Source organism: Coffea eugenioides, unplaced genomic scaffold (assembly GCF_003713205.1).
Source record: "Coffea eugenioides isolate CCC68of unplaced genomic scaffold, Ceug_1.0 ScVebR1_1468;HRSCAF=2321, whole genome shotgun sequence".
In the NCBI taxonomy this organism is placed as follows: Eukaryota; Viridiplantae; Streptophyta; class Magnoliopsida; order Gentianales; family Rubiaceae; genus Coffea; species Coffea eugenioides.
In genome coordinates this window covers 639-72,084 of record NW_020861872.1, presented here as the reverse complement: position 1 = coordinate 72,084, position 71,446 = coordinate 639, and the positions used below count along the sequence as shown (strand labels likewise).

The window sequence follows — 71,446 nt, the reverse complement described above, 5'->3', positions numbered from 1 at the left end:
AAGTTGCCATTCAAAGCCATTCTCAGGTTAGTGGACGTTGGGCTGTTCTCTTATTTGCCATAAGATTTGGCTGTATTTGAAAACTGGCTGTTGATTCTGATGGTTAGAGAGGTGCAAACAAGGCGAGTCGAATTTTAATAGATGGATTGTATTTGTATTTCAAATCGAATTTTGTATATGTTAGAGCTTCAAGCAGTACAAAATACTTCGTGTTTATATAAAATACAGCTTGGAGGACATCAATTTATGTAGAATTCGTATGTGTTATAATAGCTCTCCTAAAATTGAGTGGATCAGGTGGAAATTGCCTCAAGGGGATCCTGTGGCTTCTCCCAATATTGAAAGGGAATTGAATAGCAACTGAATAGGGATGGTAAAGAATCATAATTACTCTACAGAATTAGCAAATGCTTTGATTCTTCCTTTATTCTATACATGTTCATTGTGATTGAGATAAGTTTACATTAGTTATCACATCTCGTACATCAAGTTCAGCAATTTTGTCATCCTACCATGGTAGTTATATATCTACTGTATTTTGGTAATCTTTCTACGTACAGTGTTTTTTTTTTTACTAATTCTACTGAATTTTGCATGTTAGGGATCACTAATTACTTGTATGATCAGCTCAAAAATTGTTTCATTTTATCACAACGATAGGTGAATTAGCAGAAAATTAAAACGGCTGCTAAGCAAGTGAGATCAACAACTGAAAGACATTATCTTAATTACCAGCCAAATTACACAGTAACTAACCAGAATATTGCATCTTCAAAAGAAGACATTGACACATGACATACTAGCTTACAAAGGATTAAAAATAACAAAAAGAAGAAGAAAAAAAGAAGGAAAGAAAGGTTGGTTCCTTGAACAAACAGCACGGAACTAATTTTCCTTGATATGAATCTCTTGCTAAACATCCATAAATCAGATGGATGCAAATTCTTCACTTATATTCCAAAATCATGTTGTTCTCTGGTGCGAGTCCAACACAAGCCCTCAATATGTTCTCTAGCATTGCCCTCTGTTTTGAAAGTGCATTCACCACTGGTGTGCCTGGTGGTACCTGTTTTTCCCCAAGAAATCAATCAATTACTACACCATAAAATGAATACCATTGTGATTTCAAGCCAACCAGTGCGTTTCTGGTGGTGTGTTGCATGAATGATAAACAAAGGAATCAGGTGAAACTGGGCATATTTGGCTGCATTTGTGAGTTTTGAGGCTAAGATTGGCTCTGAAAAATCAGGAGGAAAGAGCAAGTATTAACAACTTACAAGAGGGGCTTTAGAGAGATAGCTGAGAATTGTGGCCACAGGGTGGAAGGAGTGGAACTTTCCCTGAAAACAAAATCAAATTGGAAATGGAAGAGCATAAGAGCAAGTATATGCATAATCAAGAACTCACTATTCAGAATAAAGGCAAATGATTTTTTAAGTGACAAATGTGACTGACCTCTCCTTCAGCTTTGAGCTGAATGCGAGTGCTAAGTTCAGCAAGGAGGACAAGATCCAAGATGATTGGAGCAGCCAAAAGAGAGTCTTCACAAGTGTTGTGCAACACTATAGTGCTCTTTCCCCCCATAAATATTTCTGATGTGTATTCATCCATGGCTCTCTTGCTGTCTCCAACATATGGCACATACTGCAGCAACATACAAATTTCATCAGCCCCACATCAAATGATCATCAAGAAACTTAAGAATATTAAGAAATCATATGAAGTTTAAGAGATGATTAACTACATATAGCTCCACAAACATGGTTACTTTTAGACACAACTTCTCAATTGCAGTACAAGAAGATGCATTTATTTCTATCAGAGTACCTTAATGACAACAACATGGTCAGGGTGCTCCCCAGGTTCATAAAGGATACCATTGCTGGCAACCATGTCATCCACCACATTGCTTTTGGAGATCTCCTTGGACCTAAAAGTTTGAGGGGCAGAAAGATTCATGCCATCATTGTTCCCCAAATGGTTGTAGCTCACAATTGAAGTTGGCTGGCAAGCAAATTACACACATCCAACCAAGATAAGTTAAAAGAGTTAGCAGTCCTTTGTAATCTTACAAAACACTGAAGAAGACCAGCTATACCTTGATACCAGCCCCCACGAGGAAATCAACAAGCACAGATTTCATCTTTGTCTGCCCACTCTTGAAGTCATCTCCACCAATCAAGCAGTTCCTCTTAATGGCCAAATCAATCAAACCTGACATAATTCAGTACCGTAACCAAATTAATAATTTTTGTCGGATAATTACAATAAACTGAAGGGTTAGAAGCCTGTTCCAAAAAGTTCATCATAAAGATCAACAGAGAAAGGAAGAAACCTGGGACAAATGTGTTCTGAGGGCTGCCGTTTATAAAAGGGACATTTTCATACATGCAAGCTATAGCATACAAGGTGGAGGGTGAAATCTCAGCCTCATTTCTGTCCAAAGCAGCAAGAAGATTTTCCGTCGTGTCATTAAGGCCAACAGCAACATTGCTGTATCTCTCTGTGTTAGCGGTCCATAAGACAACAATCTTGTCCACCTTGTTCTTCTCCTTGAACTCCCTATTATACACGACAATTGAAAAAAAAAAAAACAGAAATTAGGTAAAGAAATAACCAAGCCCGCTTTATCATTAGCCTTAATGATGATAAGTGTATAAGATTAGTACCTAATATCCTTAATAACTTGTTCAACTTGTTCTTTCTTGGTTCCTTTGATCAAGTTGTTAGCACGTGAGCCTTGATTAGCAGCAATGAAATCAGGGTCATAGATACCAGGGAGAGGGACCATGGATTCCATGTAGGGCCTCAATTGTTTCTGTAGATCAATATCTAAGACCTTAGCCCTGGCCATGGCATCAGCCAAATTCAGGTTGCTTATGTCCCACCCGCCAAAAACAATGTCTTCTGGGTTGACCTGTTCATCATGGCCATATCATTAAAAATGAATTATTATTCTTAAAATCATCAATAAGACCTACCCTTGTTTTACACAATCAAGTTATGTGGTGGGCCATGGCCATGCATACCATGGGAAGGAGGCTCTTGAATGGGGCATAGATCTCCTCTCCATTGAAGGATCCAACCCTTATGGAAGATGCCTGGGTAAGAGAGCCGAAGTAATTTGCTTGTTGCACTTTGTCCTTGGTTGCCCAAGAAATTCCCCTGCAAAAATTTTAATTAAGCCATATTCCAAAATTATTTCACCGGATCCCATCAGAATTATACATATAAAAAAAATTCAGTGCTTGGATTTGACTATCAACAACCTTAATCTCAACGAAATTTGAAAACCAAGAATGAATTGACTTACTCCCTGTTTGCAATGACGCCTCCTGTCAGAGTTGAACCATTGTTCCCTCCCCACCCCACAAGCATAACCCTATGCAAAAACAAACCAAACAAAACAAAATCATACCATGAGAAACAAAACAAACTCAATTATGCATTAGTATAATATACCAAAAAAAAACCCTTTTTTTTTAATCACTCCTACTATTTTTTTGCCCCAAGAATCTCTGCATTTTAGGTGATTTGGGCAAAAATAAGAAAAGGGTTGGTTTCAGAATACGAATATTCTCACCCTAATTTGGGGACATGAATATCAGTCCTGAATTCATATTGAACAGATTTGGGCTTGACAATCCACTGATAAGTACCGTCTCTGTTCTCATGAACAAGTTCGGTGGTTTCATAGTTATAAACAGAGTGAATCTCACTCTCGGAGTACTTCACATTGGGGCTGTCAACCTTAAAGTTCTCGATAAACATCTTTAATTACAACAAATAAACAAATGTCAGACAAACCACGCTAGAATTTCAACAACACTCGTGAGGCAGAGGGAGACAGAGCAAGAAAGGCGAAGGAAATAATTGAGCTGAGAAGAAGAAATGGGGAAACAAAAAAAAACCCACAATTTTAGGACTCCAGAAAGGAGTCCTTTTAACTGATTTTTCTTCAAATTTTCCTCTCAATCTCTCCCTGCCTTCAACTGAACTCCTAGAACACCGCTCTCTCACTCTCAAGTGTGTGTTGTGTGTGTAATCTCTGCGCTTGGCTTCCCAAGGGGCTGCATATATAGCCCAAGTGGCTCACTTGGAGGGACACGTGGTGGGAGGTGACTGGTTTTGGCCCCACGTTTTGCAATCATAATTGGCTGCTCGTACTATTTAGTGAAGCTTAGCCATGCAAAATTTTGTATGAAAAGTGAAAACTAAACGAGAAGCCCGTGTTTCTTTCTGTTGCTGTTAGTGTGTGACTGTGTGAAGAATGGATACGTAAATGATGATTCTAGTGTGTTTGGACGGTAAGTTATTTGAGATATTTTTATTGTAGTAATTTTTGTGATTTGATGTATGTGAGATAAAAAGGTAATTGAAAAGATAAAAAGGTGTATTAGAAATTGTAATAGTGATGTAAACAAATATATTTGGGCAAATAACTTACAATCCAAACACAATATTTGTTGGAGGTGGGAAAATTGGGGAGAATTCAGAAATTGACAGTAGTGGCTAGCCGGTGGACACCAGTCGGGGCGTCTAAGCCAAATTGAATCCTCATTCTTCTTTGGATGACTTTGCAGATGAAGGGTGGAATTTGAGAAGTAGCAAAGTAGAAGGAGAAAATATATAATTCAAGATCTCTAATTCTTGACCTTTCATCTTGGCAATTGAAAAAAAAAAAAACATTATCTGTGTTCGTGTAACTTATTTCATACTTTTAGGACCAAATATGAAAAAAAAAACACCTTAGTTCATGCTTTAGAAGCTTATAAAAGCAGCTCATATCAAGCATTATATTATCTTACTATTATTTCAAATTTAAGCATCACATAGTTTGGTATATCAATGCATAATACATATGAGAAGACAAGCAAAAAAGAATCAAGGATTTCAATTCTCAATTGCTCCAACCAGTTCAAGGCCAAGAATGGCCTAAAATTTTTAATTTTTATTTTTTTTTTAGAGAAGTGTGATGGTTCGTTCAAGGTATTAACACTTAAGGTGCGTTTGATATAATTGAAATTTGAAATTTGAATCCATTAAGTTAGTAAATTGTTAAATATTAAATCTAATACATTTAAGTACATATATAAATCAAGCAGTGATAAGTGAATAGTTTATTACTTAATTTTGAGAGCAAATTTTGTCTAAGAAATTCAATTTCACTTAATTAATTCAGATGTTCAATTTTTGGTTATCAAGCGATTTGAATATGTTAAGATCTGATTCCATTAAATTTAAGTGTTGAATTGGATTATCAAACATGGTCTTAGTTGCAACATTCACCCTAAAATAATGTCCTAAATTCACATTTTATGCATTGTCTACCTATACTTAAATGGCACAACCGGTAAGTTGGTTTATGGACTCTTCTATTTTGTGCTCTCGTCCTCTAAACAAAAGTCTAAAATAGAGAAGACGAAAATGGCAGCACACGATAACATTTTCAAGATTATCATTCGAATCTTAATGCACTTCCACAAAAAAAAAAAAAAAAAGGAAAATTTATATTATTTTATTACGACTCGAATCAACTTTTTGATAAGTCTAGTAATTAATCTTTAACCAATGAAATACTACTGTCAAATTAGACAAATAAATACGCCACAATCTTATTTAAATTGTTTTTAATGTGGAATTAGCGAGCTCCACAATAGACACCCGTAAAATTTCTCATACAAAACTCACCTTTAAATCTTAATCCTATCTTAACCAAATATCCCCCTCAGAATTGATTGGGTTGAGCTTCAGCAGCCGAAGTCGTCGAGTTAGAGGACTAGTTTGAGAAGGAAGGGAGCGATGAAGAAGGCCTATGGGCAAACGCCACTGAACCACTCGTGTGACGCGCGAGATGAGAGAGACAGGAGTACACGCGTGGCGCGAAGTTGTGAGGCTGATTTGGGGACTTCTGATTGGACAGTGGGTCCCAAATGAGTTCCCTTGAGAACGCTCTCGAAGCAATTGGGACGGCTTTGACGGCGACTGGTGAATCACTCGTATAGTCGTATCGTATCAACATCCAGCCCTCCCAATGGGTAAAATCAGTTAGGGAAAGGGTTGTGGAGTAGAGTGGTGACCATACTTCCGGTGGGGTGGGGAAGGGGCCTCTCTTCCTCTCATGCAATTGCATAATTGATGGTCCAAACTCGGGTCAATTTGTAATTGTACATATGGATATATTGTGAGACACAAATTTTAATGAGTGAAAAATTCTACTTTGTCTTTGCTTTTTTTTTTTTTAATGTATGTGAGGGGTCTTGCGTCAAGAACCTTTATTTACACTTTTTTCTTTCGTACCACCAAATCTATCCCTCCCTCCATGTTTTTGCTTGGTATTGCTTAACTGTGTGCATTTATAATGTTAATACTTATATTGTATGGTATGATGGACAATTGGTGATTGCAGAGTCCTTGAATCTAGAGTTGCAAATGAATCGAACTCAATTGAATAGCTTGTAAACTTGTTTGGTCAAAATTTGAGCTCAAACTTACGTTGATTGAGTTCGACCTCAAGTTCAAGCCACTTGATGAGTTGAGTTCGAGTCTAATATGCGAAGTTTGAAGACTCGTTGAATTTGTTCGAGCACAGTCAAGCTTCACACACACACACACACTTTAATTTTTTATTTGTTAATATCAATGTCTATTTTGTCCCCCATTTAACATTATATAAAATATAAATTCATCTTTCCAATAAGGCTCGATTTGCATGAGTTCGAGTTCGAATTCAAACTTGAGTAAAGTAAAACAAAATCGAACTTGAGTTTGAACTTGAGTAAGGCAAAACAAAATCGAACTCAAAATCGAACTTAATTTTCAAGAGTTCGAGGTCGAGTTCGAACCCATGTTTTTTTGAATTAGAATTAAACTTGAGTAGTACACTACTCGAATCCGACTTAACTCGTTTGTCCCCTTATCCGAATCTTCACTTGGTTCCAGTTTCGATCCCCTCTTGCTTAATATCAACTAAACTACTTAAAAAGTTGAAATTTGAAAAAGAAAATGATAGTGTTTCTCAGACATGTGATATGAAAAAGGTGATTAAAAGCAAAATCTGTTGGATTGGAAGTAGGGTTAACTTTTATTTTTAGTGAAATTGCCAAATTGGCTATCTTGAGTTTTGATCAAGTATGCACCACACAAACACCATCATACACTTGTGTAGAGTATAAACAACCAGATACGGTAGTATGTTTCGTTTCATCTTAAAAAGGAAGAAGATTCGAATCCTTGACTCTTTGAGGTGCTAAACCAATTTAATAAGTTCGGACCGGGAAAATTGAAATATTAGGTTTGTTTGGATAAATGATTATTTGCAAAATAAATTTAGATTTGTGTCATAAATATATTTTTAAATTATCATTTATCTTTCAAATGAGCCTTTTGTCACAAAAAATATTACCATATAATTAAAATTTTTTTTTTCCAAATAACCTACTAACCAATCACAATGATTCTTGGACTGCACCCTTTTTTTTTTTCGCTTGCTTCAAGTGTCTTATTCCATTTTCCCCTCATCTCGAGCTCGATAACTATCTTCCAAATGAACCTTCATTTGTCTATATAATCACAATTGATCTTTACAAGCCACCCGATATTTTTATGACAATATAGATTTACGAGTCACAAGATCAATTTTAACTCATATATGAATGTCATACTATTATTTGTCACTTAAGATCATACCCTTTGTCTCTAAAAACCATGCTTATTATTACTATCACCAGTTTATGTCATAAAAAGTAAACTTTTCGTGACTTACAGCAATCCAACAAGTTAGGAAAGCTTAAAATTTCTTGCAGCGTTAGAAAAAGAGTTCTTTGTAGACCTATAAACTAATTTTCTTTATACGAATATTTTCCATAACTTCTCGCTGTTGCCACAACGTAATTGTTTGATCAAGTTGAAGTTTGCTGAAATAGCTTTCTGGGCTACTTTTGCATCACTTTCATTAGTCAAAGATTCGAAGTAAAAAAGGAAGGAAATGTTCGGTTTGCACGATGATCATTAACAAATTGATCAGTATTCTACGAATATATGTGAGTATGACATAGATATGGTGCCATCAATATTAAATTTTGGTAAGCAATGGTCCTAGGAGTGCCTTTGGAAAATTGACCCCAAGGCCAAAATTTCTAAATACAGCCATCAATCATCATCATCATCTGAAATTCTCGTGAATTATTTTTAATTTCCAGAATAAGTTAGGAGTAAATGTGAGAAAAAGTTTCAGATACAGCTGGATGTCACATTTGGTTATTGAATTTAACCTACTTTGTTTTTTGTTTTTTTTTTTTTTGGGGTAATGGGGTATACCGTATATGTATGTGGGGTATCAGTATGAGTCGAATTGCTCCGGGGCTTTTCTTTCCAAAATGTCACTCGTGCAACTTCAGTGATACGAGTTTTGTCATAAATAGGTCTTAAGCACAATTAATGTGGTTTCCAGTAAGCTGTACTACTAAAATTTCTAATTTAGATGCTTTTCTTATGCAATTAAGTAATTTGAATCTAATGCAAGTCACTGTAATTTCTGGCTTAACTATTTTTTTTTTCTTTTAAAGAGAAATAATATGCACTTTGAAGTCTATAGAATTTATTTTAGAATTAATCTTTCCTACATTGATAGTGTATACACTGTCAGCATTAGATGTATAACAACTTTTGCACATATATCATGAATCAAGTGGTGATATATACAATATCAATATATATAAGATTTATTCTCTATTTTAACCATCTGATTCCCTTCTTTAGATGCTCCAAAAATTATTATTATTATTATCCAAAGGACAAGGGTAAATTTGACAGGAATCTCCAACCACCAACTCCATGTATGGTCCTGATGCAAACCCTTGGCATGAGCCATGAGCGGCTATCATATTTCCAAGTACATGAAAGGTCCCTCCCCACTCATGCATGCATGTTAGCACATTTGGTCTCTGTAAAATTAGTTGGGATGTGCAGGTATCCGTATATAAAAATCAATTTTTGCTTACCTAATGTTTTTGCTTTCACTTTCACTTTCACTTTCACTTTCACTTTCACGCATGGTGGACCATTAGAATCTGAAAAGAGCTGCTAAAGGGCAGACAAAAAACACGTATAAGTTTTCGGATTACATAAATGTACACACTCACTTCTCATTGGACAAAATGTTCAATTCTTGTGTTTGTTTTTATCTATCTTTTTTTTTTTCTTTTTCGCTTTGTTTCTTATCAAAAGCATGCCATATGATCGATCGGAGACCAAATCTACTACTAACCCACAAGAGATCACTATCATTTGAGTAGTTCTAAGGCATTATGAATGATACAAGTCATTTTGCCGCTGTAATTTTTTTTATACCCTTTCATTCCTTTATATACCCTTTTTATTTTCAATTGTTAGACATAAAATTTCAACTCTGAATCCGACAATGAGGAAAAGCTGTAATCAAAGTATAAAGATAACCACAAAGCTTTCAACTCTTTCTACTGTTTCTTAAACGTTTTTTTAATGCTATTGGTTTGGGGTTGATGGGGTTGGGGACTTGTATGCCTTTTTGGTCATAGGTAGAAGTTTTAATCACTTATTCGTCCTTAAAAAAAAAACGGATAGATCTTTTATACACTGACACTGACAGTGTATATATTAGTGGGTTTAGATATATGCTACATATACAAAATTTGATGTTTGAATTCAAATTCAAATGATGTGACATTCATCTAATTCCGTCAGTGTATATACTGACAGTGTAGGAAAGATTAATTCATAAATCAAGATCTTTCAATTCAGATTTAATTATGCTAAATACACCAAAAAGCTTCATCCCTCCACTCGAGTATTAATTCATCTTTTGTTTTTGTATTATAATGCAGAAGTAGTTCAAAAAATTGACTTTGAGCTTCAAAGGAAATATATGCAGTTCGAAATCAAAGGTTGTCAGCCGTTGTTGATTAGAATAGTTAAGCCGCAACAATTTTGAAGTACTTGAACGTTCTCATTACTTTAATTATATTATTCATTCTTTAGAGTTTCTAGATTTGCCCAGTGATGTTTATCTTATCATTATCTGGGTTGAGTTGAAGTCTACATGTCGATTCTGATAAGATTTGCTGTTTTTTGTCTGATTTACCTCATAATTTATTCATTTATTCTTTCTTAAATACATGGAGACTTGCACAGAGCCGTGAACACAAGAGTAATCAACAAGGTAATTGAAATTCTTTAATAACTTTTCGTTAATTTTGGCTAATGAATGTTCAGCCACACTCATTAATAGGGGTTGAAAATTTGAAGTGTTGGTTTTTTCCTTTGGAGAAAAGTGATATTAAGTCGAAATGTGACTAAAAATGAAGTGAAAATGCGTAGTTTGTTCAGATGGTAAATTATGTGTGTTAGCCGGAACCCTACAGCAAAATCTCTTTTTTTTGGGTTGTGGCGTTTGTAAGAGAATGAGCATAGCTTGTCTAATAGTTCTTTCAATCGTGAGGTAGGTTATAAGGGTAACTGTTAGGATTTCTTCTTTTTTTTTTTTTTCTCCACGTTTCGGGTAAAGGTACGAGACATGAGTGCACACTCGCGCGCGCACACACATATGTATAGTCTTGAGATATGCATAGTTTATTTCTAATCGACAAGACGTTGGTTTAATAGTTAAGATTCAAATTGCAGGAGTTAGAAATTTTGAATTTAAATTTTCATTCTTTTTCTTTGCTTCTTAAATCTAAGGGGTTAACAAATATGGATAGTGAACAAAGCCCTTTTTAGTAAAATCATGAAGAAAACAACCAAGATGCAAGAATTGGAACCACTGTAGAAGACATTATGAAGATGAGAGAAGATTTTAGTAAATATTCCTTCTCTTTTGGGGGTAGAGAGGGTAACTACGTTAGTCATGAGTGAGCAAAATTTGCCTTAAATTTAGTCACTAAATCCAGTGGAAGGACTCCTTTCCTGCTTGGTTAACTAGGTTAGCTAGGAGAGATATGGGGGCAGTTGCTCCAATTTTGTAACTGGTATTACTGTTTTCTCTTTGCAATATAGCCCTATGTTATCGTCTTGGAAAAAAACAAAAAACAAAGCCCTTTTTTTTTTTTTTTTTTTTCAAAATAAGTGAATTATTGAGTTGTTGAGAAGATATGATTAAGTGAGGGGTTCCACAGCCTGCTCCCATTATACTAAGAAGCCCAGTCTCCTCGTGTGCTTTCTTTCCCAATGTGTTTCTATGCTTTTTAATCCTACCCCACTAATTTTTGCACTTTTGTTCCCTGTGTAACTGGAACAGTAGTAAAATTTGAAAGAGTAAATATATAATACATTGCTAGTATATATACTATTACTGTTTGATTCATTACATGTGTGTAAAAGTTAAATTTTAAATTCAAATTTTACATAATTATCATTCATCCAATATTGAAAGTGTATATACTGTCAGTGCATGAAAGATTAATCCAACTTCAAAGCCATCTTACCTTCCTTCTCAAACGTGGAAAGTGATGCGCAATTTCCTGATGTAATCAGCCTCAAATTTTGGTGTATATTGGGACCATGGAAAATAAAAACTGAAAATGACTTTGTTAGGAAATGAATGGTGAAAAGCGAGTAAAAATTTCTTCGAGAAAGTGCTAGGTATTGAACAAGGGGTTTGTCAAGTTGACCAGCCATGGTGGTACCAAGAAAGAACCCAAAAAAAAAAAAAAAAAGATGCTTTGAGCCAAACTTTTTGAAAAAAATAATTGATTGGAATCATGTGGATGTTTTGGACACTTTTCTTTTCCACTTTTTTGTCCTTTTTCTTCCTTTTCCCTTTCTCCAATTTCTTTTTCCTGAATGAATAGGCAGTAGAGTTGTGTAGGATGCTCTACTTAATGAATGAATTGATGGCCAAGTCAATTCCATTGAATTGCTTTCTCCAATTTGGTGAATCACGAGAAACAAAGGTTGTTGTGAAGAACGTTGTGGTGCCATCGATGCAGCCAATCCAAAATCTTGGCATTCATGATTCCAGAAAGCCGCTGTTTATTTGCCTTATCTTTCTTTTGTGGAATCAGAGGCCTTGGTTTCTAATGTCCCTTTATTAGTTTCTATTTAGAGTTGAAAGAAGAATTATAGTTAATGCACCTATAAAAAAAAGGAAGTTGAAATGACCCAAGTCTGCCTGTGGATTGAGGCATCCAAAGAGAGCAAATTTTGTTAAAGCAAATTTTGCTAAAGAACACGTGTCATGCATTCAAATCTGATACATAATGAAACAATTATAGTGACGAAGAACATATTAATCCAACCATATATAGCTAAACAAATCTAAAAGTAACTTGAAAGTTTATACTGAATCAATCCTGAGTGCCTAGTGAAGACTTTAGCGAAATTTCATCATCCACTCATCAAAATATTATCGCAATAAACTGAAAATTGTGTACCCTTGAAGGTGACTGGTCCTCAGTTATAAAGCTCTTGCAAACTCACGAGGAAGATTTGTCAGTTATTGATCCATTGGTTGATGATATATGCATCTAGGATTAGTGTTATTGATGTAGGATTGCAAGAGCGTTTAATAAGATTGCTCATTATGATAAAATATCTCTGATTTTGTTGCAATTGGTGCAGAACGAATTCTAACAAGTTGGTTAAATAATATTTATCTTTTTTTTTTTTTTTTATCAAAACAAAAAGCTTAAAATTGTATACATGAATGAAAAGCTTTATCCTTTCATTGCTTTAAAAATAAATAAAAAATTTCTATTTTCGCTATTGTTGTATTTTCGTATATGATTTATTTTAGAGGTCGACACTTGGATATTGGAATACCATGCCATTGACAAAGGCTTCTACGTTGTCTCCTGGCTTCGGAAAAGTAACATTTGGACTCGTGGCGTCAACATATGTCATCGTCAAAGCCCAAACCGAAACTTGTTCCTCGGTTGACCGGCACATGGCCCAAATGAAGCCCATATAAAAATGAAGCCCACTCAAATTAAAAAGGCATTATTGATTATTTTTTTTTACACCCTTACTGTTTTTACAGTAACAAAAAATAGTAACAAGCGTAGATTCCTGTCACACAATTTGTACTCGAGCACATGTATGTTTGGATAGGAGATTAGGACAGTGCAGCGCTTTTTGTGGTGTGATATATGTGGGATAAAACAGGGAGGTAGAAATTGTGTTTATGATATAAGTTAAATTATATTTAAATTTTTTGTTTTTTGCCAATTATGCTAATCGAACGGACCCAATATCTGATCTTTTGTCATCTGATTGTCATGTTGGGTGTCAAATTGTCGATACTTGGCCAATAATATTTGTAAAGTTTATTATTAGCATTTTTTTTGGGATTTTGTTCTAACATTCTAAGGGAATACCAAGTTAAGAATTCATAAATGTGACTGGTCTAGGTCGGCACTTTAAAAAAAAAAAAAAATTGATTTAATTGTCCTCCTAGCGTTTAACTGTCAGAGAACAAGACTTAGAAATGAGATGATTAGGCTTAGGAAGCTCGTTATCTGTTTAAGGTTACGTGAAGGTGCCCAACAATAATTAGATGAAAAATAAGAAATTTATGGACTTGTAACAACAAGTGCAACAATAACTCTAATTTACTCGCGATGGTGGTGCTGTATATGAGGCAGATTTTTGACGAACTACAAACATCAGTTGCAGTGATACTTCATGTTCAGCCATTTTTTGCCTGGATGGTCACATTGTCAACTAATACCAAAACAGTGTAGAAAACCACGACCTTGTCGTGCACAAAAGTGTGGATCAAACCTCAACTAGTTACAAAGCAAAATGCAATAGGAAAAAGCTCATTTGTAAGTAGGGATGGCTTCAGGTAGGGTAAAACCTGATATTCGTGGGTGTTCGATTTGATGGTTAATTCAATTAGACATTCGACGAATAATCCATTAGAATTTGATATGGATGAAGGGTTATCGATGGATAACTTGATAGGATTTGACAAGAGAATTATAAAAATTTGAAACCCAACATTCGATACTATATATATATGTGTGTGTGCGCGCGCTTATTCTCTTTAATTTGTTTTTAGTTAGAACACATGTTGTCTTGTAAATTGTTATTTGTCCTATTTTATGTATAACTCCTTGTTGAAAAGTATGAGATAGTTGTTTGAATTTTCTTTTGAAATACTGATAAATTTGCTTTCCATAAAATGTTAAATTTCTCTATAGCTTTACTCAAGTTTAAAATTTAATGTAGCATGTTGATCTAACATGATATGCATTGATTTTAGCTTGATAAAAGTTAATTCCCATTTTTAAAACTATTCAGATTAGTGGCTACTTGAAGGGTAAGCGAGAGGCTTTGCTAATAAGAGCTAAAACCTTTAGGATTATCTGATAAGATTTGATAAAAAATTTAGATATGTGAGTTAGGGTTTGATAAAAATCCCATTTTTTTAAAGTACCTAACACGTTGCCATCCGTATTCTTAAACAACTTGGGATGAAGCAATAGGTCTTAATTTAACCATTCTACAAGCATAGGATTTGAATACAATTAATAAAAGGTGACAATAGGTGGTCAGATTGTAATTGTAGTACTTTTTGTGATATACTATATGTGAGTTAAAAAAATTATTAAAGTGTAAAAAATTGATTAAAAAGTATATTTATGATGCAAGCCAATTACATTTGAAAAAAAAAAATCCATATCCAAAGAGACCCAATCTGAGAAAAACCAAGAGACCCAACATAGACAAAAGCCTTGTTAGTTGTAACCGTGAATCAACATGAATTGGGACAGAAAATCAAAATTGTTCTCTTCTGGTTTTGCTTTTTTATATTTGTTCAAGAAATCTCTAGATCCAAGTTTTATGCATATCAAACTAGCGGAAATATGGTACAAAATTACGAAAACACTCCCAATACCCATGAAATCCATCCAAGGACACAAAATATGTATTCATACCTTCAATCTATTGATAATATATACATACACACACATAAACACACGTATGGTTCTTTAATAAATGATGTCTTGCAAAAAGTTCCCATCGAAGCAGTTTCGTAAGGAACAAAATATTCTTCATTATAATCACTTGATAATAAATAGTTCACAATCCAATTATTGGCCGGACAATGCCAATGTTTGGGCTGATGGAAATTGTCAATTTGGTGGCTTTGGCTTTCGTTCACAGCTTGACTCCCAAGAAAGAATAGAGAAAGAAAAGGAAGAAAATAGAAGGGGTAAACTAGGTAGGAAACTTATAAATTATTTCAATTGTCAACTTTTGGCCCCTAATTTATTTTGAGTCTCAAATTGTCCTTGAACAATAATAAGTTTCAAATATGAATCCTTTAGTCCATTTTAAGAGTTAGATCCATCAATTTTGTACTTAGATCTATCAGATTTAACCAAGAAGATAGATTGAGGGATCAAAATCTGAATTTTTTGTTATTATTAAGAGGTCAATTTGAGACTTAAAACAGATAAGAGATCAAAAGTCAATAGTAATTGAAATAGTTTAGGAGCTCCTTCACTAGTCTACCCAAAAAAAAAAAAAAAAAAACTTGGGTTGAAAGTCAGAGTAGAATATAATAAATTATCTGGAGATACTTATCACAGACCATAGTCAAATCTTATGTGAACTTATACCATACAGGTACATGCATCTTTGCATGAATTCAAGTTTCACACTGGACTAAAGACAATTTGCTATAGATACATCAAATCGTACACAAAAAATGGAACATTTGTCTGATGCAAGTAGAGCTGTTAAATGAGTCGAGTTGAGCTCGAACACATGATAATCGAGCTTGACTCGAACCTCTGATCGAGCTAGCTCAAGCTCGCTCGATTAATAATTCGAGTTTCATAAGATGTTCGAGATCGACTCGGTGTTTTCGTCTGGGAGCTGAACATATTTAGCATATCAAAAGATGATAGCCTATCAGCTTCTTGTACACTCATATTTAGCCTGACAAAAGAAGATACACATTCATTGATATATCATCTTCAATTCGACAAGCCATGCAATTGATGGACAAATGACAATGCAAGGCAGACACGACCAAGAAATAGAAAAAGAAGTTAAAACTGCTGCGAAAACTATTAAATGGAGGAACAAAATGTCCAAACTCGGCATCAGACCAGATCAGTTTACAAAATGAAAAATTACATAAAAGAGTCTAAACAATTAAATATCAGCCATCAATACGTTTTAAGCAGTTTCTAAAATGTCCAAACTCTAGACCAAGTTGACCAACATGTTTAACTTCAATTGTCCAAGAGTTAAAAACAACTTTCTTGGGTGAAAACAACTTGTGAATGATGCAGCTTTTGAACGAAATCAGCTTGAGAAATCAGCATGTGAATGAATTAGCTTGCACCAAGCAACATCAATAGCCACTAAATCAGGTTATGAGTGATTCAGGAAGTTCAACTTCCTCAAATGTGATTGATTCGGCCGCATCAAGTGATTCGTACAAAACAAAAGTATGAAAGTTATAAAATTCTTGAAAATCAGATATAATGAAACTGTAACAATAACAAAAACATCCAATCAATTACTTACGCGAGACTTATTCTTTAGGCCATGAAGACTACAGATCCAATCGTTGCTGCAAAGCAACATTTGCACTGTCTCAACTGATATAGAAGCTCATCGATCATTAATTACTCTACCTCTGGCGCTGAAGGTAGATCCCGAAGCCACAGTTATAACGGGAGCAGAGAGTATATCGGCAGCCATCCTCCACAAGATAGGAAATCTCAATCTTTCCCCTTTCTACTAAGCCAAAACATCCAGATTCGCATTTGCATCACAAGCATACCTACTTTCCTCTAAATAAACATCTAAATCTAATTTTTCTGATGGAGCCTTGTCAATTTCACTCACATGCATGTGAAACTTTTCTTTACCAATTAAAATGGCGGGTCCAGTCATTTTACTAGCTTTCTTACAAGAAGAACTAGAACCTTCATTTTGTCTCCTTTTTACAATCTGCCTTTGTTGTTGTTCAGAATGGGAAATAATGTGACAATCAACAAAGAATGTCTCTAATCTCAGTCACGAATCTAGGAGCTGCATTCTCACCATAAATCACCACAAAAATATGATTAATAAGAAACATTTTGTATCTTGGATCCAAAATTGCACCCAAAAATAGCAGCACATTACTTTTCCCCCAATACTTATCAAATTTAGCAGACATATTTCCAGCTATAGCTCGAATATGGTCATAAGGGTCAAAAGATTTTTTATTTAAAAGCTCTTTAATCCTATAGAGCTCCACAAGAAAAATGTTAGCTGTTGGATACTCGAATCCGGAAATCACATCAATGATTTCATGAAATATTTCTAAAAATTTGCACATTTCTTTCACATTCATCCACTCAAAATCAGTAGGAACATAGTGAAATCCAGGGTCAATGTCTGCATATCTTGAAAAGACATCCTTGAATTCTAAACTCGAAGTTAACATCAAATATGTGCTATTCCACCTTGTTGGACAATCCAAAATTAGTTTTCTAGAGGGCAACTGAAGCTGTCTTTTAATTTTGGCAAATTCAAGAAGTCTAGATTCGTAATTGTTCAAGTACTTTATCCCTTCTCTAACAACATCAATCACGCTACCAAGTTGACCAAGACCATCTTGAACTAAGAGACTAAGTATATGTGTACAACATCTAACATGAAAATTTTTTTTCTCCAACACTTAATCTCTTTCTTAGAGAAAAATCTTCTCTAAGTCTCCTAATGCACACATCATTGTATGAAGCATTATCAACAGTTATGCTAGAAACCTTACTTTCAATCCCCCAATTAATAAAGCACTTACTTAGAGTATCAACTATAATAACTCCAGTATGAAAAGGAGGAACATTGCAAAAATTCAACACACATTTTTGTATCAACTTACTTAGAGTATCAACTATAATTTGTATCAACTATAAGCGTTATCAATAAAGCACTTACTTAAAGTATCAACTATAATAACTCCAGTATGAGGAGGAGGAACATTGCAAAAATTCAACACACATTTTTGTAGCACCCAATCAGAATCAATAAAATGACCAGTCACAACCATATATTGAATTTTTTGATCAGATTTTCACAAATCTGTGGTAATAATAATCCTACCAGCACATTCAACAATGATTTCAGTTTCCTTTTTTCAATTGTATAAGTACTAATGCAATCTTCCTTAACAATCTGTCGATTAATCTTTTTATAAAATGGAGAAGCCGCTTTCATGAATTTGTTGAAAACTACATGATCCATCATAGAAAAGGGGTACTCATGTGCAATAATCATTTGTGATGCAAGCTCTCTTACCTTGGCATGAGCATACGAGAAATTTGTGATGGAAGTGATACCATCATTTGGGCCTTCGGTGAATGACAGCGCTTGTTGCTTCTGTTTGCTTTGCTCCCCAATGGCTAGCTTTCTTTGTAGGCAAGAATTCAATTGTCTCTTGTGCTGAAATGTGGCTCTGGTTGCACTCTTGGCAAAAAGTTCCTTGCAATGGTTGCACTTCACTTTGATTGTCCCATTATCTAGCACTACTGTTGTCATTTCATCCCATTTACAGGATTTCTTCTTCCTTTGTTTTTTTCTCAAAAGGACCAGCTCCTTTATCTCCATCTACTTTCTGTCCTCCTTTATTGCCCTCATCTTCTATCATTTCTATCTCTTCTTCACTTATTTCATCAGCTCTTTCTTCGTTATAGTTCAATTGTTCCATGTCTTCAATATTTTGCTCCATCACAGGATTTGATGATGAATCTTGAAATGAGTTGAATAGAGAGCTGTACATTATTTAATCAAAACACATTTAATAACCAATACAAATTCTAATTAACCAAAACAGAAATTTAGAATAACATTTTCAAGAAATAAGGTACAAAAGTAATAAAACAGATTCCAAGAAATAATCTCCTTTCAAGCTAGTTTTATCATTTCTTTAACTTGTTCCTATCTCAATTCTCAAGCTTACATTCAGATTAATGAAATAACAGAGAAAAGCTCTTAAAAACTCTTAAAAATGGCAATCCAAGCAAAAAGTTAGTTTTGCTGAAATGAAGAAACAAAAATGAAGAAAGTTTTGCTTGAATTTATGTTTGCCTTGTAGAATCTTCTAGGTTCAAGTATGCTTTCACTGTCAAGTTAAAACAAAAGTGCAAAACAGGAAGAAATATCACATACTAAAGAAAAGAAGATGACTAGCTCTGTTAAAGTTTTGTCCGCTGTTTGTTATATAGTTTAAGACCATAAGATTCAAAAACTACTATATTTAACAGTTACTACTATTGCTCTTATTCTTTTTCAGGACTCACACTTACAGTGACTTCCCAACTACATAATTGCAGATGCTCTACATATTCTTCTCTATTTTCATCAAATTTGAGTCCAGTGACATGCAGAAATGTTTAAATACATACTTATATGTGCCTAACTCACAGACTATCTATGCTAGAGCGAATAAATGACAACTCTCAGCAAAAGATATTGAATACACCTGTCTGTTATGACACTATGAAGAGATAAGCCCATTGTAGCAGAATGTTTATAGTTTCTTATCAACAAGAGAAAACATATTATCTGGTTTTCCAGTATAACTTTAACTAAAATATTATCAGCATGTTCATATCTCTTTGACAACAAGATACAAGCACAGGACTAGGATAAAGAATAACCATAAAAACAAATATCCCCCCCGTCACTTGTTATAAAAACAAATATAGGACTAATACAAATATCCCACGAATTTAGAAAAGATTGCTTCTTCAATTTTCATCCGTCTGAAGCCACAAAAAACCCAGAATACCTTTCACGGATTTTTTTTTGGCGGTGCAGAGCATAGAAGACCATAACATGCAAAGGACAAACATATGCAGAGTATAGAAGACCAAAACATAAATTGTTACTTATATAAAAATTCCTGTTGAAGTGCATATATCCTGATAATCTTCAATATAATTGACGTTATATTGAAACGGATGGTTAATTAAAACTGAAAAATTTTGGTCTCTGATTTGATTGGCAGGGGGGATATTCAAAATGGCTTGGGAAACTAGGCACTTGTTATCCTTCTTAGGAGTTAGCATTTTACCAGCTGACACAGTTTCACTGCAGAATGGCAAGAAATGGTTACCACTTACCAGATTATGTAGCGAATTGGGATATGGTAGTAGCCCCTGGCTCTACCAAGGTGGCTCTGTATGGTGCTGCTCATGGATTCATGAGAAGTGGATTGAATGACGGCGGTGAGATGGTGGACAGATTGGTGATGGAGGTGAGATGATGGATGGATTGGTGAGTCGTTGATGGTGGTAAGAATGAAGGGTGCGGCTGCGACGTGGAACGGGAAAAGGAAAGACCAAAAGAGGAAAGAAAAAATTAGGGTTAGAAACGGGAGAATGAATTAGATTAAAGTATCAATAACAATGAAATGACGCTAATGCCTCTACTATTCAAACCTATTGAGCTTAAACGAGTCGAGCATGGTTCAACTCGTCTATTAAACAAGTATCCAGTTGAACTCCAGCTCGGCTCGTTTCTCTCAGTAAACGAGCCGAGTCGAGTCCTTATCGAGCCGGGTCGAGCTCGGCTCGTGAGTTATTCGGTTCGATTAACAACTCTAGATGCAAGGACATTTTTTATGAAGAAAACAACAAAATTTTCTGACTAGGCCTAATCTCCTAACCTTTTCTTTAATCTTTATTTATGATGCATAAGCTAGTATGCCACTATATAACACTAAGCTCTAGTGAAAAAGAAGCAGAAACATCTCCTTCTCAGTCTCAATCATCAAAAATGGAATTATCCATCCAAATCAACTATATCAATAGTAGGTTAGGAAAAAATGTTCAGTTTGATCGTAAGATCTCATGGAAAATGCGAGAGCCAAATATTTTTACGAAGTTCTTTCTCTTGATTGGTCCAAAAATGTTGGTTTTGATGAAATCAAGAAAGCCTACGGATCAAATCTCTTAAGTACCATCCTGATGCTTGCCCTCTATTGATGAAAGAAGAGTCTACGAGGCGATGCATCGAGATAAGAATGGCATATGAGACATTGTCAGATCCAATTTCAAGAGAAATTTATGATCATGAGCTTAGTTTAGTTGGTGCTGAGGGAAGAAGAAGACTGCATGGTAGATATAACAAAGACAATGCTGAAGAGTTTCCTGGGGAGGTTTGGGAGAGGCAACTCAGGGAACTAAAGAAGCGTTCAGGGCAAAAAATGGAGAAGAGAATTGATAAGAAAATGTAAAAGAGGAGAGGACAGTCGATATCTTTCTTTTTTTTTTTGTTGGGTTTAAATTTATACTTTTAAAGATTTTCTGTTATGTTTTGTATTTGGTAACAGATGTTGAGAGTGATCTTGTTTGATTCTAATACTTGACAAAGTTCTTGTTTCTTTGATGTGGCAACTATAAATTTCATACGGTGTGGATGTTTTTACTCAATATAAAATTGATAAAGCTATTTTTTCCACAGGAGATAATTTTGGTTCAATTAATTGGTACTCGCAAGTAATGATGTAAACTTTATGTATTGACTTATGTTCCATACTCATTCAAACCCAAAAAAAAAGAAATAAATAAAATGACACAAGAAAACTTGATCTTACAAATTACAATAGAGATTGGTTTTACCTAGTACGCACTTGAGATATTTTAAGCTGTCCTTAAAAAAAGAAAAAGGGAAAAAGAATTTGAAGCACTAACATTATACGTGAATACTGCTCAACATCTAAGAAAAAAAAGTATATAAAAGAAAAAAAAGAGAAGAATTTGAGAGAGGAGAGGAAAGACTACATGAATGGTAGTAGTCTTCTCTTGTCCTTTACGTACTTTGATGAATGCTGTTATCCATTTTTTGGCCATGATCCCTTCTGTATTTTTCTTTGGACTGATCTAGACAAAGAAAGCACTTCATGGAGTTTGTGGTTCTTCCATTTTGCATGGGAAGAGTAGCATAGTTATTTGCAGCCAGACATTGGATCATAGCTTTGACCATTTCACAGCTCTTCTCCTTGAATTGATCCATTTTTTCTGACCTAGTTCCAAACTTGATACTTACTAACTGGAAAGGACAATATATGATTTCAAGATCTTGGGAAAACGATTAGTTCTGAACAGTTTTTTTTTTGTTTCTTATTTTTGGAAATTGCTTATGAAAAAGCTGGCTATAAAAAGAGATTCAATATTGAGATGTTTCTCACATTTTGTAAAATTTTAGGAAAATTCGTTTAAAATATTCCTCACAATTTGTAAAATGATTTTTTTCGTCCTTTACTTTAAAAGTGTAACTTTACGTTCTTTACAAATTCATATTGGTCAAATTTGGTTCTTATTTAGGTTTTGGACTAGTTTTTGGTTGAAATCCATTATGTGCCTTGCACGTGATCATTTTTTGGGGCAAAATTGTCAAATCACATTTCACATAATCCGATTCATAGCCCCTCACATTTTATAGAATGAATTTTTTCATTCTTCACATTTCACAAAATAAATTTTTTCATCTCTCATTGATCATGTGTACAAATATGTTTTTTTTTTTTAAACTCACATATATGTTTATTTGATTTTACTTGAATAATACGAATATCATGTAATATATCTCTATTTGATTTCACCTACAATAGGTTGTTCAGATGAAATCAAATAGAAATATATTACATGATATTTGTACTATTCAAGTGAAATTAAACAGACATATACAAGGGTTTTCAAAACGAGAAAAAAACTATTTATACACATGATCAATCAGGAATGAAAAAATTTATTTTATGAAATGTAAGAGATGAAAAAATTTATTTTGTGAAATATAAGGAACTATGGGTTGGATTATGTGAAATGTAATTTGATAATTTTGCCCTTAAAAAAATGATCATGTGCAAGGTAAATGATAGATACCAGCGAAAAACTAGTCGAAAACTTAGGTAGGAATCAAATTTAATCAATATAAATTTGTAAAGGACGTAAAATTATATTTTTAAAAATAAGAGATGAAAAAAATCATTTTATAAAATGTGAGAGACGTTTGAACGATTTTTCCTTCATGAATAAGGGAGTTGAAAATCTAATCATTAGCCGGCAACGTAATACACAAACAGGCAAAAGAAATAAGTTCTTAAAGTGCCAACATCTGTAGTAGGTAAAACTAGTATTCAATTATATATCTAAATCAAGTTTAGCCAAAACCGTCCTCATTTCTGACATCAACCCCCAAGGAAGAAGGAGATATTACAACCTGAAGATGAAGTGTTTCTAATAGTTTGTATTAGTGTATCGTACATGTTTTACCAATTCAAACTCCTCATTGATGCAAGACAATTTGCTATAAAGAAATTAAATCCTACAAAAGTAAAGACAGAAGCCACCAGCCAGTATGAAGTAAACAACAAATTCTTGTGACTATGAAGAAAGACCGGATAAGGACTATGAAGACAAACATTTAAGTGAAAAGTTATTCAAGCCTTCAACTTCTATCCTTTTCTTTAAGCTTTATTTAAATATCGTTGAAGTTTTACCATGTCTTGTTATAAAATGCATATAGCACCTAGCATTATAGCTCTCATATCTAATAGAAATTGAGCAAAACTTTTCTCCCTCTCCTTCTCAGTCTCAAAATAATAACATGGAAGTACTATCCTTGGAAGTTTATGCTACTAGTACTTGGTATGGAAAAATGTTTCAATTCAATCAGAAAGGAAGGTTTAAAGAGAAGATCTGTGGGCAGAAAACTATGATCACCTGTCAGGTTGCTAATACCATGCAAAATGGAAGAACAACCAATTTTTATGAACTATTTTCTCTTGACTGTTCCAAATTTGTAGGTCTTGATGAAATCAAGAGAGCCTACAGATGCAAAGCTCTTAAGTTCCATCCCGATGCTTGCCCTGATCCATCGATAAAAGAAGAATCCACGAGGCGATTTATTGAGCTAAGAATTGCATATGAGACATTATCTGATCCAATTTTGCGTGAAATGTATGATCAAGTGCTTAATTTGGTTGATTTACAGGGAAGAACAAGCCATGGGATGAATTGTCGCATGGGCAAGAGAAGAGGTGGTGGTGTTGAAGGGTTCCCCAGGGAGGTTTGGGAGAGGCAAATCATTAAACTGAAGAAGCGATCAACGCAAAAAATGGAGAAGAGAAATAAAATGGGAATCTAAAGTTAACTACCACCAGTTTTCTAGTGCTTCCAAATTTTAGTTTCTTAGTCATTTTTTTTTAATTTTTATTGTTTTTTTAGTTTTTGTTCTCACTTAAGAGTTGGTCCTGTATTTGCCACCTGAAAAGATCATAAACAAGATCAAGTATTATTTTTCCTCTCTGGGAAAGTTATTGTTGCTTTTAACTTTACATTTTATTTCTTTTGAGCTCATTTTTCTTTGCTATCAGTTTTCTAAGCTTATAGGAAAACCATAAGAACAATGCCATTTTTTTGTTGCATCAATAAAGTTTCATTGCTTCCTATCTGAAAAACAAAGCTTTATCAGATTTTTTACTAATATTCAGAAGGCCAACTATTTCTAGCGATAGGAAAGTTTTACATGTCCTATTATTTGCAAAATTTCTATTACTTGTCCATTTCTGAGTTTTGATGGAGAAAAGGAAAAGAAAATAAATCTGAAGAAAATTGCATCCTTCAATTAATCAACTTTTACATTTAAATGTTTGAGTTCCGTGTTAAAAGACAATAGATGTCCACTATCAAGTATTGGCTTTTTATTTTCAGCTTATAGTCTATTTTTCTCATCCTTTCCTTCTAATTACTAATTTGTCAGCAAGATCTTAACCTAAATAAATTAATCTTATCAAACTAACTTAGAACATCACCGAGATTACGTGTTGGAAGGTGTGGAGAGGGGTAGGAGAGCTTTAAAAAAAAACTTGAGTTCATAATTTATTAGGCCGATTATTGATCAAAAGCTCCAAGCACAAATCCAAACAAAATATACTACCAACAAACAGAAATAAAACATCAAGGAGACAATGATAGACGGAAAAATTAAATATCACTTCTAAGATTTGTCAAATTCTTTCACAAATACAGCCTGCATTTTGACACAAGCTTAGTGAGAGAAACTTTAGAGCTCCTAGTTTATCACCAAACAAAAAAAAAAGAAAGAAAAAAATGGAAATCTAGTTATTTTCATCACATGTGAATTGAACTTATCAGAAATTTTTTTATAAATAGGCTTGACGGACATAGAAGGCCTAAGCAGTCTAGAAAGTCGAATTCTCTAATTTACTATTACATGGCAATAGACTTGATTATTGGACAATGGTGAGTAGATACATTAAACGCTTTGTTTGAGAAATTGCTATATATATATATACATATATATATATATATATAAGATACTATTTATATATATATTCTATTTTTTTATTTAAGCAAGTAAAAGCTAGTTATCCCTTTTTCTTTTGGAAGCCACAGATTGTTTTTTCAATTCCAAGTGTGCCTTAGATGAATTTTGGAGCAATCCCGTTCATAGCCCTAGTCTTCAGTTGGCAAAAGTTCAAGGCGGAAAAGTGGAGGCAAGAAACTTCATAAGTGGAGTTGGCAAGAAACTTAAACAAGAATATCTTATTAAATGGAGGCCACCCCAGAGGAGCTTGTGAAAGTGAATGATGGGGCATCAGCAGGCAACCCAGGGAAGGATAGAATGGGAGGAATTGTCAGAAATAAAGTAGGCCTTTGGCTAGGGGGCTTCTCAGTGGGGTTAGGGGCAGTAACCAATATTCAAGCAGAATTGTGTGCAATCCTTAAAGGTTTACAGCTGGTTTGGGAGAATGGCTACAGGAAAGTGATAATTGAATTAGACTCCAAAGTAGGGATGAAAATGATTGAGGAAGTAGAAGAAACCTCACCATACTATAATGTTGTGCAGCAAATCAGAGTGCTAAAAGTAAGGAATGGTCATATAGCTTACAAAATGTGTGGAGAGAAGGAAACAAATGTGCGAATTGGTTAGCAAAAGAGGCAGCCAGGAGCCAAAGAAACCAGGGAGAAATTGAATTTCCTCCAGGAAAGCTCAAAGAACTTACAGGTGCAGATATAATCGGGGTAGTTACCCCAAGATTACTCCCTGTATAAGAGGCATTGCCTCTCCTACGTATCCCCAAAAAAAAAAAAAAGGTTCAAAGCGGAAGCCTAGCAGGAAACCTTTTTGCCTTGTATGTCGGAACTTCTATGTTTCTGTATTTTGGTTTTTAATTAGGATTAATAACACTTTGCCCTCCTAAACTTAGGGAGTGGCTACATTTTACCATCCTCAAAAGTTACATAGATACATTTAACCCCCATGAAGACTAGTCAAAATTAGAAACACAAAAAAAGTGAGTGTAATGATTTTATTGCCCTTTTATTCGTGAAATTATCTATAATCAATATAATTTCTTTTCATTGCTAAAAGATTTATATCTTCTCTATCGTATCAATTATACAAAAATATCAAAGTAAAAAAAGTTAAAGAAAATTAACATTTAGTTTATGAGTAAATCTTATATATACTAACAGTGTACACACTATCATGGTTAGATGCAGACAGATATGCAAAATTTAGGTTTTAAATTCAAATTTGGATTATGTGTCATACATCTAGTAGTGAAAGTATATACACTGTCAATGTATAGAATATTAATCCTTAGTTTATATCCTTGAAATTTTTCTTGTTGGATTAATTTTTACTTCTATATATGTTTTGTTCAATTTATTAGACTTTAAGTGAAACAAAACTAATAAATAACACAATACTAAAAGTAAATACAATTACCAAAATTAAAAAAAAAGTAATACACAAACTCATTTTTAAAGTAATTTTTTATCATTTTAATTTATTTAAAATTTTAGACAAATATCATTGTCATTTTTTTGTTTATCAAATTAGTCTAATATGAAGTTCTTAATCAAAATTGCTAAAAATGGTTGATATGCCTCATTTTTAAACTTAGAGAAAGAAAATGGAGATTAAATCAAATTTTATTTTTTGAGAAGAAAATGCAATAATAGTAAATTATAAATACATCAACATAAAGTGACAATAGTATTAGCTTAAAAGTTCACATAAACTAAAATAATAAAAAAACTACTTTTTGAAACAAAAAACAAGTTTAGTATTACCTCTTTTCTGATGAAAAGAAATTCAGCATCTATGTTTATTTTAGTATTGTGTTATTTATTCTTTTTTGTTTGACTTCAATTATAATAAATTGAACAACGCATATATAAAAGTGAATGCTGATTGATAGAAAAAAAAAATAAGGATATAGAATATATTTAAACTTTATTCAGCTTTTTTGAGTTTGACATTGTTGTATAGTTGGTATAATAGAGAAGACATATACTTTTTAGCAATGAAAGGAAATAATACTAAGTTATAGATAATTTCATGAATAAATGGACCATAATGTCATTGTGCTTAATTTTTTTGTATTTTTAACTCTGACTAGTTTTCATGGGGGATAAAGTGTATATATTTAAAGTTGAAGGTTGGGGGGGGGGGGGGGTAAAGTGTGACTACCGTGTAAGTCCAGGGGGGCAAAGTGTTATTAACCCTTTTAATTGTGCTTCGCAACGGTGGATTGAGGAAAAATAAAAACATGGAAAAGGCAGTGAAATGGTCCCGATTTCTAATAATCCGTCCAAGGGTGACAAACCAAAAACGAAAAAGAAAGAAATATGAACTTCGACATACGTAAGTAACTGAAGCACTAGAAACAATTGCACAAATAGTATTTTACAAGCAATTGGAACCAACCCGCCAAGGAGTTGATGATAAAATTGTAAGCTAATGATTAAAAAACTAATATGATCATCTAAAATTTCTTGATGTTACCGCTCACAAAAACAACAGATAAGGCTCATTATTTATAAGAAGATGCAATCATTTGCTAGTACGATCAAGTGAGGCCATTTTAGAAGAGAAGATGTGCTTTAATGTGCCTTACACATTCAAGAAAGCAAAGATTATTGTTAAGAGGGAAAGCTATAATGAAGAAGGTGAAGGAAAGGGGTTATTAGCAAAGGAGATTGAGAAATGGAAGAAGCAACATGGCATGATTATATTACAAGAAGAGCATGATGCTTCCAAGCCCATCAAATCATCCCATGATAATAAATGATCATCATCTTTCTCTTCACTTATATCTTTTTCATTTGGTAACTTGTGTAAGTAGAAACTAAGCCTAATTTGTGATGTTTGTTTCTTGTTACCCTCTTTTTTGTGGGTTGGTGTGGGGATAATGGTGTGGATAATTTTTTTATCATTTGCCTATTATATGTGATGGTGGTGTAATGTTGGCAAAGTTGTACAGTGCTTGAAAGCTTTATGGCATATAAAAATTATCCAGTCTTTTCCGTGTTTTTGCTTTTTTGTTTTGAGATCTTTTGTTGGGATTCAAAACCTTCTTCCTCTCTCTCCGTTTGGCTTGCTAGAGAGTTTTTTTTTTTTTTTTTTAAAGATTTTTTTGGTGGGATTGATCATCAAGAATTGGTTGATTTCGCCTATATACATGTAGCAGACTCTCGATTATGTGTTTTGAACACGTTTCCATTGTTGATAATATCCAAGTGGATCAAAGGATAACTCTTGGCCTTTTTATTTTAGGTCGATTCGTTATCCATATTGATTTTCTTCCCGAGTTCAACGTGGGATTATGATTTATGCCAATTGCCAAGTTGATCAAAACAGTGTATTAATTGACTGGTCGAGATATACATGTTCAATTGATAACCATCCGCCACCAAAAAGTGGTTTAAGGAAGATAACTGCTGAATGGTCCATAGTGCAGATTGGAACCGAATGATTTGTATAAATCCTGCACTTTGCACACGTTATCAGTAACAGTTCGAGAATCCCTGGTAGATTAAGAAGAATGTCATTTTATGATACGATGTTAGCTGTTGATGGGATTTCATCACGAACCAAGAAGTAGTGTTCGATCACTCCAACTTTGGATTTTGTTAAAGAAAACAAAATCTATCCATGAACTTCTTTTTTTCCCCGTTTTTTGGGTTGGCCAACTCCAATTTGGCAAGGCTTTTGTGAATTTGAGAGCATAATGCTTGTTGATCAAACACTTGAAAAGGAGAAAACAGGAGGAAAGCCTTGCATTTGCTGTCAAAAAATTGTTTGCTAACTATGTGTTGTAGGGCTAAAAATCTGCAATGTCAAAGACAGAATAAGTTTTCTTTGAGGAAAAATTGCAAATTAGTTTGATGGAGAATCCCGGAGTTAAAAAGTCTATCAGAAAAACAGCGAAAGTAAACCTTAAAGGGCCTCTGGATAAACATCTTGAAGAGTTTCTGGAGGCTGTTAGCAGGAAAATAAGCAGACTCAACATCAATTACTCGTGAAATGAATATTTCTATTTCCTTCTTTTGGTACAAACGTGAATTTTTTTTTTCTAAAAAAACAAGAATGGGAAATCCATGTAGATATGGTGACTTTAAATTTTTTTGTATTTGGGGAATATGCTTACAACAACAATTTCTGCCAAACAGAGACGGGCAGATCGGGCTTAGCTAGGTGGATAAGATTGGTTATTTCTAAGTTCTAATCATTAATCATTATAAAGCGTAAGGAAATATGTCTTCTTTTCCTGTCCTGTTTGAAAGATTAAGGGGAAACGAAGTTGAAAAAGTGACCAAATAAAATAGGATAAGAATAAATCATTAGCTATGTTTGAACCAGGGTTTTGAATTTGCATCTGGATAGCTTGGCAAGATGCTTCCACTAATGGATATTACGATTACGCTAATTCAATGGCTCTCCTTGGTCTCATCCACTTGCTAGGCACTGCAGAATCTACATTCGGACAATATCCTATAAACTTTTCTTTAACTAATGGAATCATAGGATTTCCAACTTTTTAATGTTAATGAGGTCTAAGTTCTCTAATCAATTTTAGATCCAAGATTAGTAGCAAAACCTGAATTTGGCGACATCTCCTCTCCAATGTTTATGGCAATGGTAACAATTCTAAGCTACCCCTTGATCTAGGGGAGTAACTTATTACCCTAATCAAGGCTTCGATGTTACTGTAATGATTCATAATAACTCGATAGATGGGACCATCATTGTGCTAGAAACACAAAATTTAAAATTTTGCCCTATCAACTTTCTGTATAGGAAAATGGCCTACCGCAGGAGTGACGGTTGATGAAGATTAGGTTCCATTTTTGAGAAGGAACCTGATGAACGACTACCATCTCCAAGCATGGTAGCAAGAGCACAAATTCCCTAATGATGATGCTGGGAGGTAGTGAAAATAATTAATAGGCGGCAATAGCACAAAGTTCCACATTTTGACACAGGGAGCTAGAGAAAGTCAATAACAATATCGAGATTTTTGAGTGGCATTGTAACTTTTTATGGGCCGGGGGGGGGGGGGGGGGGGGGTGGGTTGTAGTAGCAAATGAAAATTTACTTGAACATCTCCGCTGCATCATTCTGTCTTAATGCTGCGACTAACTAGAGCAGTGGTTGCTTTACAGATTGACAGCAAGACTTTTTGTTTTAAATGGAACTTTGCACTCAATTCTTTATTAAGATCAGATCGTGCTCAACCATAAACGGTTGAAAATTCACTCTTCAAAAGGAGTGTTTAGAGATCGAATTGAGACTAAAAATATGGGCAAGTTAACTGGTTGAGAATGTATGGGGACTGAAAGATGGCTAGATCAACAAAACATGAGTGACAGGCCAAACTATTCATCACTCAGGGAAAGGTGGGATATCTTTATTCTTTGGTATTTCCTATCATTTTCAACCCGACACAAATGCCCGCCATTGGCTGTGGACATTATGAGCCGAACATCAAGGAAACGAGAATTCTGGTTGCAATCATTTCCATATGCTTCTAGCAGTTGACCTGACAGAATTTTCCTGAAGAACTGATGGGAATTCAGATGAAGTACTTTCATTTTTTATTTCTGTCAAATCAATTATCCACAAATTGAATGCTTGAAAATGAATTAATAGTGCTCCTTTTAAGCACACTACACATAACCAAAAAAATGGTACGCTAATAATTTAGTAAGATGGACAAAGGTCCAATAGAAATTCTGCAAACTGTTGCTGAGGTACTTAGTGGAGAATACAATATGCATATATGAACTGGTAGATAAACTTTATTAAGTTTTTCATGCCTTGCCACTGTGTCATTAAAGGAATGTCACTTTCAGGGTGTTTAATTAATCACTTCCGCAGAAAGATGTATTCCACTTGTGTAACCTGGAGAATCCACACAATACAGGCAGTTAAAATGGTACAGTGCCTTGCCGGTCCAAGTTTTGGCAATGATTGTAGGTGGTAGTGTATATGCTTTAGAAAATGTTGAGTAGACGAGAACAAATTTTTCTGCTGAAATTTGAAAATTGTCTTCTGCAACAGTGAATACCCTAAAGAACTAAAGTTTTTAAGCAACGTTCGGTGAGGGGATTGGTAGAAGGGAGCTTTGTATGCAATAATATGCACCAGTGGGTCCAATAAAGTTCGTCTTCTCATAATCTTTATCACAAGATCTACTTGTTGAAAAAAAATGTCTTCAACTGTTGTTTGCGCTTAGCATTTGCTGTAATTGCACCAGTAGCAAGATCTACTTATTACTTTTTTTTTCCAGGACTCATTAGGTCTTTACTTGTATCCTATTCAAGTTTTAAGATCCATTTATCATTTATTCAAGCTGAAAGACTTTTATATATTTGTGAGGGCAGTATAGATTTCCCTTGAAAGTTCAAAAGAGTGAGCATTCCAATTCAAGGATGTTACTATATTTCTGTTCTCCAATGCAAGTGGCACTGATTGCTACAGTGAAGTGAAAAAACAAAAGAAAGAAAGCAATCACAAAAAAGTTAGAAGAGTCCAAAATAAAGTACAATATTTTACCAGCTGCAGCACTTACAAGATCATAAACTCCATATGTTAGTGCTAGTTCATAGTCATTGTTTCAGCTTATTCAGTTTTGCATGCACTGTTGAGGCTCTACTATACTTTCTGATTGTGGGGTTCATGGAGGAAACAGCCCTTTGAGCTCTCCCAAACACTTCAAACAACTATCATGCCGTCAACTTCCTTGAACGAGAGAGGGAACTTCCAGTTCTCAGAAGCACATGAAAATATTGCTGCTGAAGCAGTGGCAAGAGCTGCAGAGGATCTCTCTCAGTTCCCCCAAACTCTTCAAACAACTACAGTTCCTTCTGCCCAAGAAACCTCTATAATGGTGGCTGATGATAAGCTGCCTGAGAGGTTTCAGTGGGTGCTGAATGCACCAGAACCACCAGGTCTATGGTGTAAGCTGCAGAATGGCATTACCGAAACTATCTTTCCTCTCAAGAACAAATTTCAACATCTCAGGGAGCATCAAGTGTCCAAATCTTTGGGAAATCTATTTCCTATCCTTTCTTGGGGCAAAGCCTACAACATCAAAATGTTCAGGAAGGATTTATTGGCTGGTTTGACTCTTGCAAGCCTCTGCATTCCTCAAGTGAGTATAAGTTAAGGATGCCATTAATGCTTTGTATCATTGCCAACATTAGGGACAATATTGGTTACTGTACTTACTCTTATGTTTGTCCTTAAACTTCATTTAGAGCATTGGATATGCAACTCTAGCCAAGCTTGATCCTCAGTATGGTCTCTGTAAGTTTGCATTCTCATATACTCTATTGATCTTCCAGAGTTGTAATTTAATTTTGGAGCACTAAACTACAACAATTTCTGTTTAACTTCAGACACTAGTGTTGTTCCACCATTTTTGTATGCTATACTGGGAACTTCAAGAGAGATTGCAATTGGACCTGTTGCTGTAGTTTCACTGCTTTTGTCAGCCATGATTCAGAAGATAGAAGATCCTGTAGCAAATCCTGTTGCGTATACGGGGCTGGTGATCACTGTAACCCTTTTTGCTGGTATCTTTCAAGCTGCCTTTGGAGCATTCAGGTAAATCAAATTCTTGTGAGTTGGAAACATCCTTGAAGACATCACGAACTTACACTTAGGATGTGGATTCATATTATAGGTTGGGATTTCTGGTTGATCTTCTATCCCATGCTGCCATAGTTGGGTTCATGGCTGGTGCAGCTATCATGATTGGCCTTCAGCAACTGAAGGGACTGCTTGGAACTACTAAATTTACAAACAAAACTGATATTATCTCTGTCCTTGCAGCTGTTTGGAGATCAGTCCATGATTCTGTAACTTTTTTCTTCCTATGCTTTCTTATCCTGATTCGTAGAAGATATTCCTTGGCTTATAATATATACGAGGAAGCTACTTAACTGCTGCATATTTTCTGGCAGTGGAATCCTCTGAACTTCATACTTGGTTGTTCATTTCTCAGCTTCATCCTAACAACCAGATTTCTGGCAAGTAACATATTGCAAACAGTAGTTCTATTCTAGTTAAAGTACACCTCTATTTATCTTTCTATATCAATTATTGTGCATATGAACATAATCCCCAAAATTCCACTTGTGCTGTAAATTCAGGGTCGAAAAAAGCAGAAGCTTTTCTGGTTATCAACCATTGCACCTCTCACATCTGTCGTTTTATCAACACTCATTGTCTTCCTAACAAGAGCTGATAAGCATGGAGTCAAGATAGTGAAGCATATCAAATCTGGGTTGAACCCTATTTCTGTTCACCAGTTACAGTTGAACGGACCACATACTGCTGAAGCTGCCAAAATTGGGCTTATTGTCGCAGTTGTTGCACTTGCGGTGCACTTCTTGATAACAACTCTGAGTATTGAATAGCTTATTCTTACGTTCTATAGTTTTACAATGATGTACAATGTCAAACTTCAGGAAGCCATTGCCGTTGGACGATCGTTTGCATCAGTGAGAGGATACCACCTTGATGGAAACAAAGAAATGGTGGCAATGGGAGTCATGAATGTTGCGGGATCACTAACTTCTTGCTATGTTGCAACAGGTGACCTTTCCCTTGTTGGTTAATAGTCCTACACCTTTCCCTTGTTTTTGCATGTACCAATCTAAAAGTCACAAAACCAACTACCTTCCAAGTGAGGTAAAAAAATTGTCTAAGTTTTTTTTTTTCTCTAATTTAATCGTAAAAAGGTGGAAACACGGAATGAATAGTTGCCTTTTGCAAGACCAGGTATATTTTAAAAGTGAGAAATTTAAACCATAATCCAAATTTAGTCAAATTGTAGGCCTTTTTAATTTTTTGGGTAAATTACACTTTACTTCCTGTGATTTAGTGTTTTTGTACATAACTCTCTTATAGTTTTAAAAACTATACATAACTCCCTCATGGTTTAGATTAAAATGTCAAAGTAATGAAATTTATAATCCATAACCGAGTCATCTAAAATATGAAAAATACTCCTACGTAAAGTTGAAAATCATTTATTTACCACAGGGGTGTTATGTGTTTATTTTAAAAATTATAAGGGAGTTATATGGTAAAGTATTAAACTATAAGGAGGTTATATGGTAAAATATAAAACTATACGAGGTTAGTGCGTCATATATATAATGTTTATATATTTTGGTCACTTCAGACATTTTAATTTTTAAACAAGGGTAATTTCGATATTTTCAAAGGTTCTGTTACGAATGATTATTTCCACCACTTTGAGATTTTAATCCAAATCATGAGATGGTTATATATAACTTTTGAAACCATAGAGGGGTTATGTACAAAAAAAAAATACTAAACCATAGGGGGATAAAATATAATTTGCCCTTTTTTTTGGGTTTAACCCGACATATTGTCTTACGAACTCAACTTCAAGGATTGTCTTTACACATCTAGACCAGATATTTTTATCCAATACTTTCCTGGTAGTTTGCTTGTCTCTTGCAAACAACCACCTGTATGAGTTTCTTCAAGACATGTTGCCCAATATTCAGTTTCCTAAAACCTCCATGCAGGTTCATTCTCAAGGACTGCTGTTAACTTTAGTGCTGGCTGTGAAACTGTGGTGTCAAACATTGTGATGGCTGTGACAGTTATCATATCACTGGAATTGTTCACACGACTCTTGTTCTACACTCCGATTGCAATCCTTGCTTCAATTATTCTTTCAGCTTTGCCAGGACTGATTGACCTAAATGAGGCTTACAACATATGGAAAGTTGATAAGCTAGACTTCCTTGCTTGCATTGGAGCATTTCTTGGAGTGTTGTTTGCATCTGTCGAGATCGGCCTACTAGTTGCGGTAACACTTTTGAAATCCTTGTTACTTACAAAATTTTGATCTGAGCTTTAGCTATTCATTGTGTTACACCTGGTATGTGTTGTCTGCTTTGTTGGGGCGTTGGATGCCAAGGGTAAAAATCAACTTCTCAAAGGAAAATTTTGGAATTTCAACTCCTGTGATCCTGGATTTTCACATAAGTTTTACATTTACCTTTCATCCCTAACTTTGTGCCTACTTTCAATAACACAGTTGAAGCTTGTGTTCGTTGAATCCTCCACCCAAACTTGTTATCTTTGACTTTTAAGCTCTATATGGTCCCTGATAATGCTACGAAACCTGAGTTGCATTATTATCATAAATGATGTTCACCAAATCTTTTCTTGAACAGAAAACTGTCTAATGTTTTTTACCAAGAAAAATGCTGCTTTTTAGGAATAATATTGTTGCTATACCATAATTTTGAACTGAAATTTTGTACAATATGTCGACAGAAAGATGCAGAGGAAAAGAAAAATTCATCCATCATTTCAAAGAACAAAAATCTGCCTGCAGATATAGTGTAGCTAAACACCATTTTTCTAAGAGGGCTTCCATAATACTTCAATCAGCGTGAGACTCCTAAAGGCATGCAGACACTACAAATTTTTTACTACATTTATGGCATTTATACTATAGAATTACTGCTCTAATACTTCTACAAATTTATGACCGGCTTTAAGTTGTTTTCAGTAGCTTATGAATTGTTTAGCTTGTTATGTGTCAAAGTCACGCTAAATTTAAAATGACTATATGCCCGCTTGAATCTGCTGTTAATACTGATGGTTGAAAAGGAATTTTCCCAGAACTCATCCATGAGCACTCGAACAGGAACCTGCAGGCAAGCAGGGAAAAGTGACTTGAGAATATTTACTTGATCCTATACTGCAGCTAATTCTTTAAGTTAATCAGTTGATGTGTAGATTATGAATTGATGATGTTCTAATTATCAAAGTTTGTTATTCAGGTAGGGGTGTCATTTGTAACAGTAATATTGAGTTCCATCCAGCCAGGGACAGAAACTCTCGGGAGGATTCCTGGAACTGATATATTTGTGGATGTAAATCAATATCCGATGGCTGTTGAGATCCCTGGAATTCTTGTTACCAGACTCAAGTGTGCCTTGCTTGCTCTGCTTTGCAAACTCTAATTGCATCAAAGAACGGTACTGCATAAACTCAAGTGAACATCAGCACATATTCATTGCCATATATGTTCAAGGGTAAAGTCATCCATTTTTTTTCTCTCTGAATTTGGCAAAGGATACTGCAACTGGCAACTGGAAAGCAGGAGGTGGGTGATAAAGGCAATGCCAAAGGAAAGACCCAATTAATAGTATTTGACATGTCAAGTAAGTTCTTTTACAACAGAAGAATCTTTGTTTAAGCCAATGGATTTCAGATAAATAGCAAGCTAGATGTGGAGGAATAGCTGAGGAATCTATAGCATTTGATAAACTCAACAAGGCTTGCTTTCGTGTTGATTTTTTGGGGCATAAACTTGGTAACAACACCTTAGTGTTGCAAAAATGGCTTATAAGAAACTTGTATGACGGTGGAAAATGAGCTTATATTATTCATTCATCAACTCACTATTTATAATGTTTACAAAGAAACAAACACACACAATTTCAGCTAACAATTCTTTAAAAAATCTCAACAAAAAACTACTTGATAACATGATCTTCTACTTAACAAATGATACCTAAAATATTTGTTAACAAATCAATATGATTATTTTTGGTTAACAAATATCCTAACAAGACTTATTCTTCTACTAACTAAATTATTCTGATGTCAAACGCAATCTAATAAAATCTGTAGGAAAAGTTGGCGTATCTCAACATTTCGATACAAGAGAGAATTAAATATTTCAATTGCATTTAAGTTTTCTGGCTTGCCTTCTAGATTCATAACAATTCAGCCCTTTTCTTCAAGAAGATTGCTGATTTTTTTTTCTTTTCCTTTTAACTCTTACTGGTGATAGATTTGATGAACATTGACACTACGGGGCTTGCTTCTCTGAAGGAATTGCATAACAGCCTAGCATCAGAGGGGATAGAAGTAATCGATATCTTTTGTCTAATTTCCAGGGGACAATAAGACCAGATTCTCATTTTTTCTTTGTCTCATAAATTGTTTGCAGTTTGCTGTGACCAATCCAAGGTGGCAAGTCATTCACAAGCTAAGGCTGGCCAACTTTGTGAACAGCATTGGAAGGAGGGTCTTTTTAACTGTTGGAGAAGCAATTGATGCGTGTATTACTGCTAAAATGGCCTAATAAACAAGTTGGAGTTGTGTTGTCTGTCCCAAAAATATCGTATAAATATAATGGGATGTATAATAAATGTAAATACTTGCTTCTTTCCTTACCAACTAGGACAAGGGAAGAAGAATGCTATGGCTTGTGATGGTGGTGATATTCTGTAAGAAACTTAAGCATGAAAGCTGTGAAATTCATGTAGTTGTAATATATCATGCTTGGTGTGCTGCAAAAATTGCCTGCCGAGGTCTGTCTTCTATGAGTAGCTAATTAGATCTGCCAATTCCATTGTACGACTTTTTGATGATGTTTTCTTCTGGTTATCTTTCTGTCTACTCATGAAACAGATGATCATTTACATTGCTCATTATACCAATTCAAATTGAGAAGTGTGCTAAAGCTTGATGCGCTAGAATGTTGTTTACTCATGTATTTACTTGCACATTTTTCATGTTTTCGGGTACATCAGTGCTCTAAAATCGACAGGTGAGAAGATGATAATGCAAAAGAATACCATATGAACTTATCATTCTAGATTTAAGATGTATACACAACTTTGTACAGTTTGATGACAAGTAAGAAGAGCTTCCCAAATCTAAAAACCAGATAACCAACTTATTGTAACGTGTATATACAGTTGGTAAATGAGTAAAATCACTAATCAGCAAATCAGTTAATAAAAGAATCAAAGAATGTAAGAATCAAATTTCTGTCGTGCAGCCTTTGTTCTGTGGTAGAGAATCTGCTTATTGTATCTGAGCTTCCATTTGATTCTTTGGAGAATTAATATTTCGTGGCCATGTGAATCAATTGGCATGAGGAACACTGCAGAAGGATTGTCCTCCGTCTCTGATCTCGTTGGCCTTTGACAGACAGACAGAGATAGTACTTTGACATCTGGAGATGCAAACATATGCAAATGACGTGAACCAGCTCCATCATCTCATCGCAGCAGGGAATGAGAGTGCCTTAGGAGAACACTGAGAGGCTTGCTTTGCGCTTTGCACAACAGATTCCCCACTCTTACTGTCATCTAGGTAGAGCTTTCAATCAGCGATATTGCATGAAGGATAACTAAGGCAAGATTTATAGGATAAAAACTTCAGTCTAACCTTTCCAAGACTTCCTGTTGTATATGGAACTACTCTATGACATCCTACAGATGGTGGTGGAGATTTCCTGCTGCTTTCTCCATATGGAAAATTTCCTCTATTGCTTCTTAATGTCATTGTGAAAGAATTATACCGTTTGTCATCCATTGCATTTGGAAAACTCGACTCCTGAAGTGTAACTACATAAGAACCTCGATAATCAAGGACAAAGTGGATGGAATAAAAGTTGGTGTATGTAATGCGTATACCAGGAGACTCCTGCTTCGTGTTGTCATACTGGAATTGTTGTTCCATTTTCCTTGCAGAACATTTGGGAGGGTTGATTCCTGGGAAAGTTGGATAATTTTTAGGCAGTAAGTAATCACTTATATGATTCTTCTCATTATCAGGCAAGAGAACAATCGAGAAGTTAATGATGTATACCAGGAACAGGACTGTTGCACAATGCTTAAGGACTTCCAAATTCATCCGAACATCATCTAGGCTTCTGGAATTTGAAACATACAAAATGTTGAACTTTGAAAACTTATTCCCTTTTTTTAATTTTTTTGATGTAATTATGAATAGTATGCAAAAGTATTGTTAATGAATTATCTATTGATCCATCATTAATCGAATAAAAAATATTCCGTGCTAATGGTGCAATCCCTCTATTTCAACTCACCAACTATTTGACACATGTAGTACCAAGAATCTATAATCTAATTTAATTAATTGCAGAAAAATTCTAAATTCCTTCTTCTTGTGTTAACTAATGTAGCACATACTTTTGTCGTCATGATGTTAAATATTGTTTTTATTTCTTCAAAATATCTTGGTCAATGTTTCATACAGAAGAAAAAGAATATTCTGTCGATTATCCTTCCGGTACTATCATACTTTTAGAATTCAGAAACAAAACTAGGTACGATAACATCATAACACACGTTCCCAATTACAAAAGAATAAATACGAACAACTAAGAAAAATTAAAAAAAAAGGTCATATGAAATTGGAATAAATATTTATATAGCTGGCCAGCTACGTGTCTTTATCATTGTGTGCCCAGCCTCAAATAGAACCTAAATCCAAAGGGGAAAAAATAGAGAAGAAGAAGAAAATTAAGCACGAATTTAATATAGAAAGAAATTATAAAGGGACAACAATAATTGACTTGACCTATCACTAGCTTAGCTTATGCATTCTAATTGTGGGATGATACTAGGCTAAAAGATAATGTATATGTATTTTGAAAGCATTACAACCTCAGTCTGGAATCGTTAATAATAATAATTGGCCATCGTCTAAAAGGAAGCTTGTCTTGACATTAAGGCCTTTTTAATAATCCACTTAAAACTCACAAGATGCATCTACACCCCATTCCTTCCGATGAAACTAGCCAACTTTTTCAGCAAAGACAGAGCATTTTCTCCCTTGGGAAAGAAGAGATTGAAGACATGATCTTCCCCTGCAACATCCACAACCTCCACATCTCCAGCCCACTCACTCTTCTCCAATGCTTCTTTGTAAAACCATCCCCTATCCTTCAAAATATCTTGCTCAGCAACACAGACCAGCACCCTTCTGCAGCCTAGCCTGGAAAGATTTGGTTCCATCACAGGATTCAGCAATGGATCATCTAGCCCTGTGGTATTTGGGTAAACAAAATGCCAAGCGGCCTCAACATAGGACTTATCCCAAAAAGAAAGATGTCCCTTTTTCTCCAATCTTGTGGCTTCACTACCAACTGGCTCTTTGCCCCAAAAATAAGGACAATTGAGAAAAATCCCTTCAACATTGACACCTTTCAGCTTCTCCAGCCCGACCTTTAAGGCCATGTTGTGTGCTATGTTACCACCAGCGCTATCCCCACCAAGAAACACCCGATCAAAATCAGCATAGCCCCTGAGCCATGCCTCAGGACCCTCCCCGTTTAAATGCGAAGCGACCCATTGGAGTGCAATCCAAGAATCCTCAAAAGCAGTCGGTAAAGGGTGCTCGGGAGCGAGGCGATAGTTTACTGAAACTGCTACAACATCAGCTTCTGCAACTACTGCATTGAGGTACGTATGATAAAAAGGGGAGAAGGCGGATTCGACGAAAAAGCCTCCTCCATGGAAGTAGACCAGAAGAGGAAGTTTTGTTCCCTGTTTGGCTTTCTTGGGCAGGTAAAGCCTTCCAGAGATGTCCAGTTCTGGTGAAATTTGCACATCTTTGGATTCAACACCGGTTTCTTGATCCACTGATGCAGCTACAATGTCTTTCCCTGCTAATCTTTCCACCCTGCCGCCCTTGTATACTCGCATTAAGGGAGAGAATTCGTGGAGTATCTCAGTTGAGTTTGAGGCCATTGTTAGAAGGTGTACAAGTGAGAGGGCGCGCTTGGGAGGGATTTCAGGAATGAGAACAATATATAGCCGAATGCCCGGGAAAGCTTTCATAAACCCAAGTTAAAGGATTGAATAAACAAGATGCTGGGGTCCCAACCAAACACTAAAATAAAAGGTTGTGGGGTAGATACTAATAATTCTCTCCCTCCCATTATTAAAACTGTCATGCTTTTTATTTGAAAATATCTCAAAATATTTATCATCTTATCAAATTCAGAACTATTTTTGGTTTCCTCTTTCAATGATATTCCTATCTTTATCTATATTTCATTTTAAATTCAAATTTAAATTTTGGAGAGCAACTTTGGAAACAAATCTATTAATATCACCGTCAAATCACTATTGTTAAAAGTTGAAATCCCAAAATACAACAAATCATTCGGGACGAAGGGAGTAATTGCCTTTCACGTAAGCAATTAGTTCCATACATATAATCTTCTTTGGCATCCCTTTTTTTCTAATTTCTTTTAAGTTCCTAATTACAATCACTCATGCCTTATCATTCAACTCAATCCAACTTTTTCTCCACTATTTGACACTTAAAATCTTCAATAGTATCCATTCTGTAAGGGTGAAAATATCTCAAATTTAGGGATAGAAGAATAATGTTTGATTGAGAATTTAATCGCATAATTTATTTCTATCGGGATGCATTTAAAGTTAACTATTGAGTTCGTCGTGTAAATATAGCGTTAATGGTTGAAAATCGTCCACAATTTTCAAACTTATGGTTATAAATTCTTGCTTATTTCTACTCAAACGTATAATGTGTATAATCTTGCTATTTTCAAGAAGTAAGAATAGTTGCACCGCAAACAAACTGTGTCACTTTAAGAGTCACAAACACATAAGAAACTTCTGTTTGGTTGAGAGTTTAAAGAACAGCGTGAGTGTTTATTTGTTTATGAGTTATATTAGATAGGAACCAAAATAGGGATAAACAAAGAGAATAAACAAGTAGTTTAGTTATATTTAAAATAAATTTCATGTTTAGCTATATTAAACTACAATTAATTCTTAGCCGCCCATTCGTTGATTAAAAACGTTTTTCCTATCTCAATATTTAATTCTGCCGCCGGAACTTTTCGTCCCTCCGTCTCTTCCAAAGGTTAGCATTGGTGGTAGTTGTAGGTAAAGTAAATTTAAAAAATCTTATATCAGTCCGAAACAATTACTTAAACGTGTTTGCCCCCACGTGAAATGGGTTGGTGGTTGGCCTCTTCCGGGTCCTCATTCGGGGTCGAATCTCCGCACAACATCAGCTTTCTTCCGTGCATCTATCGTGCTAGGTTGGTTGGGGCGTGGGCCGGTGAAGTGGGATTAGTCGGGCCGCCTTTTAAGGACTTGACCCGGACACCACTCCGCAGCCAAAAAAAAAAAAAAATTACTTAAACGTGTTTAGTATTTGATTCAGGATCAATGATAGTTTTCACGTGAATCTCATAGTCAATGTTTGCTCAAACACCTCATAAAGCATGTGTGTTTCAAAAAGTAAGATTCAATTCATGATGAGTAATCAATTAATAATAGTAATGTGATTGTTGTATTAGTAGCAAGAGAGAATGGTCAGAACAGGAGGAAAAATATACAAAACATAAGAAGAGAGAGTAAAGAAATAGATGGGAAAAAAAACAAGAATAGGAATGGAAAACCGAAATAATTGAATAAGCGGGAAGTTCGATTTGTCATAAAACTTGGGACATGGCATTATAGGCTAAATAAGTTTACTCCTACGACTAATGTACCACTCGGTACTGCACGTCCAGCCAACCAAGTTTTGGGGACTTGAACTCATAATAAGACAGTTCAATTTTTAACCAAATTATCTTCACCGACCAAACGTTCTTGTAAAAAAACAATCTATGCAATTTTTTCATGGCTAAAGAAAGGTATCGTAGAGCTTTTCGTTTTCTGCATGTAGACATTATGCGTTTTGGTGTTCCAAAAATTTTTTTGTTGGTCCACTCTTTATTTTTTTCCATTTTTACTCCAATAATCAGATATAATCATTATATGTTCATTTAAAGTGTTAATTTTTTTGAAAAGTGACGTTAAATGAGAAAATATATATGTGAAGAAGTTTATTAATTGTTAGTATATGCGTTCACATATTTTTATATATCAACGAGTATGCACTAGACACTATTAGAAGAACCCATCATTATACAACCACCAAATGTCATTACACCTAAATTTGATACATTAATTGCTTATGGTTATGGTAACTAATTATAACTATAGCTATTTAGAGAAAAGAATGACATAAAATCTATAATCTTACCTCTACAATGTAATTATATTGTTAAAAGAATTAATTTTTTACAAGCATAACTTAATTTTCATAAATTAGTTTAACTAATAATTAAATTTTTGTTACATGGCACTCGCATGTGTTGACAAATAATTGTTTACTTTTGACGGTTCATTTACGCAATTGAAATAATTTCCACCAATTAATGAGCATTTTTTAGCAATTTAATTTTCGTGAGTTGTCACTTGAATTCATCAAAGTTTCCTTGAGTGCATTCAAGGGTTTCTTCTAAAGTTCTCTAGATTTATTATCTTTATTTTTTTCTATAAGCGAAGAGAACTTAAACTCAAATCTCTTATTTACACTTGCATAATAAAGATTTGCATCTATTACGTATTCTATTACATAATGGAAACACCCTATTCATAGATTATGAACTTCGTCTCAACTGTCTACGAATATTTAGTGCTAAAAAATGCACCTTCTAGTTATCTCAGTTTTTACCGAGATCATTATCTGCATTTTGTTCCTTCAGTTTTGGGACGCTAAGAAACTTGTTTACAAAAGGGAGAGACGCATAATCAATTTCAACAAACCATGAATTTCTGAAAACATTGGAGGCCTTTTTTATGCCAAGTCAATGGGAGAAAAAAAATAAAACGACAAGTCATTAGGACCTTTTTCGTTGAAACCATCATGTATTTCTTGTTTGTAAAGAATATTAACAAGGTCACTGTTGTTAATTGATTTCCTCGTCCTCAAAGTTCCTTGAAAAAAAAATTTTGGTTGTTAAGGAAAGCGCAAGATTATGCTGTTTAGAGCCATGCACGTGTCATGACTAAAAGTTGCAACTAAAAGTCATCCAAATAAATCATTACATATCATAACTAAAAGTTGCAACTGAAGTAGTCCACCAAGGTCCACAAACTAACTTTGTAGTTTCACTCAATTCTTAAAAGATCTGAAAAGAAAAACAACAACCCAGTAACCAATTTCCTATCTAGTTGGCTCAAGCCGCAAAGCATCGCTAAATCCTACGCTACTACCAACCCAACATCCACCGCCAATACAACCTTCTGCACCAGTTTAAGGCATGTACGACTAAACCTATAATGTGGTACAGTAATTCGGTGACTTGCTTTACATGTCTCTTACTATCAGTCACGAAATAATTTTGTCGCCTCCTTTTTGCCCTCGGATTTTTTATGTGATACGCAATCTGTCTTACTTGAACGTTTGAATTGGTTCCATAAATGATTATCAGTCCAACTCCCATATAGATGTCATTTTTATACAACTATATATTGAGTGTGTCTTTGTATCATACATTGAAACTTTCATAAAGAAATATCTTCTTTTAGTAGTTATAAATATAGTGGACTTAAGTGAGTTCAATTGTGCTAAAGGCAACAACCCAAGTGTTATGTGCACCAGTTCAAGAGAATTTTTGAGGGCTCGCGCCCCAATTTGAAAGGAGTTTTGGTTTAGCATCAAACCAAAAGAGCAAATCATGGGCTTTTGAGCCATTAAATATTTAATGATATTTAGGTTCTTTTGTGTTTTCAATTTTAGGTGCCTTTTGAGTTTAAGAATTATTTTTTAGGGTTTTGTACTATCTCTTTTGTACTCTGTTTCTATTCTAGTAAATCTGTTATCCCTTCGTCTGTGGACGTAAGTCAATTGGATCGAACCACATAAATTTCGTGTTTCTCTATTTGATTTATCTGTTTTATTATTGTCATTATTGAGTTGTCAAGAACCCTATTATTCTCGTTGGCCAATTTTCTGGGATCAGATCTAACAAATTGGTATCAGAGTTTTAGGTTTTGGGTCATGGTCAGATTTTGGGGTCTTGATGACAATAACAGGTTTTGAATGCTACAGAAAGTGAAGAAAAAATTGTAATTGGAGTTTAGTTGGGTTTTGAAGAAGAGTTATTTGGTCCGTTAGAACTCATTGAGGGTTTTGAGAAGAAGGTGGAGCAAGATTACTATGTTTATGGTTTTTAAACTGTTGGAATCTATTGAACCTTTTGTGAGATTTGGCCCATTGGGACCTGTTGAGCCTTTTGCATCTTGGTTCATTAGTGGCTCGTTGTGGTTCGTTGAAATTCATTGGGACTTTTATGGAGAAAGTGGAGTTTGTTTGTTATTTGTTTACTATTTACCGATATTGAATACACCCCAAGGTAGAGATTTGTTGAGTGTGTTTTTGTATCTCAAATCGAAACTTTTATAAAGAAGTATCTTCTCTTGATAGTTACAAATATAGTGGACTTAAGTGAGTTTAATTGTGTTAAGGGCACTAGACCAAGTGCTATGTGCACCAGTCCAAGAGAGTTTTGGGGGACCGGCGCCCCAATCTGAGAGGAGTTTTGGTTTGGTATCAAACCAAAAGAGCAAATCATGGGTCTTTGGGCCATTAAGCATTTAGTGATATTTAGGTTCTTTTGTGTTTTCAATTTTAGATGTCTTTTGAACCTAAAAATTATTTTCTAGGGTTTTGTACTCTCTCTTTTGTACTCTCTTTCTGTTATAGTAAATCCGCTACCCCTTCACCCGTGGATGTAAGTCAATTGGACGAGCCACATAAATTTCGTATTTCTTTGTTTGATTTATCTGTTTTATTATTGTCATTATTGAATTGTCAAGAACTCTATTATTCTCGTTGGTCAATTTTCGGGGACCAGACCTAATACGATATACATATATATATATATATATATATATATATATATATATGAAAGTATTTATTTTAATCAACTATTTTTATTCTCCTAAATGACATGCTTAATTGAAAAAAACCCAAACAACCTTCTCTCCACTATGCTTTGTCCATAGGAGGGAGATTTTGACGTCAAGTCAAGGTCTCTCTCTCTCTCTCTCTCTCTCTCTCTCTCTCTCTCTCTCTCTGTTTTTGTTTTGAATAAATCTTTCTTATACTGATAGTGTATATACTATCACGGTTGGATCTATGACATTTATGTAGAAGTTGAATTTTAAATTCAAATTTTACATATTTGTCATTCATCCAACACTAACAGTGTATACACTATCAGTGTAGGAAAGATTAATCCTTTTATTTTATATTTAATAAAACCTTTTCTAAAGTATTTTATGGCTAATTACTCAGAATATTGTCTAAAAAAAAAATCGGACATGTATTGGTCTGATAGTGGGTGCATACAAAACTATTGCTACTGGGCTGATCCAAATTAAAAAAAAAAAAGGGAATAGTAGCTGCCGAGCTGTGAATAAATTTTTTTTTTTTAAATATGTGCTAGTGCTGCCGGGCAGTGTCAGCCCGGCAGCGACTGAAAAGGTTAAAAAAAAAAACTGCCTCCATTCAATTGCCTAGTTATTTTCAGTAGGTGTATATCCTAATCGCAAGAAAGCAGGAAGCCAGAGAAAGGGAAAGGAGGAAGGTGACTGGGAGGCTTCCATGCCTTAAAAAAAATAAAAGGAGGCTTCCAAACTGGGATTGAAGAATTAGGGACAAACATTTAAGGTGAAAAAAAGAAGAAGGGTAGAAAACATGATTAATGTCAATAGTAATGTTACAGAAACACATGTTAAAATTTTTTTTGGTCAATATTCTGAGTAATTAGGCACAATTGGGGCCACAAAAATCTGGACAGAACAAAAAATTTTAATCCGAAAGTGCGAAATACATATGTATTTATGCATATAAACTGTCAAATTAATGTAATATATTTTTTAAAATATTTGGAGGAGGACAAATAACTAAAAATACAAAAAAAAAATTTCAAAATTATATTTTAAGGTGAAACAAAAATATGAAGATTTATAACTTGGGTAGCCAGTAGCTCGTGTTCCGTCCTTCGGAGTAGAGGTGGCAAATCAACCCACTTAACTAAATTTATCCATACCCGCCCATGAATAGATGGGTATGGGTATCTTAAATTTTTGTATATGGGTATTATTGGGTAACCCATCAAATCCAATTAACCCATTTAGAATTCTCTTCCCTCCAAGTCTTTTCTTTTCCCCCACCTTTTTTTTTTTTCAAATTTTTCATTTTGTCATGATGTTAACTACTTTTGTTTCATTATTATTATTTGTTGGTTTTATCTTATTATTTTATTTTCTCTTAATTTGTTAACTTGCTCATTTTTTAGCATTACTAATTTATGATAAATTTTAGCCTATTTTATTATCTTTATAAAATGAAATTTTAAATTTATATATGAAAAAAATGTTAGGGGTTCAAAATTTTTGGATTAAGTTTTTATATTAATTTTTATAGTACTTAGTTCAAATTTTTATATTCTTATTATTCAATTATTAAATAATCGGTAATTTTGTGACAGAGTATAAATGAAAAAAAATTGGTAATTAAGTTTATTGAACATTATAAGTATATATTTAAAACTAATGATGGGTATAAAGAGTGGTATAAATTGATAACTTAGTTTGCAAAAATGAATTTAAATGAGTTTACAAAAAGTTAAAATAAATGGGTTATAAATGGGTAATTGGTTTACCCAATTCATTTTTTGACTCACCCATTTATACCCATCTAATTAAATGGGTATAAATGAGTTGACTCACTTATACCCATTATCCATTTTACCCAATCCAAACCCGCCCAAGTCACCCATTTTGACACCTCTACTTCGGAGCAACCCGTCTTCACTTGCTTTGCTTTTTATGCTTCTTGCTAAATGGAAATTAATCTCCAAAAACAATAAATAACTAAAAAAGAAATTGTTCGGAGCATAGTACAAAAGCAGGCTGGCTTCCTTTGCTTGGAACACGGTATCGAAGTGGCCGCCGAAAATGGAGAAGTGAAATATATTACTATTGCAGCCAGCGGTGCCGCAATTTATGTAGTGTTAAAGAGCTCAGAAGGGAATGGAGGACGGCGCACTTTGGAGTTTGGATGGAACGGGAAAAAAAAAAAGAAAAGAAAATAGAGCAAACAAAGAAAGCAAAGCTGCAATAAGGCAAGATGGGAGGGGAAACTAAAGGGGGTGGCTCAAGTTACTTGGATGCTCTCCAGCCGTCCCATCTTCCATCGCTTACGCCTCTTTCTTTCATGCACGTGGGGTGCCCACTTCAATTCCAACGGCAGGCAGACATACAGCTGGCTTCCCTGAAAATGTTTTTTTTTTTTTAAAAAAAAGTGATCTTTAAAAAAATAATAATAATTGTGCCAAGTGCCGGACTGTATCAATAGATTGATACCACACTCCTGTCAGAATCATAAGTGTCTGACTTTTCTTTTCTTTTTTTGCCAATATTCTAAGTAATTAGTCATATTTTAGTGGGAGTTTTCTTCTCTCCTAAACTATAACGTATGTTTGTTTTAGTTTTTTGTTGTTTTTTCTTAGATCTAAAAGTTTTTTTCATATTTATATGTTAGATTTGGAATTTGTTAGGTCTTCATCTATATGTTAGATCTGGAATTTTTTAAATCTTCTTATTAGATCTCAATAGCAGTTCTGAATTTAAACTAATTGGATAGCATATCTAATGGAATAGACATGCACAGATATTTATGGACCAACTCGTGCAATTGGCTAGATTTGATGGCTTGTAATTTATAGTATAATTTTTTTTGTTTTGTAACTATGTTAAATCTAATGATTTTTCAAATCAGATATATCTGTAACATGTTTTGTGTATTTTATGTCATTAATGCAACTTGTCAAATCAACTTTTGTTATTAAGCAAATCGTGCTAGACAATTTCAAACTTGTCTATTAATAATAGGATTAATCTTTCTTACACTGATAGTGTATACACTATCAGTATTAGATGGATGACAACTATGCAAATTTTGAATTTGAAATTCAACTTTTGCACACATGTCATGAATCCAACGATGATGGTGTATACACCGTCAGTGTAGGAAAGATTTACTCCTAATAATATTGACTTCTTTTTATAGAAAAAATTTGAAAAAAATTAATGAGTTAATGGAAATTTGGGTTTTACCCATTTTTGCTTCTAAGTCTCCTCCAATTATAATTTCTCTCTCTTCTAACAACTTTTGTCTCATTCAATAAATGTAGATTATTCTTTTATCCATATATGGTAACTTTGTTTAGTACATAGTTAAATGTTACATTCATAAATTCATTTGTTTGATAAGAAGTAATAAATTATTAACGGAAAGATAGATATCTACTTTTTTTTTCATCTTGAATAAAAAATGAAATTTAAGTATTTGTATTATCATGAGAAAATCTAAGGGATAATTACAGAAACCTCCCCTGAGGTTTCTGACAGTCTCAACGACCTCCCCCGAAGTTTTGAAAATCCCTTATACCTCCCCTGTCAGATTATTGGGCCCTAAAATGACAACATGGATGTTGAATTGACAGAAATATCCCTGCTGTTGAAGTAATATATTCTGATAATAATATGAATTAATTAGTGAAATGTCTAATACATAGGATTAACTAACTTAACTGGAACATTTTAATCAGTTCTTGTAAATGGATCCTCAGATGAAAACGATTTTCAGAGCAACTAAATCAAATCCTTTGGTCCATGATTGTTCTCCATAAGTTAAGGTTTTCAACTATAGCTTTTTTCTGTTTTGCTTCAGCAAACTGTTATCTAAAAATGTCCTACAACTCTCTATAAATAATTTGGTTGATGTATAGGTTTCCAAGTGTTCCTTGCTTTGATAAACCAAAGGACAATGAAATTTAATTGTGATCCAAGTATCTTCTGTCTCAATAATTTCTAAATAATTTATATTCTGATTATTCAAAACTAAAGTTGCAGCTTTACTTCATGATGCAGGGTCAATTATCAGATGGTACTGTAATTGCTGTAAAGCAACTTTCTTCCAAGTCTAAACAAGGGAACCTCGAATTTGTGACTGAAATAGGAATGATATCTGCTTTGCAACATCCTAATCTTATAAAGTTGTATGGGTGCTGTGTTGAAGGAAATCATTTAATGCTTATCTACGAATTCATGGCAAACAACTGTGTATCACGAGCTCTTTTCAATAAGCTCAGCTCTATTCAACGAACAAGTGCAAGTAAATTTGAAAGAGATGCACATAATTTTGGTGGATATATAGCAAACTAAGTAACTAGTTTGTCTTTCAAATGTCAACAGGAAAGGATTCAGCAAGCAAGATAAAGTTAGACTGGCCAACAAGAAGGAAAATTTGCCTAGACGTAGCCCGAGGTCTGGCCGACCTCCATGAAGAGTCAAGACTGAAAATTGTCCACGGAAACATCAAGACTAGCAATATTTTGCTTGACAAGGACCTCAATGCTAAAATCTCTGATTTTGGCCTGGCGAAGCTAAATGAGGACGATTGTAGTCACATTGGCACCCAGATTGCCTGAACTATGTAAGTTCGTTGTGTCCATGTTTTTGGAGAATCTGTAGAGGTTTTAGCTCCTGCTTCAAATATCTTATCATATATAAATGGCAATGTGATAATAAAACAGGTTAAAACTTACCTTCATTAATCATGTGGCTAAAGCTTAAATGCCTGCCTTCATTTTGTCACTTTGACATATCTGCCATATCAGCGGGTTGGTCTTTGTTTTCACCTCTGAAAACAAAGCAACAAGAGCTTCCTTTGATAGTGATCATAACCTCGTGACCTGCTTATATTGTAATGAATGTTCCCTTAATACTTGCTCATGCAGAGGTTACATGGCTCCTGAGTACGCGATGCTTATATTGTTTTCACCTCTGAAAACAAAGCAACAAGAGCTTCCTTTGATAGTGATCATAACCTCGTGACCTGCTTATATTGTAATGAATGTTCCCTTAATACTTGCTCATGCAGAGGTTACATGGCTCCTGAGTACGCGATGCGCGGTTACTTGACTGCTAAAGCAGATGTTTACAGCTATGGAGTTGTAGCATTGGAAATAGTCAGTGGAAAAAACAACACAAATTACAGGCCAAAGGAAGAATGTGTTTATCTTCTTGATGAGGTAAAACTGAAATTCTTCAATTCTATTATTTTTACTTCGATTTCCACTAGTAATTCTCACACATTCACAATCTGAAACCTGATCAGTATCTCATTGTCTTTCCGACTAAATTGCCGTAAAATTTCCAAGCCTACACTGTCTTCCCTCATAGGATTCTAATGCAGCTTGTTCCAGTCTAACTTTTGTCATTTCATTCTTCTGACCAGGCCTATGTTTTACAAGAGAGAGGCAGTCTACTAGAACTGGTTGATCCAGACTTGGGGTCCAAATATTCATCAGAAAAGGCAACTCTCATGCTAAATGTGGCCCTTCTATATACAAATGCATCCCCAACTCTCAGGCCTACAATGTCTCAAGTTGTGAGCATGCTGGAAGGCCAAACAGATGTTCAGGACATACTTTCTGAGCCAGGGTTCTCAACTGCCCCTTCAAAATTCAAGAACATAAGAAACCATTTTTGGCAAAATCCAAGTCCCAGTCAGACTCAAAGCATTTCATCAAGCGGTCCACATTCCTATTCGTCCGTCTCAAATGCAGATATTGAAGAGAATAGAACCTTTCAAAACATATTGAGTAAAAAGTAGTATTCTATACACAAGTAAGTGTATATAGCATAGCAGTAACTGCAGGTGAAGTCGCCTTGAACATGTTTGTAGGTAGTTCAACTTATACTTGTATGAGCACTTTTGCAGAAACCTCAGCCACAACCCAACAATGTTGACAGCTTTCTCTTGCAACTCCCATGCAAGCAAATATATAGACCTCCAAAGCAACAGTACTGTTTCTTTTTACCGTTACAAATAACTGCTTTGAGAGCCGTTGGCATGAAGCAGAAGACAATTTCTTGCAATACATCCTGACCTTTTTCCATCAGTTTCACATACACCCTCTGAAATTTCAAAGGAACAAGATTCTATTGAAATTTTCAACATAAACATCCTCACTAATGACAATCTTGAGGACAGAGGTGGAATTTTTTTATTTTCTCTCTCCTGATACACATTTTATATTCAATGTCCATGTCAATTGGGTTGAATCTGATACTATCTACTTAGTTCTAGGGGAGGTATAAGGGATTTTCGGAACTTCAGGGGAGGTCCTTGAGACTGTCAGAAACCTCAGGGGAGGTTTCTGAAATTATCCCATTAATTAAATTAGCTTCTTTGTAATACATGTGTCAAATAATTGGTGAGTCGAAATAGAGGGATTGCACCCATTACATTGTACAAGTAATACTCAACCAGTATCTATCTCGTGTATTAGCATGGAATATTTTTTATTCGATTAATTGTGAATCAATAAATAATTCATTAACAATATTTTTACATACTATTCATATTTACATCAAATAAAATTAAGTATTATTTTTTTCTACCTGACAGTGTATATATTGTTAGTTTTGGATGAATGACAATTATATAAAATTTAAATTTGAAATCCAACTTTTGCACGTGTTATGGATCCAACAGTTACTGTATACATTGTTAGTATATTTAAGATTTATTCAAAAATTAATGTATCTTAAATATTTAACTACCATATTAGTCCTTATAAACTTTATATGTAAATTTATACAATGCGATAATTTTCATTAAATAGTATAATACATAAAAGAGAAAAAGAAATAACATGTATTCTTGGAGATGGTCTTTAGATTTTGGGATAATTTCAGAAACCTCCCCTGAGGTTTCTGACAGTCTCAAGGACCTCCCCTGAAGTTCCGAAAATCCCTTATACCTCCCCTAGAACTAAGTAGATAGTATCAGATTCAACCCAATTGACATGGACATTGAATATAAAATGTGTATCAGGAGAGAGAAAATAAAAAAATTCCACCTCTGTCCTCAAGATTGTCATTAGTGAGGATGTTTATGTTGAAAATTTCAATAGAATCTTGTTCCTTTGAAATTTCAGAGGGTGTATGTGAAACTGATGGAAAAAGGTCAGGATGTATTGCAAGAAATTGTCTTCTGCTTCATGCCAACGGCTCTCAAAGCAGTTATTTGTAACGGTAAAAAGAAACAGTACTGTTGCTTTGGAGGTCTATATATTTGCTTGCATGGGAGTTGCAAGAGAAAGCTGTCAACATTGTTGGGTTGTGGCTGAGGTTTCTGCAAAAGTGCTCATACAAGTATAAGTTGAACTACCTACAAACATGTTCAAGGCGACTTCACCTGCAGTTACTGCTATGCTATATACACTTACTTGTGTATAGAATACTACTTTTTACTCAATATGTTTTGAAAGGTTCTATTCTCTTCAATATCTGCATTTGAGACGGACGAATAGGAATGTGGACCGCTTGATGAAATGCTTTGAGTCTGACTGGGACTTGGATTTTGCCAAAAATGGTTTCTTATGTTCTTGAATTTTGAAGGGGCAGTTGAGAACCCTGGCTCAGAAAGTATGTCCTGAACATCTGTTTGGCCTTCCAGCATGCTCACAACTTGAGACATTGTAGGCCTGAGAGTTGGGGATGCATTTGTATATAGAAGGGCCACATTTAGCATGAGAGTTGCCTTTTCTGATGAATATTTGGACCCCAAGTCTGGATCAACCAGTTCTAGTAGACTGCCTCTCTCTTGTAAAACATAGGCCTGGTCAGAAGAATGAAATGACAAAAGTTAGACTGGAACAAGCTGCATTAGAATCCTATGAGGGAAGACAGTGTAGGCTTGGAAATTTTACGGCAATTTAGTCGGAAAGACAATGAGATACTGATCAGGTTTCAGATTGTGAATGTGTGAGAATTACTAGTGGAAATCGAAGTAAAAATAATAGAATTGAAGAATTTCAGTTTTACCTCATCAAGAAGATAAACACATTCTTCCTTTGGCCTGTAATTTGTGTTGTTTTTTCCACTGACTATTTCCAATGCTACAACTCCATAGCTGTAAACATCTGCTTTAGCAGTCAAGTAACCGCGCATCGCATACTCAGGAGCCATGTAACCTCTGCATGAGCAAGTATTAAGGGAACATTCATTACAATATAAGCAGGTCACGAGGTTATGATCACTATCAAAGGAAGCTCTTGTTGCTTTGTTTTCAGAGGTGAAAACAATATAAGCATCGCATACTCAGGAGCCATGTAACCTCTGCATGAGCAAGTATTAAGGGAACATTCATTACAATATAAGCAGGTCACGAGGTTATGATCACTATCAAAGGAAGCTCTTGTTGCTTTGTTTTCAGAGGTGAAAACAAAGACCAACCCGCTGATATGGCAGATATGTCAAAGTGACAAAATGAAGGCAGGCATTTAAGCTTTAGCCACATGATTAATGAAGGTAAGTTTTAACCTGTTTTATTATCACATTGCCATTTATATATGATAAGATATTTGAAGCAGGAGCTAAAACCTCTACAGATTCTCCAAAAACATGGACACAACGAACTTACATAGTTCAGGCAATCCGGGTGCCAATGTGACTACAATCGTCCTCATTTAGCTTCGCCAGGCCAAAATCAGAGATTTTAGCATTGAGGTCCTTGTCAAGCAAAATATTGCTAGTCTTGATGTTTCCGTGGACAATTTTCAGTCTTGACTCTTCATGGAGGTAGGCCAGACCTCGGGCTACGTCTAGGCAAATTTTCCTTCTTGTTGGCCAGTCTAACTTTATCTTGCTTGCTGAATCCTTTCCTGTTGACATTTGAAAGACAAACTAGTTACTTAGTTTGCTATATATCCACCAAAATTATGTGCATCTCTTTCAAATTTACTTGCACTTGTTCGTTGAATAGAGCTGAGCTTATTGAAAAGAGCTTGTGATACACAGTTGTTTGCCATGAATTCGTAGATAAGCATTAAATGATTTCCTTCAACACAGCACCCATACAACTTTATAAGATTAGGATGTTGCAAAGCAGATATCATTCCTGTTTCAGTCACAAATTCGAGGTTCCCTTGTTTAGACTTGGAAGAAAGTTGCTTTACAGCAATTACAGTACCATCTGATAATTGACCCTGCATCATGAAGTAAAGCTGCAACTTTAGTTTTGAATAATCAGAATATAAATTATTTAGAAATTATTGAGACAGAAGATACTTGGATCACAATTAAATTTCATTGTCCTTTGGTTTATCAAAGCAAGGAACACTTGGAAACCTATACATCAACCAAATTATTTATAGAGAGTTGTAGGACATTTTTAGATAACAGTTTGCTGAAGCAAAACAGAAAAAAGCTATAGTTGAAAACCTTAACTTATGGAGAACAATCATGGACCAAAGGATTTGATTTAGTTGCTCTGAAAATCGTTTTCATCTGAGGATCCATTTACAAGAACTGATTAAAATGTTCCAGTTAAGTTAGTTAATCCTATGTATTAGACATTTCACTAATTAATTCATATTATTATCAGAATATATTACTTCAACAGCAGGGATATTTCTGTCAATTCAACATCCATGTTGTCATTTTAGGGCCCAATAATCTGACAGGGGAGGTATAAGGGATTTTCAAAACTTCGGGGGAGGTCGTTGAGACTGTCAGAAACCTCAGGGGAGGTTTCTGTAATTATCCCTTAATTAATTGCTGAAAAATTCTAAATTCCTTATTCTTATGTTAACTGATTTAGCATGTACTTTGGTCGTCATGATGTTAAATATTGTTTTTATTTCTTCAGAATATCTTGGTCAATGTTTCATACCAAAAAAGAATATTCTGTCGATGATCCTTCCAGTACTATCATACTTTTAGAATTTAGAAACAAAACTAGGTACGATAACGTCATAACACGCGTTCCCAATTACAACAGAATAAATACGAACAACTCTAAAATATTTTTTAAAAAAGGTCATATGAAATTGGAATAATATTTATATAGCTGGCCAGCCACGTATCTTTATCATTTGTGTGGCCAGCCTCAAATAGAACCTGAATCCAAAGGGGAAAAAAATAGAGAAGAAGAAGAAGAAAATTAAGCACGAATTTAACATAGAAAGAAATTATAAAGGGACAACAATAATTGACTTGACCTTTCACTAGCTTAGCTTATGCATTGTAATTGTGGGATGATGCTAGGCTAAAGGATAATGTATGTGAATTTTCAAAGCATTACCACCTCAGTCTAGAATCATTAATAATAATAATAATAATAATAACAATAATAATAATAATAATAATAACGTCAGATGTAAAATATTTTCTTTGGGAAAATAATTTCATTGGAAGTCTTTTTCTGGAAAAAAATTTTTGTTTTCTTCTAATTTTCATATGTTTGGTTACTTTTGGAAAACATTTGTCCTCATGAGTAATTAATTCAATTCCTCACCATATCAAGAAATCCCATTCCTCTCCCGTCTCCACCACAAAAAACTTTCCTCCACCACATACACCACCCCTGCCATCATTCTTTGACCGAGAAGAGATTAAAGCAATAGACACATGAATGATCAATATCAGTTTTTGTTAGGATCCAAATGCGAAGCACACAACTATTAAGACATCAATTACACAATAATTTAATGACAAACAAGCTACAAATATGAAAGATAAACGACACATAATATTTAACGTGGTTCGGCTCCACCACTGAGCCTACGTCCATGGAGAGAAACCTGTTCTTTATTATGAGAGAAAAATCCTATACAAGAATACAATTTGAACCCAAATCCAATCGTTGTATACCATCTCTCATCTCCCAAGAACCCTCTCTCACCACCCATGTATAAGGCTACATATGGCCTCTTGTGTGTCCCTTGGGTGTCTCTTTGTAGTATGTCAACCCACATATTTATAGAAAATATTATTTGGCCAAAACCCAAATAACAATAGGAAACCAATACTAATTCCTACACTAATTCAAAATAGGAAATAACTCCTATTCCTAAACTCATACAAATAGGAAATTTCTTGACTACTATTTCAAGTAACTAAAACCAATTAGGAAACTAGTTATTTCCACACAAAATAAGAAATCTATCTAAAAGAAATTAAGCCAATTTCCTAACAGTTTTCCAACTCAACCATAATCAGTCATAAGACATTGAAGATGACAATGAAATAAAACCAACTCTCACAAGAATATTTTTACCGCTAAAATTCTTTCAAAGATCTAGAATATCTCGGATTGAAATTTCCAAAGCAAAAGCTGGACATTGTTGGTGATATATAGAATTAGTTCATCTCTCTCCTCCGTGGCCAATCTTAGAAGACTTTCTTCCTCCTGTAAAAGTTCCTCTGAGATCTCTTTTTTCTTTATGCTGCCAATCTCCTTGTTTTGTCTCTCTAGATCCTCCCTATTTCTATCGATCTTAATTGTTTCTGTAAGTCCGACGCAGATGCAATGGGATGTGCGATAGGTTGGATTGCGTTTCTGTGAGATGAGGAATAACATGGAATGAATAGAGGGATTGATGATGTTTTGTCGAGAGATATCGGACAATCCCACCGGAACTATTTCCTATGGCATTTTTATTTCTTATGTTGATGAATGTAACTAAGGACAAAAGGGAAAGGATTAGAGCATTGAAAATAACTTCAGTAAGTTTATAAATGAAGTTATTTTACACCCACTTATGGAAAAGATTTTACAAAAGAAATCATTTTCTCAACGCTAAATTGAACCAAACAGCAGAAATCACAAAAAATATTTTCCAGAAAATATTTTCAGTCGAAACCAACAGACTCTAAGCCTCACAAACTCCAAATTGGCCTCTTGCAAATTAAATACACAGTAATTGTGTTTTGAGATATCAGGTACAGAATATGAAATTAACCAACCCCTACTAATGCTGCTCAAATAACAATTAATTTCAGTACAATAAGGAATGTAGAAACGTAATCTTATTATCTTAAGTAGTTTTTTTTTTTTTTTAGAAAAAGTTTGGATGGATTCGATTTCGATCAGCACCATGGGTTAGATATGCTCTTGTGGCCATTTACAAGAATTCTTACAAATTGCCCACCAATACAATTCTCACATTAGCAATAAAATTCGAACACACAATCTTTTATGAGAAAAATATGATCCATTCTTACTAACTGAATCAACTTGTATTAGCAAGTAGTTATTGTTCATTCATTGTTTGAACAAATTGTTTAAAAAAAAAAATAGTAGTAAGTTCCATGTCTAGAAAGCTATTTCCAGTGGACTCGTACTTGACAGCAAAAATTTAATGTAATTTTTGCGCTACTTCTTTATTCAGGGTCACGTTTTCTAAATTTTACCGACAAGTAAATTCTCTGATCGAAGTATGTCTTGGTGTTTCGGTACAAAAAAGCCTTTGTGTTGATTGATGAGGTGCGAAACAGTGCCGAACTGAACCTAATGCAATAAGCTATGAGAGCACTGTAGAGTGTAGACTAATACAGCCAGCAGCTAAAGTTTGTTTGAACGCTCCATATATAGCAGTCCAAATTGCCTTGATTTCTTGGCGGGACTAGCTAGCTAACAGAAGACGCATGACTAAGAACAAGTCATTCTTTCGCAAAAAATATGTTTGAGTTTTACTATCGACACAAGAACTGTATTGATAGGCCATCTATAAGAATCCTTGTAAGTAACATACGATTTGGGAAGCATATTCTAATTTATTTATGGTGGTGATTAGAGCCAAATTTATTTAAACTCTTAATTACCAAAAAAAATAGAGAGAGAGAGAGACCTTTCTTCGATATCTTCAAGGTCATTGACCACGGTAGCTAGCTAGGCGCCACATTTGAAGCATTATTCATCAAGCAGACATTGGTAGATCTAGCTAGGTGCCACATTTGAAGCATTACTCATGAAGCAGCTATTGTATATCACTAGTAGATCATGAAACTTTTTTTTTTTAGTAGATCATGAAACTTACCACTAACCAACCAAGAATTGCATGAATTGTTGTCTTGCCCTTCTTAAATTTTTTGGCCGAATTCTCCTTGAAATCCATTTGAAGCCCTTTGGCTTTGGGAGACATAATACTTTTTCTATTCTTTTTTGTTGAGAAAAATATAATAGAGACCAATTAGGTTTTCTCCTCCTCTCTCTTAAGGCCTCAAACTAAAATTGAAAGTCAAAATCAAACTCTTGACCCCTAACTGTGATTGTAAACCCCGCATGTAGTTTAGGCCATTTGATAACCGTGTGGTTTAAGCAATTGATTGCAATAGTTCCCAACATAACACTTATTTCACCATCTAATGGCGAAGTCAATGGCGGGAGGAGGCGAAGAGCGAGTGGAGGGAGGAGGGGAAAGAGGAGGAAAAGGGAGACGGCAGCCAGTTAGGTGGGGCGGTGGAGGGTGGTGGTGGGATCTTTCTTTTTTTTTTTTTCGCATTCATTTTGTTTGGGCAATTTTATAAACAGAGAAGTTGAATAATTGACTTTCGTAGGGATATCTTTGAATTTTGAACTTTCCCTAGGTATACATTACTTATTATCATTTATATCTCAACATCGAATAGTGATTACTTCCAAAAAAAAAAATTTTTTTTCTGGCTCGTAGTAGGAGATGCAAAAAGGTTAATTACCAAAGCTACCTTGCTGGTCCATTTATGTTGAAAAGCAAGAACTTGTGTATGGCAAAGCTTTTTATTCTCAAGAATGAATTGAACTTTCAATAGACACATAAATCATCCAGGAAATGACGCTAATCAAAGTGGTTATATATCCACTTAAAACTCACAAGATGCATCTACACCCCATTCCCATTGATGAAACTGGCCAACTTTTTCAGCAAAGACAGAGCATTTTCTCCCTTGGGAAAGAACAGATTGAAGACATGATCTTCCCCTGCAACCTCCACAACCTCCACATCTCCGGCCCACTCGCTCTTCTCCAATGCTTCTTTGTAAAACCATCCCCTATCCTTCAAAATATCTTTCTCAGCAACACAGACCAGCACCCTTCTGCAGCCTAGCCTGGATAGATTTGGTTCCATCACAGGATTCAGCAATGGATCGTCTAGCCCTGTGGTATTTGGGTAAACAAAATGCCAAGTGGCCTCAACATAGGACCTACACAAAAAAGAACTGGCCTCAAGGTGTCCCTTTTTCTCCAATCTTGTGGCTTCACTACCAACTGGCTCTTTCCCCCAAAAATAAGGACAATTGAGAAAAATCCCTTCAACATTGACACCTTTCAGCTTTTCCAGCCCGATCTTTAAGGCCATGTTGTGTGCTATGTTACCACCAGCGCTATCCCCACCAAGAAACACCCGATCAAAATCGGCATATCCCCTGAGCCATGTCTCAGGACCCTCCCCGTTTGAATGAGAAGCGACCCATTGGAGTGCAATCCAAGAATCTTCATAAGCAGTAGGTAAAGGGTGCTCGGGAGCGAGGCGATAGTTTACTGAAACTGCTACAACATCAGCTTCTGCAACCACTGCATTGAGGTACGTATGATAAAAAGGGGAGAAGGCGGATTCGACGAAAAAGCCTCCTCCATGGAAGTAGACCAGAAGAGGAAGTTTTGTTCCGTGTTTGGCTTTTTTGGGCAGGTAAAGCCGTGCAGAGATGTCCAGTTCTTGTGAAATTTGTACATCTTTGGATTCAACACCGGTTTCTTGATCCACTGATGCAGCTACAACGTCTTTCCCGACTAATCTTTCCACCCGGCCGTCCTTGTATACTTGCATTAAGGGAGAGAATTCATGAAGTATCTCATTTGACTTTGAGGCCATTGTTAGACGGTGGACAAAGGAGAGGGCGCTCTAGGGAGGGATTTCAGGAATGAGAACAATATATAGCCGAAAGCCGGTGAAAGGTTTCATAAACGCAAGTTAAAGGATTGAATAATGAAGATGCTGGGGTCCCAACCAAACAGTAAAATAAAAATCAAGGCCGTGGGGTAGATTCTAATAATTCTCTCTTTTTCACAAGTGTCGCGCTTTCTATTTTCGATTTTGGAAGACAACTTTAAAACAAATTTATTAACATCGCTCAAATCATTCGTCCCATTAAAAGTATTGTGCTTTTCATTTTAAAATGTTTCAAAATGTTTATCATTTTATCAAAGTCAGAATTATTTTTGGTCTCCTTTTTCAATATTATCCCTTCATTTATCTATATTTTATACTAAATTCAAATTTAAATTTTTGAGAGTAACTTTGGAAACAAATCTATTAGTAGCACCATCAAATCACTATTATTAAAAAGTTGGAACTCCAAAATGCGACAAACAATTCAGGACGGAGGAAGCAATTGCCTTTCATGTAAGCAATTAGTTCCACACATATAATCTTCTTTGACCCCCCCCCCTTTCTAATTTTTTTTTATCTTCCTAATTACAATCATTCCCACCTTGTCAATCAACTCAATCCAACCCTCTCTCCACTATTTGACACTTAAAATCTTCAATAGTATCTATTCTGTAAGGGTGAATATATCTAAAATTTTGGGACAAAAGAATAACCTTTGATTGAGAATTTAATTGCGTAATTTACTTGTATCGGGATGCATTTAAAGTTAGAATAAATCTTCCTATACCATTAGTGTAAACCTTCTTTACATTGATGGCTCACTATATTGCACCACCTCATTAATAAAGATTGGCAATCTGTTATAACCAGTAACCATCACCTATTACCAAATATAAATATTTGAATGATAGATATCTCATTTAATTAACAGGATATGGAGCCGCATAGCAAATTCCACGGCATTCATCATCACTAGTAATTCACCTCTTTTTTTGCCTCTTCTTTCTCTTTCTATTGTATTATAGATTTGCAATCAAGTTCCTCCACGATCAACTCAAAAGTGGGATTACAGGTTAGACTTCTTTAATCTCTCTCTCTCTCTCTCTCTCTCTCTCTCTCATACTTATGATGTCTTTCATAAACCCACTTTAACTTAATATTTACAAAGTGTAAACCCTAATTCAATATTTGTTCAAGAAAGATGAAATAAATATGTCCAAAAATAAGGAAAAATAACTAGGTTCCTCTTTTTATTGCAAAATTATAGTGTAGGTCGATTCAACTATGAGAGACGAAATCTTGGAAATCCTTATTAAATCTGTTTGGAATATTTCAAAAGTGGCTGTTTTTATTCTCGTGTTTACTGAATTTAGTGAAGCTTGTGTCTTTAGTTTGGTATTGTGGTTGCATATTTCCAAAAAACAATCGGTCCCTTTGATAAAATACTATTCAGTGGCAACATATCAATTAGTAGTAGGATCCTTATGGTTTTGTAGATCATTTTATCTAAAAAAAAATCCCAAATTTTATGGATGAATTTTCACTAGAGCCTATAACCATTCGCCAAATCTATTTAATGACAGCCATTTTCTAAAGAAAAATTATTACATTTTTCAATAATATTTCTATCTCACATATATCAAATCGCTACAGTAATTTTTCTACAAAAAATCTAGAAAAATGCAATCCAAACACAACCTTTAATCGTCCACAATTTTCAAACTTAAGGTGTATAAATTCTTGCTTATTTCTACTCAAACTTATATAATGTGTATAATCTTTGCTATTTCCAAGAAGTAATAATAGTTGCACCACAAACAAACTCTGTCACTTTAAGAGTCACAAACACATAAGAAACATCTGCTTGGTTGAGAGTTTAAAGAATAGCGTGAGTGTTCATTTATTTATGAGTTTTATTAGATAGGAACCAAAATAGGGATAAACAGAGAGTAAACAAGTAGTTTAGTTATATTTAAAATAAAATTAATATTTAGCTATATTAAACTATAATTAATCAATGGTGAAAAAGTCTATCACGTTGTCTCAAGCTTACCAAATTTTCTGGGATTTACATTGCAAAAATTTTAGGATTCATATTTTATGCAAGACGATAATTTCCATACAAATAAGAGTTGTATACGTTACCTACGGCCAGCATATTTTTCTTCCAGACTAGCGTCAAAAAGCTCAGCCGCCCATTCGTTGATAAAAACGTTTTTTCCATCTCACTTTTCAACGCTGCCGCCGGAACTTTTCGCAAAGAGAAGAAGATGCTGCCCTCAGCCCTCCCTCCGTCTTTTCCAAAGAGTCAGCATTGATGGTACAGTAAATTTGAAAAATCTTATGGCAGTCCAAAACGATTACTTAATGTACTTAGTATTTGACTCAGGATCAATGCAAAAATTTCACGCGAAATCTTACTAGTTAAGTTCTGCTCAAACACCTCAATAAAGCATGTGTGATCTCAATAAGTAGATTATTTTTATGAGTAATCAATTAATAATAGTAATATGATTGTGCATTAGTAGCAAGAGAGAATGGTTAAAAAAGGAGGAAAAAATAAACAACAAACATAAGAAGAGAGAGTAAAGAAATAGATGGGAAAAAAATCAAGAAGAGGAAATGGAAAACCGAAAATAATTGAATAGCAAGAGGAAGAAAACATTGGGGCATGGGCATTATAGGCATAAACTACAGTGTACTCCCAAGACTAATGTACCGCTCGGTAATGCACATACCAGCCAACCCAACTTTTGGGGACGCGAGCATACATAAAAAGACAGTCAATTTAACCAAATGAATCTTCAACCCTAAACTTCTTGTGAAAAGAACTACATCTAGAATTTTGATGGCTAAAGAAAGGTCATCGTTGAGCTTTTCATCCTTCCTATATGTAAGACATCTATGCGTTCTTGGTGTTCCCAAAAAAAAATTTTGTTGGTCACTCTTTATTTTTTCATTTTTACCTTCAAATAATCAAATATAATCACTATATGTTCAGTTTAAGGTGTTAATTTTTTGAAAAAGTGACATTAAATCGAGAAAAATATATATATGTGTGCAGAAAGTTATTGAATTTTAGTATATGCGTTCACATAGTATGTTAGATATCAATGAGTACCCATTAGACACTATTAGAAGAACCCATCATTATACAACCACCAAATGTCATTACACTTAAATTTGATACATTAATTGCATATGTTATGGTAACTCAATATAACTATAGGTATTCAGAGAAAAGAATGACATAAAATCTATATTCTTACCCCTAAAATGTAATTATCTTGTTAAAAGAATTATTTTTTTACAAGCATAACTTAATTTTCATAAATTAGTTTAACTAATAATTAATTTTTATTACATTGCACTCGCATGTGTTGACTAATAATTGTATACCTTTGAAGTTCATTTACACAATCGACATAATTTCCACCAATTAATGAGCATTTTTTAGCAGTTTAAATTTCGTGAGTTTATTGCCACAACAATAGTCTTCCTCTTAAAAAATATTTACAAACTAATTTAGTTTCAAAATTTATTTCCTTATTAATCTAATTGTTGCCATGTGGACTTTAAATATGAAAAACTAATCACGCTTAAACTTTCAGTCTTATCTTCTTTAATTTGGAGAGGAAAATTCCCATTAAAATGTCAATAACTACTCTTAAGAGCTTAATTGTTAACTCACATTAGACAAATCCTTAATTATTTTCAATAGTTCTAAATTTGCTACTTCTTCTCTATTTATTACTCATTGTCTACCACAAGAAAATTCTTAATATATTTGAAAATTTCTTAAATAATCATAGCAACTAAAAATATTTTCTTGCCATGTGTATGATGAATTGCCATAGATAAACTAAAAATCTTTGGAGATCTATTATGTTAATTCATCATTTTTCTCAGTTAGAATGCACAATGATAACTCTTCCAAATATTGATTATTAACTAATCTCGGTCTTAATTCTAGTGCTAATCATGACTTGCTTGGGTTCTCTGTGATGAGTCAAAAAATGCAAGACTTTTTTTTATTTCTCTTTTCCTTTAAAATGGAACTTTTATAATTCACGTTAAACAATTATCATTATCTTGAAATACTTACGAGTGTGTCACGCAATCAATTTTCCAAAATTTCTTGAAATGTATAATGTCAAGAGTTCACCGTGCATTTAATTGCATGTAACAACAAATAAAGAAAGAAACTTGTGATCTAGCTATCAAGCACAATGCTAGGGAGGAATAATAGCAACAAAAGAATAAAAGCGAGATATAACCAAAAGATAAGATATATATATATATATGTAACATGTGCTTGCTATCTGATGCGGTGATGCCATAAGAATACACAGTTTTGTTTTCAAGGAATAACATGTGAGACCGGCATTATTGTTTCCATGAAAGGGTAAATTTCTTCGGCAAAATTGTTGTAATTCAAGGGATAGTTGATAATTTTATAGCATTAATGAATATGTATTTACTTTCCTGGGGCACCAAATAGAAACGAAAAAAAAGCTTGTAATATGAGGGAAAAAAATAATTACAAGTGATTCTTTTCTTTTAATAGGGATCCTATGTGGCAATAAATGGATTAACAAGGGAATAAAAATGGAAAAAGAATTACTTTGGGATTATTCTTTGACAAGTAGATTGTTTTGGCCAAACACACTGAATTTTGTTCCGCCAACTAAAATTTCAATTAAGTTTACAAAATTCGGACACAAGCAACAGCCATGCAAGTTTTCAAATTTTTTGCTCCTAATATAAATTCATAACCTTGGATTTTTTTTTGTTATTTCATATCATTTTTAGTCGGTTTCTTTATATCTGCTTTATTCATCCCAAGCACCAAATTTCTTGACAAAAAAATTTTTTTTTTCCCACATAAAGGAGAAAACTAAACAAGAACTTTAACATAGCCATTGTCCCAAGCAGTCCTCTCGATTTTATTTTTGATGTAAAAAGAGAAACTGCCTTCTGTACTTATCGCCATGTGTTTTTTGTTTTCTTTACTCACCAACTTTCTTCCTTATTAAAATTTACTTTTATATTCTGCTATTGCGAGTTAGTATAAAATTGCTTATATTTATGGATTCATATCAACATCAAAAGATTAGGAAACTTGTTCGAAATTTTCTTGTTTCCATATTGCTTAGATTTTTGGATTAGTATAAGATTGCTTAAATTTATGGATTCATATTTTTAAAACTTCGTTAAAATTTGGGTTTGTTTGACCATTCAAAACATTCATTTTTAGGTACCAATCATCTAAGACTATAGTGAAGCAAAATGTCGAAAGTGAATACTAAAGAAGAGCCAAATCTATTGCCTCCTATACCAAATTCTTAGTAAAAATATAGAACCTTCGGATGTGACTGCAAGTTTGTACAAAATGACTGGCTTTTACATTTACTTTAGAATGCATGAACGCATGCAAATAGAGTTAAACTTGGCATTTTGCCTACTCAGAATTTTTTCACTATTAACCACTTTTTAAAAAAAAAAATTGATAAGGGCCAAAAATTGTCCAAAACTTTGAAAACTTGAACACAGAACACTAAGAGGATAGTTTAAAAAAGTGGGAGAAGAGTGCAATTGGAATAGTTTAACATAATTTCAAAATTCTGTGTAGTTAAGTGGTGTAATAATTTGAAAGAAAGTTTTAGGAGGCATTTAATACTTGCTTTTGACTGAGCAGGGTTATTAGGCGTGTTTGGAAAGAAAAATATTTGGGGAAAAAATTTAGAGTTATACCATAGCAATTTTTTTCATTTGATATATGTTAGATAAACTGTTGACTGAAAAATTAACGAAGGCGACAAGAACATATATTTATAACCACTGAGCTTTAGCTCAGTGACCACCACCTCTCCTGGTGGGGTGAGAGGTCAGGGGTTTAACCCTTGCCTCCCACCAAATTGTCTGCCCCTCATGGGTAACTCGGTTGGTCTCAGCAAGCCTCCTTAGGAGTTGGGTCCGAATCCTGTGATTATCGTGTTCGGGGGATGGAGCCTCTCTTTCCGGGTCGAAGTGGAATTAGTTGGGCCTCGTAAGGATTGACCCGAATATCCACTCCGTCAACAAAAAAAAAAAAAAAGAACATATATTTATAATGTAACAAAAAATTTTCTTAAAACAATCACTTATCCTAAAATTACAATATCTGCGGTTAACTAGCGTAAGCCCACGAATTACATTGTGATATACCCCAACTAAAATTGGAGTCAGCAGCCAATGCTTCGCTATCCCTCATCTTGCCAAAGTTGTACTTCCTATGATAATCAATATAAAATGTTACCATATCGAGGAAAATAACAAAATCCAGTGCTTGGTCTCTCTATGAAGGAGTCCGGTCCTTGTTAATCCAATTCAAGCCAGGGCTTTAGCACTAATCATAACGTAATTATTATGCATTAGATCCATATAAAAACTAATAAAATGTTACACTTTTTATTGTAAGAATGTCCAAATAATTCACTTAAAATTACAAAATATATATTACATCATTCATAAACGATTGATGATTGATCTGAATTCAAACTATTTTTGACTTCTCCAATTAATACTTGACCAGAAAACACAAGCATTAGTGCTTTTTGCCAAGTGGCTTTATAAGATGCAGGTGCCTCGAGATTCTTGTCTTCAATTTTCAGCTGAAGGCAATAGTCTTGCAGAAATACAGAGGACCAGCTAACCAGGAAAATTAATTGGTTTGTCCAGAGAAGGACAGAAAGGACAAATAAGTAATCAGAGATTCATTTGTACATTTACCATTTACAAAAATTTCCCAAATCACTACGAAGATGACAACTACTCAATCAAAAGAATCATTTCATGACAAAATTGGAATTTAACCAACTGCTCCTAAAATAATTAACCACTAAAATAGATTTAAAATTTTATTTAGGTGTAAATCAAGAGATCAAATCTTTTGACCTATATTCTAATATCTAAACTTTTCTCAAAATATTTCATCAACAAGTGCATAGACACTCGTTTGAACCGATACTGGTTCACCGGATTCTTCTTATCCTCATTCTCTTTAATTTCTTTAGATCCCCATTTCCTTAGTGTAGAATAGAAATAATTGTACCATAAAATCTATCGTATCGATAAAAGGAATTTGGTATAGATGATATCTAAGAATATATTGTTAAAATATTTCATTATAGCATAGAATCTATCGTACCAATAAAAGAAAAAATATAAAATGAAAATTCGGTGGAGATGATATCTACGGATATATTGTAAAAAGATCCTCCAGAAAATGGGATTTGATCGCAAAATTTTTTAGCGGGTCTTTCAGATTCAGGTTATACAAGTAATTTTATTTTTATTTTGGGCTACACACGTAACAATTAAGAAAAAGAAATTCAAAACTTAGTGGTTGTACTAATAGTCTAATACTGCCAAGATAGGAGTCGCACTGAAAAAGTCAAAAGAGCAGATCAAATGTACCCCTTTTCTCCGCTCGGTATCTCTCTGACAGCTTCTTGTCTATAAACGGAAGCATGTGACCTGTCCCAGGAGTACATATGGATAGACATTGCCACGATGCCATCCTCTATGGATAGACATTGAAAATAGCTAAAACCGTCCGGGACGGTTGCAGGCGCAACCGCAATGTTTTAAAAATCGGACCGTTAATTGAACCGGTGAAGTGAAAGGGTCGAGATTCAATCTCAATTCAATGAATTTTTTAAAAAATTATTTATATAAATATATATATGTATAAAATAAGACATGTAATGGATTAATTTAATACTCTATATGATGAAAGGTTTACTATTTTTTAATAACTTGGATTTTTTAAAAATAAAAATTTTAAATTATAAGTTAAAACAAATAAATTTCATCTCGATTTCAATTATGTCTAAATCCAATCCAAAAATATCACAATATTTTGAAATTATACAAAATTCACGTCTATGAGAATTTAGATATTGTGAACTTAAATTTTAATTTACGTTTTAGAGATTGCAATTTAAAAAAGGAAGTTTGGAGTTCGAAGGAAGTCAAGAAAATCAAAAATAGAAATGTAAACTTGATAAGAAACAAAAAATGAGATAAAAGTGAATGGTTGTAGCATTAAATAATTTGGGTTAAAAAAATAATTCTTTTTTAACTTTTTTCAATTTAATGGACAAAAACCAAATTAAAAGATGGAAGAAAACATCAATAAATTAAAAATAAAGAAGTTTGATTAAAAAGGGAGTGACAAAAAAAAGAGGATAGAGAGAGAGAGAGAGAGAGAGTTGAAAATTAAAAAGAAAGAGTCATGAGAGGATGAGATTTTGTAAGAAAAACGGAAAAAAGAAATATAAGTGTTTGCTTTATATAAATAAGTTATCAAAAAAAACTAATAAAATTTGATGGTGCAATGGTTAATACATTGGTATTCTATTACAAAGATCTTGAGTTCGAATCTTGATAGCTGCATATTGCAAAAAAAAAAAAAAAAAAAAAAAAAAGAGGAAGGTTGAAAACCGGTTCAATAGCGGTTTAATCGCGGTTTTTACGGTTCGACCGGTTCTTGACCGGTTTTCTGATAAAGTCAACTATGGCATTGAACCGGACCGGTGCCATGGCCGGTTCGCGGTTCAACCGGTCGAACCGGCCGGTCCGGTCCGATTTTCAAAACATTGCGCAACCGTCCGTGCCCCATGTCCTAGAAGGACAGCTCAGCACAAGCATCTCTATCCATATTTTTGGGGCCCAGTTGAGAGAAGGTGACCGGCAAAGCCTATTATCATGAAGGAGCTAAGAGCAAATACTAATATAAATTGGGTTGGGTGGTTAAATAAATTAGTGAATGTGAGAATCCTCACTTTAAAATATAATTTCCCTAAATTACATGCTTTGTCATAAGATTTTAAACTACTCATTATATGCCATAGTTTATATTTTACATGTGTTACAACAATTCCCTTGTATTGACCCTCACTTTAAAACACAATTTTTTCTTATCTACATGTCTTATTCTAAAACTTAGACCACTTATAATATGCCCTTGCATTATATTTCCTATGTGTTACAACATTTTCATCCATTCCATTTCATTTCCTTTTACTGGAAGTAAAACATTTTCTTGAGTTGGTTTTAAATAATTCACTACTTGTATTTTACCAAGTGTTCTTTTATTAGTGGTAGGGACTTTACATGAAGGATTAGAGGTGTTAAATAAGTATTGGTACATTTGGAAAGGTTAAAATATCATTAGTCAAAGATTAAGGGAGGATTGGACAAGAATGGAGCCAACTGGCAAAACCTTAGCCATGGATTTTGTTTGACCAAAGGTTAGAAGATAATTTAAACCATCTTGAAGCTTTCTTACCCTTAGGTTGGCCGAACTTCATAGCTCCAAAAAGAAAGAGAGAGAGCTCCATATTCTTGCTTTTTAACCCTAGATGATCAAGAGTAAAAACCAAAAGAGAAAAATCTTGAGTTAGTGAGAAACTTTCCTCCAACCCTAAGTGCTTGATTCAAGCTTGAAACTTTCATTTTGGTGGATTGATTTGGTGGTTTAAGCTTCCTACAAGAAAGGTAAATATTCTTTAAATGATACTTTTATGGTATTTTATTATATACTTTAAGTTTTAATGGCAAACTACAAGTTATTTGGTTGAGATTTGGGGTTAATCTCTTGAATTAAACAAGTAATAGTTGAGTTAGTTAGTATACCTACCAAGTGTTTGATGAAGTGTTTGAACCTTATTCATGGTTGTTTATGAAGTATTTACATGTTTTAAACCTCTTTTGATTTAGATTTAACACTTGATATGTTGTTTAAGTGAAAATCATTTAAGGATAAAGGTTGGATGAATAGAGGAAATGGTGGACTGTTTTCATCTCCTTGGCTGACCGGCTTGAGAAGGAAGGGTTTCTTCTTGATTTTTGTGATTTAAGGATAAAGGTTGGATGAATAGAGGAAATGGTGGACTGTTTTCATCTCCTTGGCTGACCGGCTTGAGAAGGAAGGGTTTCTTCTTGATTTTTGTGATTTATTTGCACCTTAATCATGCCTAAGAAACTGGGCTAAAGATTGGTTAAGTTCATGTGTGAATTGGAATGAAATTTGAGCAAGTAAAGTAGTGGCTTGGTCTATATAGTGGACTGGTTTGGTTTTCTTGATGGCTAGGCTGCTATGGTCATTCTTATTCATGTTGATGTATTATATTTTGAACTCCAATGGTCCTTGGTGAACATTTTAGGACTGATTTGGGTGAATTTGGACCAAAACAAATGAAGATAGCACCAAGAACTAATGTAGTTTGGCTTGAGGTTAGGGCTGATCCAGGGTTGGAAAAACAGCCGACTTGTCCGATCTACTGGTACTGCTAGGAGACGAACTAGAGTGTGTAATTGGTACCGTTGGAAAGCCCTTCGAGTCTAGTTTCCAATGCCGCCGATAGCACCATATTCTGACCTTCCTATAGTGAGATATAGCCGTTTTACTGAGACTGCGCGGGCACGACTGTTTTACCCGCGAAGAACATTTTAAGTTTGAATGAAACTTTTCTTTTATCCAACTTTCATGCACTTATTGAACTTGTTTTCTCATGAATTTTTACTGCATTTTGGACCAAATTTGCATGATGAATTGTGTGGCTCTAACCACTCACTTGATCTCTTAATGAACCTACAATTGAGTGAGAAATGAATCTAATTTGTTAACGATTTCACTCGTTGCCCTAGGGTTGGCAA

General features: G+C 34.4%; 7 protein-coding genes and 3 pseudogenes across 8 annotated transcripts; 5 read left to right on the top strand and 5 right to left on the bottom strand.

Annotated features, from left to right (window-relative positions):
- Positions 1–697: 697 nt before the first annotated feature.
- LOC113755404 (inositol-3-phosphate synthase) lies at positions 698–4,049 on the bottom strand. The gene is made up of 10 exons (XM_027299410.1): positions 3,584–4,049; positions 3,314–3,382; positions 3,030–3,165; positions 2,670–2,917; positions 2,336–2,562; positions 2,099–2,214; positions 1,828–2,004; positions 1,456–1,644; positions 1,278–1,340; positions 698–1,066 (listed from the first exon to the last, which is right to left on the bottom strand). The coding sequence occupies exons 1-10, from the start codon at positions 3,769–3,771 to the stop codon at positions 947–949; spliced, it is 1,533 nt and encodes a 510-aa protein (XP_027155211.1). The 5' UTR covers positions 3,772–4,049; the 3' UTR covers positions 698–946.
- A 16,037-nt stretch (positions 4,050–20,086) lies between these two features.
- LOC113755402 (chaperone protein dnaJ 20, chloroplastic-like) lies at positions 20,087–21,226 on the top strand. Its single transcript, XM_027299409.1, has 2 exons — positions 20,087–20,245; positions 20,948–21,226. The coding sequence occupies exons 1-2, from the start codon at positions 20,087–20,089 to the stop codon at positions 21,224–21,226; spliced, it is 438 nt and encodes a 145-aa protein (XP_027155210.1).
- Positions 21,227–23,598: 2,372 nt separating this feature from the next.
- On the top strand, positions 23,599–24,138 carry LOC113755401 (chaperone protein dnaJ 20, chloroplastic-like). The gene is made up of 2 exons (XM_027299408.1): positions 23,599–23,692; positions 23,798–24,138. The coding sequence occupies exons 1-2, from the start codon at positions 23,599–23,601 to the stop codon at positions 24,136–24,138; spliced, it is 435 nt and encodes a 144-aa protein (XP_027155209.1).
- A 1,428-nt stretch (positions 24,139–25,566) lies between these two features.
- Positions 25,567–28,096, top strand: LOC113755400. Its single transcript, XM_027299407.1, has 2 exons — positions 25,567–25,942; positions 27,870–28,096. The coding sequence occupies exons 1-2, from the start codon at positions 25,567–25,569 to the stop codon at positions 28,094–28,096; spliced, it is 603 nt and encodes a 200-aa protein (XP_027155208.1).
- A 3,899-nt stretch (positions 28,097–31,995) lies between these two features.
- Positions 31,996–37,676, top strand: LOC113755405 (annotated as a pseudogene).
- A 357-nt stretch (positions 37,677–38,033) lies between these two features.
- On the bottom strand, positions 38,034–39,037 carry LOC113755406 (protein NEN4-like). 2 transcript variants are annotated; one of them, XM_027299411.1, is made up of 4 exons: positions 38,977–39,037; positions 38,802–38,879; positions 38,554–38,721; positions 38,034–38,474 (listed from the first exon to the last, which is right to left on the bottom strand). In XM_027299411.1, the coding sequence occupies exons 1-4, from the start codon at positions 39,019–39,021 to the stop codon at positions 38,385–38,387; spliced, it is 381 nt and encodes a 126-aa protein (XP_027155212.1). In that variant the 5' UTR covers positions 39,022–39,037; the 3' UTR covers positions 38,034–38,384. The 2 variants fall into 2 exon arrangements, with proteins under 2 accessions (XP_027155212.1, XP_027155213.1); XM_027299412.1 differs by having other exon boundaries at positions 38,034–38,467.
- An 865-nt stretch (positions 39,038–39,902) lies between these two features.
- LOC113755399 (probable carboxylesterase 12) lies at positions 39,903–40,883 on the bottom strand. Its single transcript, XM_027299406.1, has one exon. The coding sequence runs from the start codon at positions 40,881–40,883 to the stop codon at positions 39,903–39,905; it is 981 nt and encodes a 326-aa protein (XP_027155207.1).
- Positions 40,884–49,943: 9,060 nt separating this feature from the next.
- On the top strand, positions 49,944–51,696 carry LOC113755398 (annotated as a pseudogene).
- A 1,635-nt stretch (positions 51,697–53,331) lies between these two features.
- Positions 53,332–55,084, bottom strand: LOC113755397 (annotated as a pseudogene).
- A 4,594-nt stretch (positions 55,085–59,678) lies between these two features.
- LOC113755396 (probable carboxylesterase 12) lies at positions 59,679–60,724 on the bottom strand. The gene has a single exon (XM_027299405.1). It carries the CDS (start codon positions 60,722–60,724, stop codon positions 59,735–59,737), a length of 990 nt encoding a protein of 329 aa, XP_027155206.1. The 3' UTR covers positions 59,679–59,734.
- Positions 60,725–71,446: the final 10,722 nt, after the last annotated feature.

Excerpts from the sequence above, each read along its gene's own strand:
- LOC113755404 (XM_027299410.1), bottom strand. The coding sequence starts at position 3,771 with ATGTTTATCGAGAACTTTAAGGTTGACAGCCCCAATGTGAAGTACTCC. Across the intron at positions 3,383-3,583 it reads ATTCATGTCCCCAAATTAGG|GGTTATGCTTGTGGGGTGGG; the intron begins GTGAGAATATTC and ends GTTTTTGCATAG. Across the intron at positions 1,341-1,455 it reads AGCTCAAAGCTGAAGGAGAG|GGAAAGTTCCACTCCTTCCA; the intron begins GTCAGTCACATT and ends TTTTGTTTTCAG.
- LOC113755402 (XM_027299409.1), top strand. The coding sequence starts at position 20,087 with ATGGCAAGAAATGGTTACCACTTACCAGATTATGTAGCGAATTGGGAT. Across the intron at positions 20,246-20,947 it reads TGGACAGATTGGTGATGGAG|TACCATCCTGATGCTTGCCC; the intron begins GTGAGATGATGG and ends AAATCTCTTAAG.
- LOC113755401 (XM_027299408.1), top strand. The coding sequence starts at position 23,599 with ATGGAAGTACTATCCTTGGAAGTTTATGCTACTAGTACTTGGTATGGA. Across the intron at positions 23,693-23,797 it reads AAGGTTTAAAGAGAAGATCT|GTCTTGATGAAATCAAGAGA; the intron begins GTGGGCAGAAAA and ends CCAAATTTGTAG.
- LOC113755400 (XM_027299407.1), top strand. The coding sequence starts at position 25,567 with ATGGAGGCCACCCCAGAGGAGCTTGTGAAAGTGAATGATGGGGCATCA. Across the intron at positions 25,943-27,869 it reads GGAAACAAATGTGCGAATTG|TACGATCAAGTGAGGCCATT; the intron begins GTTAGCAAAAGA and ends ATCATTTGCTAG.
- LOC113755406 (XM_027299411.1), bottom strand. The coding sequence starts at position 39,021 with ATGAATTTGGAAGTCCTTAAGCATTGTGCAACAGTCCTGTTCCTG. Across the intron at positions 38,880-38,976 it reads GTGCAACAGTCCTGTTCCTG|GAATCAACCCTCCCAAATGT; the intron begins GTATACATCATT and ends CAACTTTCCCAG. Across the intron at positions 38,475-38,553 it reads CAACAGGAAGTCTTGGAAAG|ATGACAGTAAGAGTGGGGAA; the intron begins GTTAGACTGAAG and ends AGCTCTACCTAG.
- LOC113755399 (XM_027299406.1), bottom strand. The coding sequence starts at position 40,883 with ATGGCCTCAAACTCAACTGAGATACTCCACGAATTCTCTCCCTTAATG.
- LOC113755396 (XM_027299405.1), bottom strand. The coding sequence starts at position 60,724 with ATGGCCTCAAAGTCAAATGAGATACTTCATGAATTCTCTCCCTTAATG.